This window comes from Scyliorhinus torazame, chromosome 4 (assembly GCF_047496885.1).
Source record: "Scyliorhinus torazame isolate Kashiwa2021f chromosome 4, sScyTor2.1, whole genome shotgun sequence".
In the NCBI taxonomy this organism is placed as follows: Eukaryota; Metazoa; Chordata; class Chondrichthyes; order Carcharhiniformes; family Scyliorhinidae; genus Scyliorhinus; species Scyliorhinus torazame.
The window spans coordinates 218,689,958-218,762,046 of record NC_092710.1 but is presented as its reverse complement, the minus strand read 5'-3'; positions in this window follow the sequence as shown (position 1 = coordinate 218,762,046).

Sequence of the window (72,089 nt, the reverse complement as noted above, 5' to 3'; positions counted from 1 at the left end):
CACACATTTTTGGACTATGGGAGTGATGCGCAATCAATTACACTCAAGACGAAATGATTCCATAACTGAAGGCTTTAATCTGCTGGAACCTTTTCCCCAGCAGCTTCGATACAGAAAGTGAAGGCTGCTGGGACGGCACCATCTCTTATACCCCGCCTTCAGGGCGGAGCTACGTAATACAGCCAATGGTAGACTCCTGGGTCTAACCAATGGTCATCAGCCTCTCAGGTACCGCAATACCTGGTACTACCACATTCACCCCCTGTTAAAAAAGAGCCAGGCGAGGGTGGTGGCCAGCGTTAATAGTCGCCTTTAGCATGGTATGACCAGGTATGGAGGTGCCGTGATGTCGAGTGTAATAGCAAAGTGTTCATAGTGCAGCAATCAGTCGATCGGGTGGCCTGGTCGTCCTTCTGGAGCGTCTGGGCTTCGGCGGTGATTCTGACGAGGGTCCCATCAGTTGCGACGCCAGGAGTGTGGTGTCGTCCTCCTGGCAGCTTCGTCACCGGCGCTGTAGGGGCAAAAGATTGACAGGAAGGGGGGGCACCTGTAGGGGGCGTCGGTGGGTGGTCGGGCCTAGACAGGAGTGGCGGGAGTACTGACCCTCCAGTGAGGTGCTGTGGGAGAGGTGGGGGTGGGGGCAATGGTTCGGGTGCGCATGGGGTTCCGACGGGCGCCAGGTCCCGAAGGGAGACTGTGTCTTGCCGGCCGTCAGGGAACACCACGTAGGCGAACTGGGGGTTAGCGTGCAGCAGGTGGACCCTCTCGACCAACGGGTCCGACTTGTGCGCCCGCACGTGCATCCGAAGCAGGATGGGTCCTGATGTCGCTAGCCAGGTTGGGAGCGAGGTCCCGGAGGTGGACTTCCTGGGGAAAACAAGGAGACGTTCACGAGGCGTCTGATTTGTGGTTGTACAGAGCAGCGACCGGATGGCGTGGAGGGCCTCCGGGAGGACTTCCTGCCAGCGGGAGACGGGGAGAGTCCTGGACCGTAGGGCCAGCAGAACGGTCTTCCAGACCGTTCCGTTCTCCCTCTCTACCTGCCCGTTTCCCCGGGGGTTGTAACTGGTCGTCCTGCTCAAGGCAATGCCCTTGCTGAGCAGGAATTGACACAGTTCGTCGCTCATAAAGGAGGACCCCCTATCACTGTGAATGTACGCGGGGAAACCGAACAGTGTAAAGATACCCTGGAGGGCCTTGATGACGGTGGTTGTGGTCATGTACGTGTTGCGGTCGGCGGAGGGGAGGGGGCCTTTGAAATCCATGCTGAGGCGTTCAAAGGGACGGGAAGCCTTTATCAGGTGCGCCCTCTCTGGCCGGTAGAAGTGCGGTTTGCACTCCGCGCAAATTTGGCAGTCCCTGGTGACTGTCCTGACCTCTTCGATGGAGTAGGGCAGGATGCGGGTCTTGACAAAATGGAAAAAACGAGTGACCCCCGGGTGGCAGAGGTCCTCATGGAGGGCACGGAGGCGGTCCACTTGTGTAGTGGGACAGGGCATCAGGAGTCTCGTTCAGCTTCCCCGGACGGTACAAGATCTCGTAGTTGAAGGTGGAGAGTTCTATCCTCCACCGCAAGATCTTGTCGTTTTTAATCTTGCCCCGCTGTGCATTATCGAACATGAAGGCAACCGACCGTTGGTCCGTGAGGAGAGTGAATCTCCTGCTGGCCAGGTAATGCCTCCAATGTCTCACAGCTTCAACTATGGCTTGTGCTTCTTTTTCGACAGAGGAGTGGCAAATTTCAGAAGCATGGAGGGTTCGGGAGAAGAAAGCCACGGGCCTGCCCGCTTGGTTGAGGGTGGTGGCCAGAGCTACGTCGGACGCATCGCTCTCGACCTGGAAGGGGAGGGACTCGTCGATGGCGCGCATCGTGGCCTTTGCAATGTCTGATTTGATGCGGCTGAAGGCCTGGCGGGCCTCCGTCGACAGGGGGAAGGTTGAGGACTGGATCAGGTGTCGGGCTATGTCTGCGTAATTGGGGACCCACTTTGCAGAATAGCTGAAGAACCCGAGGCAGCGCTTCAGGGCCTTGGGGCAGTGAGGGAGGGGGAACACCATAAGGGGGTGCATGCGCTCAGGGTCGGGGCCTATGACCCCACTTTGCACTACGTAGCCTAGAATGGCTAGACGGTCGGTGCTAAACACGCATTTCTCCTTATTGTATGTCAGATTAAGGATTTTCGCGGTCTGGAGGAATTTGCGGAGGTTGGTGTCGTGGTCCTGCTGGTCATGGCTGCAAATGGTGACGTTATCCAGATACAGGGACGTTGCGCGTAAGCCGTAGCGGTCAACCATTCGGTCCATCTCTCGCTGGAAGACCGAGACCCCATTAGTGATACCAAAGGGAACTCTTAAAAATTGATAGAGCCGCCCATCTGCTTCGAAGAAAGTGTACGTTCGGTCACTAGTGCGGAGGGGGAGCTGGTGGTAGGCGGACTTAAGGTCCACCGTGGAGAAGACCTTGTATTGTGTGATCCTGTTTACAAGGTCGGCTATACGGGGGAGAGGGTACGCATCTAGCTGCGTAAACCTGTTGATGGTCTGGCTATAGTCTATGACCATCCTATGCTTCTCCCCGGTCTTTACCACCACTACTTGAGCTCTCCAGGGACTGTTGCTCGCTTCGATGACCCCTTCCCCTTTGAACCTCTGACCTGATGAAGGTCCGGTCCTGGGCACTGTAACATCTGCACCTGGTGGCGACGGGTTTGCAATCCGGGGTGAGGTTCGCAAACAGGGAAGGCGGGTCAACCTTAAGGGTCGCGAGGCCGCAGACAGTAAGGGGAGGTATAGGGCCGCCAAATTTAAAAGTCAGGCTTTGCAAATGACATTGGAAGTCCAGCCCCAGGAGGGTAGCCGCGCAGAGGTGCGGCAGGACGTACAGGCGGAAATTGTTGGAATTTCCTGCCTTGGACAGTGAGGTTCGCTAGGCAGAACCCCTGTATCTCTACCGAGTGTGACCCAGAGGCCAGGGAGATCCTTTGATTTACAGGGTGGGTTACAAGTGAACAGCGCCTTGCCGTGTCGGGGTGAACAAAGCTTTCCGTGCTCCCAGAGTCAATCAGGCATGACGTCCCGTGGCCGTTGATGAGGACCGTTGTTGTAGCCGTTGCGAGTGTCTGGGGTCGACTTTGGTCCAGTGTCACCGAGGTCAGATGAAGCAATTGCGAGTTCTGGTCGGGCAGCGTGTAGCCGGCCGTGCTGGGGGCCTGGGGCCCCATCCAAGATGGCCGCGCCCAAGGGTCGCACGTGGTGCTAGGATAGGGGGGTGGCGGTGAGCGCTGGCCGGTCGGGGCCTGAAGGGGGGGTTGCCGCGGCGGTCCATAGTCGCTGGAGACCGCGGCCACGGCACGGGCCTGGCAGACCCCCACAAAGTGGCCCTTCTTGCCGCACCCTTTGCAGGCGGCGGTGTGGGCCGGGCAGCGCGGGCGGGGATGGTTCCTCTGCCCGCAGAATAAACAGCGGGGCCCGGCGGCGTTAGCGGGCCGTCTCACCGCGCAGGCTTGCGGAGTCAGGGGGAAGGTCTGAGGGGCTGCCGCTGCAGGGTGCTACGCAGCCCAAGGGGCCGCCGCGCGATCGGGTGCAAAAGACAGCGCGTTTTTGTAGGCAACGTCCATGGACCCTGCCAGGGCTCGTGCCTCTGTAAGTGCCAGAGTGTCCCTTTCTAGGAGTCTTCGGCGGATATCGGGGGAGCTCATCCCTCAAATGCATCCCCGATTAAAAGTTCCGTGTGCTCGCTCCCCGAAACCTGCAGGTAGCCGCACTTTCGGCCCAGCACCAGTAGCGCCCGGTAGAAATCTTCCAACATTTCCTCGGGGCTTTGCCGCCTAGTCGCAAGCAGGTGACGAGCCTAGACCTGGTTTACAGGGCGGATGCAATGTCCTTCTAACAGTTTGATAGCGGCAGCATAGTTCTCCGCCTCCTCGATAAGGGGGTAGATCCCAGGGCTGACCATGGAGCGCAGGAGATGCATCTTCTGTCCTTCTGTGGGTGTGCCTACGGCCGTGTCGAGGTGGCCCTTAAAGCACGCCAACCAGTGTTTAAAAATAGCAGCAGAGTTATCCGCGTGGGGGCTGAGCTGGAGGCACTCTGGTTTGATTCGGAGATCCATCCTTCCAACGCAAGTTTTAGCAGATTAAATTGATGCGCAATTAACTACACTCAAGACGAAGTGATTCCATAACTGAAGGCTTTAATCTGCTAGAACCTTTTCCCCAGCAGCTTCGATACAGAAAGTGAAGGCTGCTGGGACGGCACCATCTCTTATACCCCACCTTCAGGGCGGAGCTATGTAATACAGCCAATGGTAGACTCCTGGGTCTAACCAATGGTCATCAGCCTCTCAGGTCCTCCGGACCACCCGGAGGAAACCCACGCAGGCACGGGGAGAATGTGAAGACTCAGCACAGTGACCCAGCTGGGAATCGAACCTGGGACCCTGGAGCTGTGAATGATAACAGCAAAAATAAATAAATTGGAAATAAGGGAATCAACAGGAAGGACCCTTACATGCCCCCCTCCCGAAAAGGAATGAACCATCAGGACGCAGATGTTTTGTTATGAGATATGGAAGACATAAATAACAAACATATATCCATCCTCATTCTGTCGGTTCCCTTCCTTTTTAAAAAAATCTTTTATTGTCACAAGTGTGAAGTTACTGTGAAAAGCCCCTAGTTGCCACATTCCGGCGCATGTTCGGGTAAGCCGGTACGGGAATTGAACCCGCGCTGCTGGCCTTGTTCTGCATTACAAACCAGCTGTCTAGCCCACTGAGCTAAACCGGCTCTTGCACTGGTAATTAGTCTCCTAGTCTCTTACACTGGTAATTAGTCAGCCCTAACACCAGTGACAAATCACTTGTTATCACATATTATCCTTTCCGGGGATGTGTACAATTTTAACATTGAACTGGTGTAATAATAAACTCCAATGGAGTAATCTTGCGTTCCAGGTGTTTCTATAAACGCAAGAAGATTATGATCTGTATAAATTAAACTTTGTTTATTATCATGCCGGACATCTTCTTCAAAGTACTGAAGGGCTAGTAGCAAGAATAAAACTTCCTTTTCAATGGTGGAATACTTTCTTTGGCATAGACTTAGTTTTTTTGGGAAAAGTACCCCACTGTCCTCTTTTCCAGTATTGTCATCTTGTAGCACTGCTCCCACTCCCGGGTCACTGGCATGTGTGGCCATTTTAAATGGTCTGGGAAAGATCCTGTTGTCCAGCTCTGTTTCACCCACTAACATGGCCCTCAGTCTCCCAAACTTTACTTGGTAACCTGTGGACCACAGCGTTTTCTCTTGTCCCCGCAGCATTTTCAACATGCACTGTATTTCAGTCTCTAACTGAGCCAGTTTCTGTGGTTTTGCTTGAGACAGATGTGGCATTATTGGTTCAGAGTTTCCTATGTCTACATCATAGTTAACGTAGTGCATTCTGGTAATTCCCAACAAATCTGTTTATATTTTTTCAGTAAGAAGTCTTACAACACCAGGTTAAAGTCCAACAGGTTTGTTTCGATATCACTAGCTTTCGGAGCGCTGCTCCTTCCTCAGGTGAATGAAGAGGTATGTTCCAGAAACATATAAAAAGACAGATTCAAAGATGCCAGACAATGCTTGGAATAAGAGCATTAGCAGGTGATTAAATCTTTACAGATCCAGAGATGGGGTAACCCCAGGTTAAAGAGGTTTTTTCAGTATCTAAATTAGATCATTCCAAAAAGTAAGTGTACTCTATCTACTGGTAACTTCTTAACCACCCGACAACTACTAAATCACACTCCAATTGTACTTTATACTTTATTCAATGGAGCTGGGATATAATCTCCATTTATCCCATCCACTAATACCATTGAACTCTCTGGAGAGAAAACAAAATCCTTCTCCAGTAAGAGAATTTGCATAGAACCTGTGTCCCTTAAGACCATAAGACCATAAGGCATAGGAGCAGAATTAGTCCATTGAGTCTGTTCCTCCATTCGATCATGGCTGATATTTTTCTCATCCCCATTCTCCTGCCTTCTCCCCATAACCATTGATCCTCTTATTAATCAAGAACCTATCTATCTCTGTCTTAAAAACACTCAGTGATTTGGCCTCCACAGCCTTCTGCGGCAAAGAGTTCCACAGATTCACCACCCTCTGGCTGAAGAGATTCCTCCTCATCTCTGTTTTAAAGGATCGTCCCTTTAGTCTGAGATGGTGTCCTCTGGTTCTAGTTTTTCCTACAAGTAGAAACATCCTCTCCACATCCACTCTATCCAGGCCTCGCAGTATCCTGTAAGTTTCGATAAGATCCCCCCTCATCCTTCTAAACTCCAACGAGTACAGACCCAGAGTCCTCAACCGTTCCTCATACGAAAAGCTGTTCATTCCAGGGATCATTCTTGTGAACCTCCTCTGGACCCTCTTAAGATAGTTAAGGGTTTGGCTGTACCAGTTAGTGAAACTGGGGAGTTCTTCCCCTCAGACAAAAATCCTGCATATCTTGCCTTTACCTCATTCATCACACCTGTTCCCACAGCAGTCTTTACCTCAGGTCCCCTAAGACCAGTTAGCAGTACAATTTGCCATCCAGTAGTCTCCACTTTTGTTCCCTTTTCGGAATTCTCCTTATGAACCCCAACAAGCCCCATGGGCCTTCCTTGCAACTTCCAACATGCTGAACAAATGTGACCCACCATATTGCAATGGTGACACCTAGGCTTTCGAGTCTCACCCTCACCCTCAGTACCTTCTTTCCTAGTCTGAGGAGGAAATCTCAGTTCATTCCCAGCTATCCATTCCTTACTTTGGCTACCTACCTTCTTTCCAATCTCCCACTTCCTATCCTTTTCAAAATTATGGGGGTGATGGAACAAAGGGTTAAATTTGTGGATCAGCTCATAATCGTCAGCCATTATTGTTGCTTGTCGAGAACCTTCATCCTATGGTCTTCAACATGGGTTCTCATCACAGAAGGTAGGGAATTCTTAAATTCTTCGAAGAGAATGATCTCTCTCTGAGCCTCATATGCAGCTTCAACTCCCATCTATTAAAAATGTTCTGCCTAACTCTTTCGAGTTTGGCATACATCTGTCCCAGCTGTGTCCTTAAGTTCTGAAACTTTTGCCTATAATCCTTGGGAGCCAATTCTATGCACCGTGAATAGCCTTTTTTACCTCATCATACTCCATATACACCCATTCTGACAGAGAAGCATAAACATCCTGTGCCCACCTCATCAATTTACTTTGCACGGATAATGGTCACTTTTCTTTTGGCCACTCCATTTGGGTTGCTATTTTCTCTAATGCCCTAAAAAAGGTTTCTATTTCTTTATCTGGAAATTTTGGGAGGGCCTGTATAAACTTAAACATATCGCCACGAGACTCCATTCTAGGACTAAGCTCCCCTCTAGCCCTTGGCAGCTCCCTTTTACTTTCCAGTATATTAAGCTGGAACTCTTTCTCTCATACTTTTTCCTATCACTCTAATTCCAACCTCCTCATTTCAATTTCCATTTGAAAAGCCACTGGCGTCATTCTCCCCCAGCGGGTCGGAGAATGGCCGTTGGCCGCCGTGAATCCCGCCCCCACCGGTTGCCGAAGTCTCTGGTACCGGACATTCGGCGGGGGCGGGAATCGGGCCGCGCCGGTTGGCGGGCCCCCCCGCTGGATTCTCCGGCCCGGATGGGCCGAAGCCCCACCGATAAATTGCCTGTCCCGCCGGCTTGGATTAAACCACCTTTTGAACGGCAGGACAAGGCGGCGTGGGCGGGCTCCGGGGTCCTGGGGGGGCGCGGGGTGATCTGACCCCGGGGGGTGCCCCCACGGTGGCCTGGCCCGCGATCAGGGCCCACCGATCCGCGGGCGGGCCTGTGCCGTGGGGGCACTCTTTCCCTTCCGCCTCCGCCACGGTCTCCACCATGGCGGAGGCGGAAGAGACTCCCTCCACTGCGCATGCGTGGGAAACTGTCAGCAGCCGCTGACGCTCCCGCGCATGCGCCCCCCGAAATGTCATTTCCGCGCCAGCTGGTGGGGTAACAAAGGCCGTTTCCGCCAGCTGGCGGGGCGGAAATTCCTCCGGCGTCGGCCTAGCCCCTCAATGTTGGGGCTCGGCCCCCAAAGATGCGCATTCCGCACCTTTGGGGCGGCGCGATGCCCGTCTGATTGGCACCGTTTTGGGCGCCAGTCGGCGGACATCGCGTCGTTTTGGGAGAATTTCGCCCCACATCTTTTTTTTTCCTGCATTTTCATTTGTTTAAATTTTTACTGGATTTTAGCTAATTGTTGCCATGACCAGGCAGTGTTTCTGGCATTTCTTTCAAATTTAGTGCTGAACAATTGCTTCAGTTATCTCTATCTTCCTAGTTTTTGCTGTCACCTCTATTTTAATTCACCTGCCAATTCGACTTCCTTATCCGTTCTAAGTCCTTTTAAATAAACCAAAGACAAGTCGTCAACCTGAAGGAATTCATCAGGCGAATGAGGCTCCGGGAGTTCTTCCACAAACCTCAAGAGGCCAATAGCGAATCCAATGAGTCAACCAATGAACCGGAACAGCAGACCGAGAGATCTGCGGTGCGGCAACCGAAGAGGAAAGAGTCGAATTGGATCCCTTCAGAAGGCCGCTGCCCTAGACTCAACATGTATGTTCAAGCCGTCAGGAGTCGCGTCAATGCCAGATTCATCAGTTGCATTCATAAGACAGCCCCGAACATTACCCAAGCACAACGTAATGCCATCCGCGCTCTCAAGACCAACCACAACATCGTCGTCAAACCAGCAAAGGAGAGGCCACCGTCATCCTGAACAGAACAGACAACTGCAAAGAAGTGTACCGACAACTCAACAACCAGGAACACTACAGACAGTTACCCGCAGATCCGACCAAGGAACGCACCCGCCAACTCAACAGACTGATCAAGACCTTACATCCAGACCTTCAGAGCTCTCATCCCAGGTACTCCCCGCATTGGAGATCTCTACTGCCTCCCGAAAATACACAAGGCCAACACACCAGGCCGTCCTATCGTATCAGGCAATGGAACGCTGTGTGAGAACCTCTCTGGCTACATCAAGGGCACCTTGAAACCCGTCTTATAAGGAACGCCCAGCTTCTGTTGCGATACGACGGACTTCTTACAGAAACTCAGCACCCATGGACCAGTTGAACCAGGAACATTCCTCATCACAATGGACGTCTCGGCACTCTACACCAGCATCCCCCATGACGACGGCATTGCTGCAACAGCCTTAGTACTCAACACCAACAACTGCCAATCTCCAGACGGAATTCTGCAACTCATCCGCTTCATTCTGGATCACAACGTCTTCACCTTCGACAACGTTCTTCATCCAGACACACAGAACAGCCATGGGGGACCAAATTCGCACCTCAGTATGCCAACATCTTCATGCACAAGTTTGAACAAGACCTCTTCACCGCACAGGACCTTCAACCGACGTTATACACCAGATACATCGATGACATTTTTTTCCTTTGGACCCACGGTGAAGAATCACTGAAATGACTACACGATGACATCAATAAGTTCCATCCCACCATCCGACGCACCATCGACTACTCTCCAGAATCGGTTGCATTCTTGGACACACTCATCTCCATCAAGGACGGTCACCTCAGCTTTACCACAAGCCAACGGATAACCTCACGATGCTCCACTTCTCCAGCTTCCACCCTGAACACATTGAAGAAGCCATCCCCAATGGACAAGCACTCCGTATACACAGGATCTGCTCAGACGGGGAGGAGCGTGACAGACATCTACAGACGCTGAAAGATGCCCTCGTATGAACGGGATATGGCGCTCGATTCATCGATCGACAGTTCCAATGCACCACAGCACCGACCTCCGCAAAAGGCAAACACAGACACAACCTACAGAGTACCCTTCATCGTCCAGTCCTTCCCCGCCATGGAAATCTCTGCAAGACGTGCCAAATCATTGACATGGGTACCACCATTACACGTGAGAACACCACCCACCAGGTACGTGGTACATACTCGTTCGACTCGGCCTACATTGTCTACCTCCTACGCTGCAGGAAAGGATGTCCCGAAGTGTGGTACATTGGCGAGACCATGCAGACGCTGCGACAATGGATGAATGGACATTGCGCGACAAACGCCAGGTAGGAATGTTCCCTTGCAGTCGGGGAACACTTCAGCAGTTAAGGGCATTCAGTCTCTGATCTTCGGGTAAGTGTTCTCCAAGGCGGCCTTCAGGACGCGCAATGACACAGAATTGCCGAGCAGAAACAGATAGCCAAGTTCCGCACACATGAGTGCGGCCTCAACCGGGACCTTGGATTCATGTTGCATTACATTCACCCCCCCACCATCTGGGCTGGGCTTGCGAGATCCTACCAACTGTCCTGGCTTGAGACAATTCACACCTCTTTAACCTGTGATTATCCCTCTTTCCACTTGTTCCGTCTGGACCTGTGAAGACTTAATTAACTGCAAAGACTCACATTCAAAGTATCGTCTTGCACCATTGACTTTGTCTATATTATGTTTCTGGAACCTACCTCTTTATTCACCTGAGGAAGGAGCAGTGCGCCGAAAGCTAATGATTCGAAACAAACCTGTTGGACTTTAACCTGGTGTTGTAAGGCTACTCACTGTGCTCACCCCAGTCCAACGCCGGCATCTCCACATTATACTTAAATATGCAGCAATGACAACAGGTTAACTATTATCTAACTGTTAACCCCCCCCATTAACTCACCCCACCCTGTATACACACACATACATGACAGACGAACAAACAGAGGGGAAAGGAGGGGTGTAAAAATAATAGGTAAAAAGGCCAAGCGTCTTTGTTTCACATGGTTGTCTTCTAGCACGCTTTTCTTCAACCTAGGCTTTCAGTTTGAAGATTCTGCTTTCAATCTGAAATGATTTCTACTGTAAATTCATTCAGGTCTCTTCAGTTTCAGAAATACAGCAGTTATACACCATTTTTGGAGAAAACCAGACAGCGAGAGAGAGAGCTCCTTTCCTCTGAGCATCAGGACCTGACTGCACTTTCCTTAGTTCTCTGAAAAATCATCTCACTCAGGTAGGAGCCAATCATACCTGGTACCGGGCAGAATATGGCCTTTTGGTCAATTCATTGGTCACCAGCCAACCAATCAAACTGAGCAGCACCGAGCTCTCAGGTGCTGAAAAGTCTGAGTTTTGCTGTCGAAGGCTCGCACAGTGTTCTCTTTTGTAACTTTTGAGTGTGTCACTTCCCCTGCTCAACCTAAAAGATAAGCATCCATGGATAAAAATGATAACAGCAAAAATAAGGAAATCAACAGGATTTACATGTGTCACCTCTCTGTTAGTATGAGATGTTAGTATGAGCTTTGGAGTTCAATGCGTGGGCTTCCAACTATTTTGAACTAAATTTCAACATTTGCCACAGTGGGATTCGAACCTAGGCCCTCAGAGCATTACCCTGAATCTCTGCATTACTAATCCAGTGAAAATACCTCTGCACCACCACCATGGGAAGTTGGCAATGGCACATTCGCCGATGGCAAGTGAACATATACCTCCTTCAAACTGGGAGAGTTTTGTTCACGAGTAAGGTATCGAGGCTGCGACCTCAACGTTATTAACACTATACCCCAGTCATAACTGTCTGCCTTTACGAGTGCAGTGAGACTCCAACTTGCATTCCAAAGTCAGATATACCTTACCCAGTAAGCCTTGGGACCAGTGTAAAAATCCGGTTAAATGAATAAATACTATCTCCACGTGCATTTCTGTTGGAGTTGAGACAAAACATATGATAGACATCCATTGCTATCACTGAAGTACAAGTGGAAGCTGCTGTGGCCGCAGCGCAGAGCACTAACCACTATAGCATCAAATTGGGTCCCAATCAATGGCACTCAAGCTTTGCAATGGTGACTAAATTGGAACAATTGGCTCGCAAGGAAGTCAGGGGCCTGATTAAGCAACATGTTTCCTCTTATGGCAGGCAAGGAACACATGATTAGTGTGAAAACTGCAATTAGTATGCCAACTTCATCCTTTGAGGGCACTCTGATTCCTCAACTCTCAAGGGCTCCATATTAAACAACCCTTTCAACTTGAACAGCCAGTCATCCAGACACTAATCCTTGACAACCTGGCCTCCATAACCAGTGGTCTTGAACTTCCATACTGCTGATGCCCACTGGCTTTACAGTCTTGCCCGAATGTGGAGTTCATTCTCACTGAAGTCGTTCTCCGCCGCTGTGTGAGGATCTTCAGGCATCATGAGGTGTGAAAACACCCCTTGTCAGAATCTCGCTCTCTGCCCATGCAGCCTGACATCTCATGAGACCCCATCCATAAACCTCAAAGTCGCCTCAAGTGCTGACCCTATGGATTCATCAGCTTCCACCCACTTTCCAGATGCCACTCTTGATGGACAATCCCTCAGCGGTTATATCGCCACAAGCTCAGCAAGGAGGACACTGGAAGTGCTGCCTGCAAACCAGCTGCCAGATCCCTTTAAACCTAAAGGCTTCCAGTCATAAAGGGCCTCTATAACCTGCGAGCGAACTCACCTGCCGAGGTGCCTATACTGCACACCACTCAACTTCCTGCCCTGATTTGAACTTATCTGGGTCTCCCCATGTCTTCTCCATTGCCCCCTTTGCAATTGGCACTCAGGGAGATAATTGCAACCTGAGTGCTCAGCCAGATACCCCTTTCTGAGGTGAGTTCATCAGGTTATCGTTTTTATGCAGCTGTTGTGAATTGCGCTGGCATGACATCACTGAGGCGACCAATGAATATTCAGTAAGGGAGGAAGTCCCGGGGCCGGGCTCGCTAATGATATTATAATGTATTTATCATAGAATCATAGAATTTACAGTGCAGAAGGAGGCCTATCTCACCTTTTTTGGACACTAAGGACAATTTATCGTGGCCAATCTACCTAACCCACACATCTTTGGACTGTGGGAGGAAACCGGAGCACCCGGAGGAAATCCACGCAGACACGGGGAGAACGTGCAGACTCCGCACAGACAGTGACCCAGCGGGGAATCGAACCTGGGACCCTGGAGCTGTGATGCAACCGAGCTAACCACTGTGCTACCGTGCTGCCCATTTAAATGAGGTTCCCGCCCTTTTGTGGCAGGACTTTCATTGTGCCACCGGCAAGGGACCTGGAAAATCAGGAAATGCGATCACGCAGACGGGAATCGTGTTTCCAATTCTGGCCGTATTTTCTGTCCTCATCGCCGAGCTCGCTGATGGCTAACATGGGCTCAGAAAACCATCCAATATGTGTAAATAAAGGATAGGATAGTGCAGGGAAATGCTCCTGCACATGGGAGCTCCTGCCTGCTGTAGTATGGTATGCCGTAACAGAGGGTTAGATTTTATCAGCCCTATGAAGAGATGCTGGGAAGCAGGAAAGCTGATAAAACGTTTGTGCAACATGTGGGAACGCAATGGCTTCTATTTGGCATGGCAATTTACTGACAGCAGGAACCTCAGCAGAGCTTTCACCCACCAGGCAGCCAATTGTGCCAATTGAGTTTCCAATTCAGAGTTGTATTCCACACCAGCTGACATTTGACCAATGCCAGGAGGGCCGCCACTACAAGGGGAGACTGCCAAGTAAACCTTGGGGGGTTTCCCAGCCAGTTCCCGCAGCGGAAAGCACTTCACATTTCCACTCCACCACAGGACCTAGTTCCAGACTGGGAAAATTCCACCCAAAGTTCAAGAATGAAGTTGACAAGAGTTATGTGCAAACACCTGACCAGGTTATGACTTGGAAAACTCTGAATGTCAAACTGAAAGACGTTAAAGAAAGCTAGGAAAATGTGAGAAAAAGTCAACAAAATCAGGCTTGGGCAGCAGTTGAAAATGCCTATGGGCAGTTAATTCCTCAAGTTCTTTTTATTTTGAAATGGCTTGTAGAAATAATTCTAGGTATTGATCCTTTATGGGCTATCGTGGCATTCCTTAGAAACAACAAACTGAAAATACAGATTAACAGAAACAGATGGTTTGTTGCCAAACATGTGAGAAAAGGAAACAACTATCGAGCAAAAAACATGCAAATTTTTCACAATTGAAAAAAAACTATTATCCTGAAATGTGTAGTGTAGCTTTAAAATGAAAATGTGTTTATATCGAGCTTGCAAAACAAGCATCCCCTATTGATGTGAAATTTCTGGCAAGATGGATCTTATTTTCTTTCATAGGAACTGGCAGTAGATGGAGTTCTATTCTTTAGTTTAATGGCACATTGGCACAACTAGGCACTGCTTTCAAACAAAATGATTGTTCAGCAGAACATATCCTTTTAGCAATGTCCAAACAGATTTCCATATTGGAACTAATGCCCTTGAAAATGAAAATCTCACATGTTGTTACCAGTCAGTCAGAAGTAGTTACAACAGCAGTTTTGTCCCAAATGAGGTTACTGCGGTATTGAAGTACTCAAGAAATGAAAGACAGGACTGGCATCAATGGAGAGCATTGATCATTATGCTCGTAACTCCTGAATCTTCCAACCTGTTTACTATTTGGAATGTCCATGCAGGAACATTGGGCCAAAGACTGTCTTTTTGGCAGACATCACTGGAAAGGCCACAAAATAGGTTGGGAACTCCATCCCAGTTATGCTATTGTTTACCTTTCCAGGCGTTTCCTAAATGTCCTGTCCCAAATAAGACCACTGACACAGAAATAGGTGGCATTGCGGACACAGAGCTTGCAGTGCCTGCACCCCTAACCCTCAAAGGAACCCAAAATACAATCAGTAGTGGCATGTACCTGCCAGCATACACGTCCCCACCTGTGGGATCATGTTTATGCCATTGAATGCAGCAGAAAGCAATTTGAACCAAGTCACCAAACAACTTGTCTTATCAAAAGATAAGTCACAGGATTTCTTATGAAAAATGTACAAGTACAATGTGAATGGACAATTTATCTGTCCATGCCAATCTGACAAATTGGAAAAAACAAACCATTAGTTTCATAAAGGCTAATGGCTCAAAACCTAGTACTGAATGGTGAACTATGACTTGCAAAATCAAGGCGTTAAACACAGAGTGCAGTAAGATAGGTTGTTATGCTTTTGAACAGGGGCTCCGTTTCTAAAATAACATAATGAAAATAATTCCCCTAATAATTCCATTATTTGTGAACTTTACCTCCGTCTGCACTAGGTTGAGCCTGATACAGTTCAAAGTAGTAGGGTGGCATGGTAGCACACTGGTTAGCACTGTTGTTTCACATCTCCAGGGTCCCAGGTTCAATTCCACCTTCGGGTGGCTGTGTGGAGTTTGCACTTTCTCCCTGTGTCTGCGTCAGTTTCCTCCGTGTGCTCCGGTTTCCTCCCACGGTCCAAAGATGTACAGGTTAGGTGGATTGGCCATGCTAAATTGCCCCTTAGTGTCCAAAAGGTTAGTTTGAGTTACTGGGTTATGGAGTGGAGGCATGGGCTTAAGTAGCGTGCTCTTTCCAAGGGCCGGTGCAGACTCGATGGGCCGAATGGCCTCCTTCTGCACTGTAAATTCTATGAATATTTGTACTTAATGCAACTATTTAAAATTCTAACTGTCGTAACCCCCACGAGGACCACTGGGAAACTATCGTTGATCTCCCCGTGGGACGAGTGGAGCATGAGATTCCCAGATAAGAGGTGGAGGCGAAACATCTGTGACTTATTGTGTATTAATATACAAGCGACCCAAAGCAGGGCCTGGTGAGTTTTAGTCCTCCCAGCAAGGACTGTACTGGGAATGATATGCTGCTTTGAGCAGAACTATGTAAATAGTTAATAAATCGATGATTGTTTATCACAGCGGCCTCAAGTTACTAAACTGATGACGAGGATTAACGGAAACTCCGGACTCACTAATTGAATCCGCTTGAAGACCTGAAGTTACAGATTGGGACATAATGTCGGAACCATTTAAGATGCCATTGTTTGGAAGGTTTCATGCCTTTGACGTAGGTTCGGAAGACTGGAACCAGTATGTGGAGCGCATGAGGTATTTCTTTCAGGCAAACTGGATTTTGGCGGAAGACCAGAAGTCCTCCTCCTGACCGCTGTGGAGCCTAGACATTTGGGATCATAAAGAGCCTGACTTATTTGGCGACATCGGAATCCAAATTTTTGAAGAGCTAATCGCAGTAGTTTTAAAATGCTATAACTCCAAGCCTTCCTTCATGTTGCAGCAGTACTCTTTTAACACAGCAGTGCATTCTCCAGATGAATCAGTTATGGACTTCTTGGCCCATTTAAGCCGTCTGACTGAACATTATATGTTCGGGACATCCCCCTCTGAGATGCTGAGGGACAGACTCAGAGGAAGTTTTTACCAGAACCCACTCTTGATTTGAAACGGGACATTGAACTTTCACTATCTCGAGAGCACGACAAGACAGGAGTACAGAAGCTGCAGGGGTCCATGGACAATGGTGTTCATAGTTTGACCTGCCCTTCCTTCCAAAACCCCTCAACATCATGGGATGGTGATGCTCTGGTCAGACTTCCTCCAAAAGGGCAGCCTTAAAGGCAGTTCCGCAGCAGGGTGAGGTTACATCCCCCGAGGATGATGGACAGTGGGACACATTTCCAATTGTGTGGGAGGCGAATTTGTGATGGTCAGGGCTGCCAGGCTCAACGGAAAGGACACCATTCATGACCAACACCAGGACCGCCACAAACCAGGGCCTTGCATGTGAGCACCCGGGATGAGGAGGACTGACTGCTTAATACAATTGAATTGTGTCACAGCTCCAAATGTTGTACCGATTTGGGTTACACTACAGGTTGATGGTCAGTTGGTGACTATGGAAACAGACATTGGTGCTGCTGTTTCCATTGTGGACTTCCGCACTTTTCGGCGGCTTCATGCAGGGATCATACCACTGACACTTCGCGATACCAAGGCACGATTGATGATCTACATTGGGGAGCTTTTAAAGATTGTGGAAACCACTGTGACTCTGTTGACACATGGGCAGCAGTTGGTTCACCTTCCGTTGGTTGTGATGCAGGACAAAACGTATTGGGGTGAGGCTGGTTAAAAGTCCTCCATTTCATCTGGTAACAGGTCTTTCGTACGGGCACTGGAAGACGTGCTGGTTAAATACTCTGAGATGTTCCAGGAGGGCCTTGGTAGGATAAAGGGGGCCAAAGCCCATCTATGTGGACCCGAAAGCTCAACCCCAATATTTCTGGGCGAGACATGTCGCTTATGCTTTATTGGCAATAGTTGGCGGGCAGCTTTGGTGCTTGCAGGATCTGGAGGTCATCCGCCCGGTTCAGTTCATGGAATGGGCCATGTCTGTGGTTCCAGTAATGAAACCAGACAAAACTGTCCATCTCTGTGGCAATTTTCAGCTCATCGTGAAAAAGGCTTTGCGACTGGACCAGTACCCAAAGCCCCCGGATAGAGGATTTATATGCCAGATTGGCTAGAGGATGCTCCTTCAGAAAGCTGGACATGACCATGCATATCTATAGGTAATGTTTGACCTGGAGTCCAGAAGGTTTGCCACCATCAATTCCCATCAGGGGTTGTTTGAATACACCACCTCCCATTCAGGGTTTCAACATCCCTGGCGATCTTTCAGCGGGTGACGGAGATCGTCTTGCAGGGTCTACTGAAGGTGGCTGTCTATTTGGACATTGTACTCATCACTGGATCCACAGAGCAGGAACACATGGATAAATTATAGGAAGTAATCTGGCAGTTCTATGTAGGTGCTCGGCTGAAGAGGAGCAAGTCTGTGTTCTGCGCTAGAGCAGTGACCTATTTCAGTTATAGGGTGGATAGTGATGGTCTACACCCGTTGGAAGATCAGGTTCATGCGATAAAAGGGGTCCGGACTCCAAACAGAGTCACTGAGCTTCAGTCATTTGTAGGCCTAGTCAACTATTGTGAGAAGTTCATTGCCAACTTGGTCCCTAATCTTGACATGTGATGCGTCCCCTTATGGCATCGGGGCGGTGCTGGCCCATGGCTGGAAAAACACCCCATCACGTTTGCTTCAAGAACTCTGGCGGACGCAGAGCGACGTTACGCTCAGATAGAGAAAGAGGGCTTGGTGGTGATCTTTTGGGATTAAAAAAATTCCACCAGTACATTTATGGGCAATATTTTGTCATTGTGACCGACCACAAGCCGCTGCTCAGCCTCTTCAGGGAGAATAAGGGAATCCCTCCAATCGCATCAACTAGGATCCATCATTGGGCACTCCTGCTCACTGCAGTACTCATTCCACAATCGCCCAGGGATGCAAATTTCTCATGCGAACACTCTCAGAGGACCACAATGAAGCTATCATTGATCTCCCTGTGGGACCCGCGGAGTATGAGTTCTCCCTATCTGTTATAAAAGTGCTCAAAGCAGGGCCTGGTGAGTTTTAGTCCTGCCAGCACGTACTGCAAGTGATATGCTGCCTTGAGCAGAACTATAAATAGTTAATAAATCAATGTTTGTTTATTACCGGTGTCCTCAAGTTACTAAACTAATAAATCTGATAAAGATTTTAAGTGGGATGACTAAGTATAAAGTATTCAATAAGCACTGTGGAAAAGCTGAAACTGAAGAAAAATGTACCCTCAAATTCTTTATAGTGTCCAACTGATTTGACCAAGTGTATGAGCCCTTTAATATTTTTGTGCGGCCACCGACTTAAGGCTAACTTAAGTGGACCAACTTGTGTGTGGTCTGCGTAGGAACTTTTAGGTTGCCGCATGGCCGTGCAGTTTACAGAGAAAATGTCTTAAAGAATGTAAAGATAATTGTCAGGTGACATTTAATATTTGGATGTACGAAATCCAGGTGGTTGTGTTCATTGAATGGCCTTTATACATTCCACTTTTACAAAGTTTTTTACTTTTATAACCACTTGGTAGTACAGAATTTGCATATCGCTGAAAAATTGAGAGGCTGTCGAAGCTTTTCATCTTGTACTTGTCAGGACAGATGCCAAATTTCAAACAGGATGAGAAAAGATTGCTGATCAGTTGGCACGTTGACTTTGATTGCTTGCGGAATTGCCATTTAGTTTGTTGTCCCCTGTGTTTTAGTTTAATTTTAAAAAGGCACAATGTCTGGACATGTTCCTTTTGCCTGCAGAGGACAATTGCCTAGTCTAACTCAAATTACCTTCAAAGGATAACCTAGCTGAAAAATCTGAGTAAAACGCATTTCAAGCTGCTACTTTGCCGAAGCAATCTGATTTATATTTTCCACCATCAGAATGCTGCCAGCAAGCCATAAATATCTTCATAGAATCGTTGAATCGCTATAGTGCAGAAGGAGGCCATTCGACTCATCGGGTCTGCACCAATCCTCCGAAAGGGCACTCTACCCATGTCCACTCCCCTGTCCACCCCACCCTATCCTGCTCATCCTTGGACACTAAGGGGCAATTTATCATGGCCAATACACCTAACCCGCACATCTTTGGACTGTGGGAGGAAACCGGAGCACCCGGAGGAAACCCACGCAGACACGGGGAGAAAGTGCAAACTCCACACATACAGTGACCCAAGGCTGGAATCGAACCCAGGTCCCTGGCACAGTGAGGGGCAGCAGTGCTAACCACTATACCACCGTGCCGCATTGCAGTGTGGACATTGCAGGCTAGGCCAGCATTTCTTTCCCACACCTAGCTACCCTTCAGAAGGTGGTGGGGAGCTGCCTTCTTGAATTGCTGCAGTCCTTGAGGTATAGGTGCACCCACAGTGCTGTTAAGGAGGGAATTTCAGGGTTTTGATCGAGCAACAGTGAAGGAATGTGATACATTTCCAAGTTGGGGTGGTGAGTGACTTGGAGGGGAACCTCCAGGTGGTGGGGTTCCCAGGCGTCTGCTGTTCTTGTCCTTCTAGATGGTAGTGGTTGTGGGTTTGAAAGGTGCTGCCCAAAGAACATTGGTGAGTTCCTGCATCTTGTAGATGGTATATGTTGCTGCCACTGTGCATTGGTGGTGGAGGGAGTGAATGCTTGTGAAGGGGTAGCAACCGTATGGTATTGAGTTTCTTAAATGTTATTGGAGCTACACTCATCCAGGCAAGTGGAGAGTATTCCATCGCACTCCTGACTTTGCCTTTCAGGTTGTGGACAGGCTTTGTTGATGTGCGGGATTCAGCGATGGCAATGCCATTGAATGTCAAGGGGTGATGGTTCAATCTTCTCTAACCAGGAGGTGGCCATTGCCTGGCATTTGTTTGGCGCAAATGTAACTTGTCACTTGTCAGCCCATGCCTGGATATTGTTCAGGTCTTGTTGCATTTGGACATGGACAGATGTTCTGCCAACCACACAAATGAAATGAAATGAAGTGAAAATCGCTTATTGTCACAAGTAGGCTTCAAATGAAGTTACTGTGAAAAGCCCCTAGTCGCCACTTTCCGGCACCTGTTCGGGGAGGCTGGTTCGGGGAGGCTGGGAGGGGAATTGAACCCACACTGCTGGCCTGCCTTGGTTTGCTTTAAAAGGCAGCTATTTAGCCCTGTGCTAAACCAGCCCCAGGCTAATGTGGTATATGCATTTCAATGCCTTTGTGATGCCAGGTATGTAGGCGATAAATCCCTATGACTGGCAGAGCATATCAAACAGCATTTCCCTCCAGCTGTTCACTGACCATAGTTAACCAGCACCAGTTCGAAAGCTCAGAATGTAATGCCTAACAAGATAATAATAATCTTTATTATTATCACAAGTAGGCTTACATTAACACTGCAATGAAGTTACTGTGAAAATCCCCTAGTCGCCACACTTAAGAGATGTGATTCCACAATTGTACAGCATTTGCTGAACGATTCTGAGTGTGATACAAAGTACACGAACAACTAATTTGACATGATTGTTTGGGCTCATAATGCGTCTCACTTATTCTTGCTAGAAAGTACATTCATACTGCGTCCTGGAGGCAAAAGGAACATGATCAGGCATTGTGACTATTTTTAATTAAAAGCATGGTTGACAATAGTTCCCCAGCGCATTCACCATGGCAACATCTCAATTAATCAGAGTTGACTTGCCAATCAACTACTACTCTGTCCTCCTCTCAGTACTATTTATCGAGCCCCGCATTTAACCCTCCGAATGTTAATTGGTTGGAGCTGAGATTTCTGCCTCCAAATCAGGAGAAAGACCCACCTCAGTGAGTTGCCTGTCAATAGGTGGTCACTGCTAGAACTGTATGCAGTCCCACAAATCTAAGTGCTGGGAGCCCCAGGATCAGATAAGTGGTATGTGTGAGAGTCTCACAGCCGGGATTGGAGAGGAGAGCTTGGGGTGGGGGGGAGTGCAGAGGATGTGAATTGGAAAGGGCTGGGGGAGGGAGTGATGTATAAGGTGACCCAAATCAGGAAAGGAAACTTGTGATGGAGGCAGCCCCCTCCTCCCTGTCCAAGGCCCAGGTAAGATAACCTGTCAGACAGCCTCCTGTCCCAGACCTCCTTCTGCTGGTCTCAGAATTTCAGCCACTATTTGGTCACCTAAGGGTTACCCTGGGCCTCACATGTCTCCCCCATCCGATTTCAGACAGGCTGGTCCAAGTGGGTAGGCAGCGGGAAGGCTACCAGGCGAATTGTATTTGTGCCCCTGGCTGCAAACCCACTATTGAGGGACTGTAAAATTCTGCCCCAAGTGTGGTGTAAAGCCTGCTGCCAGTTCACTACAAAACTGTTCCTTGCTACTTATGCAGAGCAATTTTAATCACAATATGCCTATTTAAACAGGAAGATGTGCCAATGAATAATAATAATCTTCATTAGTGTCATAAATAGGCTTACATTAACACTGCAATGAAGTTACTGTGAAAAGCCCTAGTCGCCACATTCTGGCACCTGCTGGGTACATTGAGGGAGAGTTCAGAATGCCAAATTCACCTAACAGCACACCTTGTGGGTGGAAACCGGAACACCCGGAGGAAACCCACGCAGACACGGGGAGAATGTGCAGACTCCACACAGACAGTGACCCAAGCCGGGAATCGAACCCGGGTCTCTGTTGCTATGAAGCAACAGTGCTAACCACTGTGCTACCGTACCGCCGAAAAGGGTCAAATTCTGTTCTCTGAGAAATCAATTTGTTTAAAACATGTGTTTAAATAAAAGCTCCAAACGGATTCTGATGCTGCATTTGAGTCAAATAATTTATAAGAGTGATTCGAGCATACATAAAAGTAAATAGTCTAACCCCGTACTTCAGGATAAATAACTATGTTTCTTCCTGTACCTTTCTGTAAATGAAATGAAAATATTTTAATGGTTGAACTTTCCTTGTGCCCAATTTAAAATAACTCACGATTGCTCTGACTTTGATATCTGGTTTTGGTCAGCTCCACACCATTTAACTAGCGATTTTAAAAAAAAATATTTGAATAGTAGTTTCATAGCAATACTCAAAAATGTTAAAACAGTACCGTCAATAATGCATTAAATCATCCAATTAAATCCAAGCCCAAATAAGGCACATGGATCATCTTAGTAACTGGAAATGGGCCATTTGACCTTTTCCAGCAGCTTAGGTTTTATTACCATGAGTGGTTAAATAACAACAATTATACCTCAGGCTTCCTCAGCACACAAAGCATGTTTTAAGAAAACAGATCATCATGACCTGCTAATCAGATAATTTATTATTTGGTGAGAGTATATTGGATTCAGAATGCGTAGTTACCTATCAGCTGAACATCATGAATCATAAGATCCCGACAGTGAAGAAGGAGGCCATTCGGCCCATCAAGACTGCACCGATCCTCTGAAAGAGCACCCTACTTTGGCCCAGTCCCCCATCCTTTCCCTGTAACCCCCTAATGCCACCTAATCTTTGGACACTAAGGGACAATTTAGCATGGCCTATCCATCTAACCTGTACATCTTTGGGCTATGGGAGGAAATCAGAGCACCCAGAGGAATCCGCACAGAGACGGAGAGAACATGCACACTCCACACAGACAGTCACTCAAGGCTGGAATTGAACCCGGGTCCCTGGCGTTATGAGGCAGCAGTGCTAACCACTGACCAAAGCATGACCAAAGATTGGTTAGAACATTTACAATAAACTGAAGCAAAGTTCAGGAATGTTGAAAATATGTTTGTGATGTGAAAAACGCCGTAGAGAAATAAAATCTGACAACAATAATAATGGAAACAAGGACAAGGGGATACATGGGCATTAACTAATTGCTCTGCTTTATGAGCAGTCGACTTTCCAAGGTATGGCAAATGTCAAACCACTGGGGCTGTAACTATAGGTTTGCAAGGCAATTTTGACTTGTTTACATCACACAGAGAATTGTGAATATGTGGAATTGATTGCTCAATGAAACAGGAGAGAGAAAAACTGAGATTTAACCCTGACTGTGGATTGCAATCGAGGGAGGTATTTAAAATCACCCTGGAGCTAATCTATTAAAGTCCTGTTGCCTTTCTGCAGGTTTTGATTTGAATCTGCTCCTTTGATATATATCATTGGTTGCTAATCCATTGGCAGGAAGCAAAGAACAGAGGCCAAGAAATTGTTGGCTGATGTTGCTGAAGGGGAACGTGTAGATGAGAAAAAGAAACAACCTTTGAGGGTCATCAGAGGTAACTGTGCAGTAGTGGAAAGAGAAACAATTGCAGTTGATTCTTTGGCTAAGACTGAATAGATAAAAATGGAAACAGGTTGGTGCAGTCGTGACCAGCTGGATAAAGATGGAGAGATATTGGAGGATGATGGTGTGGCTAACCATATCAAAGACTTCAGATGGTTCAGGAGGCCAGGATGAGGAGGATGGCACATAAGTTTTTTTTTGACTTTGGTAAAAGTTGATTTGGTGGTGGATGGAACTGTGATTGGAGAGATTCAAACATGGAGATCTGGGAAAGGTGGGTACGGATGTGGGAGATGACAACATGTTCAAGGTCTTTAGAGAGAAAAAGAGGTTTGGGTTGTTGCAGAAGTTTACAAGGATGGAGGGGTCAAGGATTATTTTTGAACAGATGGAAGATGATGATAGATTTGAAGGAGAGGGGTAGAGGACTGGGAAGAGAGAACCATTAAATATATTAGCTTACATGGGGGTTAGGAATGTGGTCAGCAGTTTAGTGGCAAGAAGGTGAGAGAGTAGGAGGCAGTTCTCATGGACAAGATTGTGGTGATATGCCTGGAAGCAATATTATAGATGACTGGTGGTGTGACCTCCAGCCAGCAGGTGGTGATACAGACCCACCACGCGGTCTAGAGACAGTGGTCATGTGACAAGGCACTCAGATATAAGTGGGGGACATGCCATGATCGGCGGATGGTTATAAGGCGTATGAGTCGACAGTCGTGCCTAGGGGTAGTTCCATGATAATTTGCTCTGTAACAGATCGCTATCTTACCACGTGAGATTTAATAAAGATCTTGGTTTGGACAAGTCACAAGTCGTTTGGTAGATTCCTTGCTAGACATCGAATGCCAAACACAACAAACCAGTAGGGGCTGGTTTAGCACAGGGCTAAAAAGCTGGCTTTTAAAGCAGACCAAGCAGGCCAAGCAGCGCAGGTTCAATTCCCGTACCAGCCTCCCCGAACAGGCGCCGGAATGTGGGGCTTTTCACAATAACTTCATTTGAAGCCTACTTGTGACAATAAGCGATTTTAATTTCATTTCAAGATAATCGTAGAGAGGGGAGATAGGAGAGAAAGTTAGCACACTGGTACAAGAATTAATCAGAAGAGAACAAAAGTATGCTAGCCATTCTTACAAAGGGATTGAAGTATTTGACTGAAGAAGTTTTACCTCAGTTGTATTGGGCCTTGATGAGGCCACACCTGAACTTCTGAATTTTAGTCTCCTTATCTACTGAACAATATATTTGTCTTCAGGAGTGCAGTAAATGTTCTATAGTCTGATTTCTGGGATGAGGAGATTGATCTAAGAGGAGAGATTGAGTAGACGGGGCCTTTATTCTCTGAAATTGAAACATTTCAAATTTTTAAGTGGCTTGATGGGGTAAATGCTGGGAGGAGGTTTTCTCCTGGCTGGTTCTAGATCCAGGTGTCATAGACTCAATATAAGACCTATTTAAGCCATTTAATACTGTATTGAAGAGAAATTCATTCATGGATTCAATCAAGGGTGCCAGGAAGCATTAACCAGGCTTGTCCCTCAATTCCCAGAGGCTACAGGAATTGAATAGGTCCAAGTCAGAGATGGATAGATTTTTGGATACAAATAGAATTAAGGAATATGGGAACAGTGTGAGAAGGGGGAGTGGAGGTAGATCTGACATGACGTATTGGATAGCGAGTAGGCTTGAAAGACTAAACGGTCCCCCCCTGCTCCTATTTCTTATATTCTTATGTTCTGTCTGTGTCCCATGAGGATTAAGGGAATGGAGGGCTATACAGAGGAAAGGCCAGGCTGAGAGTATTGGGATTACTGGGAACAGCACCATCAGTGGTGGAGTTGAGGGTGTGGATGAGCACGGCACATGGAGAAATGCTATAGTGTCGAGGGCCAAAAGATATGGTATCCAAAATTATGTAAGTGAGAAGGGAAAGAGTTTTCCAGTGTTAAGTAGATAAGGAAGTAGGGTTGGATGGGAGAAGGAGGATGTGGGTGGAAAGTAATACAAAGAAGTGATCAGAGATTACTTTACCTGTATTTGATGCCAGTGGAGTGGTGAGGCTAGGGGAGATGGCAAGGTCAAAATGTTGGCCATGAATCTGGGTTCTGGAGTTTAAGGGGAGGGTGCATGGCTGCCCACAGTGTTCAGCAAACAATTCTCTTCACCTGAACCTCAAAGAGGAAGAGTGTGTCAGGTGTCTCCACTGCAGTAAGGAGATCCTCACAGAAGCCTATCACCTGCTGCACCCACAACAGCAATCTCAGTGAAGAGTGAAGAGAGCACTGGAGTGCCTGTGCAGATGACATCGCCATTTATTTTAAAACATGGGCCGTGATTTAGCGCCGCCTTTGCCTTGTGGAGGATTCCCCGAATGGTCATTAAACCGCACGCAAATTCAGAAATGCAAATTTCAAAGGCGAGATTTGAGTTTCTGAGTCTCCCCAACCCCGCCAGTGACATGATCAGTCCACTTGATATACATACATTTAAATAGACTACAATACCATTAAAGGGTTTGAAAGTGTAATATTCGCCCACGCCCATCATTCCCCGCCCCAGTGGCATGATGTCACGCCGACAGGAATCACTACTGATTTTCGAAAACGAACACCAGTCGTGATGATCATGCCGAGGACGTGGATGTTCCTGTAGCCTCTGGGAATTGAGGGACAAGCCTGATCAATGCTTCCTGGCACCCTTGCTGTTCAGGATGAATGCCGGGAGCACTGGCAGGGGAACTGCCAGGGGGCTCCATATTTGGGAATGCCTTCCTCCCTTCTATTTATGGGGTGGGTTTCCCTTATCCATGTGGGGTTGTGCATGTGGGTTTGGGGAGTAGGCAGTGTCATAATATACACCAGTATATCATGGTACAGACACTGATGGACACACAGTGGGACCAAGCAACACACACAACACCGCAGCCAATCACCAGTGAGAGCACATGCACTATAAAGACAGTGGGCATCAGAGTTCCCACTCATTCTAGTAGCAGCTAGCTAGGAGGACAGAGCTCACAGCCTGCAACACAGACATTCACCATGTGCTGAGTGCATCGGCTGGTTAGGACAAGGCAAATGTCTTTAGTTAAAGCCAGTATCGTAATAACCCACAGTCTGAGTATGTTTAAACAGTTAATGATTCAATAAAATAGTGTTGCACTATTTCAAGTGTTGGTGACCTGTATGTGATCCAGAACACCCAACACATCATGATACCGGGTGTGGCGGGATATTAGCACTTCTTAGACCTACCTGCAAGTGATCTGCCTTCCGCCAACATTCCGTCATCCTGCAACATGGACAACATCAGCCCGCCGCCGCCGCTCCGCATCGCCGGCAACCTCGGGGCCAAATGGAAGATTTTCAAACAGCGCTTCCAGCTCTACATTGAAACCACGGACAGGGAGGGCGCCTTGGACACCAGAAAGATTGCTCTTCTCCTCTCCACGGCCGGGGACCATGCAATCCACATTTTCAACTCTCTCTCCTTTGCAGATGACGAAGATAAGACAAAGTTCAAGCCGGTCCTCCTCAAGTTTGACACTCACTGCAGCGTAGAGGTGAATGAAAGTTTCGAACGCTACGTGTTCCAGCAGCGTTTGTAGGGTAAGGATGAACATTTCCAATCCTTTCTCATGCACCTCCGCACCCTTGCGCAATCTTGCAGCTACGGGCCCACCTCCGACTCCATGATACGCGACCAGATCGTTTTCGGTGTTCAGTCGGACCCCCTACGTCAGCAGCTCCTCAAAGTAAAGCAACTCACCCTAGCGACCGCCATCGAGACCTGTGTCTTACATGAAAACGCCACGAGTCGGTACTCCCATATACAAGCGGCTGAAACGGCACAGCAAGGTCCCCATGAGGCGGAACGGGTCCAAGTGATTGAGCACCTCCAGGGCCTCAGCCTGGATGAGGGCGGCCATTTTGCGTGCTTTTCACGGACTCCCGCGCTTGTACGCACCAAGCGAGGGGACGGCGACGTTGAGGAACGTAATGCGCAGGCAACCACCATGCACGACCGCACCGCACATGCGCGGTAGCGCAACGAACGTGCTGACGTCACGACATGCGGCAACTGTGGCTCCGCCCACTTAAAGCGGCAGTGCCCCGCAAAATCTCGTCAATGCCTACGATGTGGAAGACTTAGCCACTATGCTGCCTTCTGTCAAGCAGCTCAGCCTGCCAATTCATCTTGTTTCAGCCAGCCTCGCAGGAATGTTCGGGCAATTCAACCCATGGTCACCGAGTCCGATGCATACCTCCCACACAGCAGTGACACCGAGGACCCGAAGGCACCTTTTCGAGTCGGTGTCATAACGAAAAACAGGCTGTCCCCAAAGCAAAGACACCAGCTGCTGTTGGTATACAGCATCGATCCAGACGATGAGTGGTGTGCCACCCTGACGATCAACCGGTCCCAAATACGATTCCGCTCGGACATTGGTGCCTCCGCCAATCTCATGGCGTGGTCTGCTTTCCAAAGCCTTCGTGTCAAACCAGCCATCCTTCCATCAGCCTGCCAGCTATTGGACTACAATGGCAACATCATTCCTGCTACCGGCTCGTGCCAACTTGAAGTGACGCACAAGTCATGGAAAGCCATTCTTCCCTTCGAGGTCGTGGGCTCCTCAAAGGACTCCCTGCTTGGCGCACAGGCGTGCAAGCTGTTGAACCTCGTTCAAAGAGTTTACTCTCTCTCTCCTGATGACACATCCAGGACGCTGACTTCAGGGTGCAACTCGAAGCCATCATCGACCAGCACTGCGATGTCTTCGAAGGCATGGGCTCGCTCCCATATACTTACAAGATCCTACTCAAACAGAACGCCACGCCTGTGGTGCATGCACCTCACAGAGTCCCAGCACCCTTCAAGGACCGCCTCAAGCAGCAGCTGCAAGACCTCCAAGACCAAGGAGTGACCTCCAGAGTTACGGAACCAACTGACTGGGTCAGTTCCATGGTGTGCGTAAAAGAACCTTCCGGCGAGCTGAGAATTTGCATTGACCCCAAGGATCTGAATCGCAATATCATGAGGGAGCACTATCCGATTCCCAAGCGCGAAGTGATCACATGCGAGATGGCTCGCGCCAAGCTCTTCACCAAACTTGACGCCTCGAAAGGTTTCTGGCAAATCCAGCTCGACAAATCCAGCAGGAAACTGTACCTTTAACACCCCCTTTGGCAGATATTGTTACAACAGGATGCCGTTTGGGATCATATCGGCTTCAGAAGTGTTCCACAGGATCATGGAACAAATGATGGAAGGCACTGAAGGTGTTCGCGTCTATATTGTCGATGACATAATCATTTGGTCCACCAACCCGCAGGAGCATGTCAGTCACCTCCAGCGCGTGTTCAAACGCATAGGTGAGCAGGGCCTACGCCTCAACAGAGCCAAATGCTCCTTTGGTCAGACGGAACTCAAGTTTCTAGGGGACCACATCTCCCAGTTGGGTGTACGGCCGGATGCGGACAAGGTGGCTGCTACCACAGCCATGAAAACGCCAGAGAACAAGAAGGCGGTCCTCCGATTTCTGGGCATGGTCAACTTCCCAGGGAAGTTCATCCCTAACCTCGCCTCTGATACCACGGCTCTCAGGAACCTGGTCAGGAAGATGACAGACTTCCAATGGCTTCCTGCCCACGAGCGCGAATGGAGAGAACTCAAAACCAACCTCACCACGGTCCCGGTCTTAGCTTTTTTTGATCCAGCGAAAGAGACAAAAGTTTCGACCGATGCCAGCCAGTCTGTTTCACGCGCCATGACCCCCACGGAACAGCGCTACGCGCAGATACAAAAGGAGTGCCTGGGCCTTTTGACCGGTGTCAAGTTTCATGATTATGTGTACGGCCTTCCCCAATTCACCGTTGAGACTGACCATCGCCCGCTGGTCACTATAATACAGAAAGACTTGGACGACATGACGCCTCGCCTCCGGCGTATTCTTCTCAAGCTCCGGCAATACGACTTCCAGCTGGTATACACCCCGGGCAAAGACCTAATCATTGCCGACGCTCTCTCCACGGCAGTCAAAACTCCGTGTGACCCAGCGGGATTCGTCTGTCAGGTTGACACCCATGTGGCTTTCGTGGCCTCCAATCTACCTGCCACGGATGAACGCCTCGTCCAAATTCGCCCCGAGACAGCGGCTGACCCTTTGCTACAGTGTGTCATGCGTCACCTAACAGACGGGTGGCTCAAGGGCCAATGTCCACAGTTCTACAACATCAGAGATGATCTGGCGGTAGTTGATGGTGTTCTCCTGAAACTGGACCGCATTGTCATACTGCACAGCATGCGCCAGCTCGTCTTGGAACAGCTACACGAGGGCCATCTTGCGTGGAAAAGTGTCGCCCGACGGGCCCGAGAGGCTGTGTACTGGCCCGGTATTAATGAAGACATCGCCAACACAGTGCTCAACTGCCCCACCTGTCAGCAGTTCCAGCCGGCCCAACCACGTGAGACCCTACAGCCCCATGAGTTGGTCACATCCCCTTGGTCCAAGGTCGACATCGACCTGTTCCACGCGCTGGGCAGGGACTATGTTCTGATTGTAGACTACTTTTCAAACTACCCGGAGGTGGTATATTTACACGACATCACATCGTCTGCAGTCATCCGTGCCTGCAAGGACGCCTTTGCTCGACACGGCATCCCACTCACTGTGATATCGGACAATGGCCCCTGCTTCGCAAGCCAGGAATGGTCCAACTCAGTGCATGTGACATCCAGTCCCCTGTACCCCCAATCCAACGGCAAAGCGGAGAAGGGCATCCACATAGTCAAACGGCTCCTCTGCAAGGCTGCCGATGCTGGGTCCGATTTCTACCTCACCCTGCTGGCCTATCGCTCGGCCCCACTGTCCACTGAACTGTCGCCAGCCCAGCTGCTCATGGGTCGCACCCTGAGGACGACGGTGCCGTCCATTCATGTCCCAGACCTCGACCACGTTCCGGTCCTTCAACGAATGCAACTGTCTCGTGCACAGCACAAGGCGACTCATGACGCCCGTGCAGCTGATCTCCCTGCTCTGGCTCCAGATGACAACGTCCGCATCCATCTTCCGGATGGTGGCTGGTCTGTAACCGCTGTGGTTCTTCGGCAGGTGGCTCCCCGCTCGTTCCTGGTTCGTCTACCTGATGGCTCCATTCTGCGCCGCAATTGACGTGTCCTTCGTCTCGTTCCGCGCTCGCTACGTGATCCTCCACCATTGCCACGCCCTCCTGTTGACCCTGACCTGGACTATGCAGAGATTCCGGTCACTCTGCATCCTCCTCACTCTGACGCAGTCCAGCCCGCTCCTCAGCCGGCGGCTCCCGACCCACCCTTGAGGTGGTCAACCAGAATTCGTCGCCCACCTCAGTGACTTAGTTTGTGAACTTTGTGGACTTATGGACTTTCTGATTTGTTCTGTTCTTCCGTTTAATCGTTCAAGTGGTTTGTATATAGTATTCATCTCGTTATTCTTGTGACACACTGCTTTTATGCACCAGGCACCTTCCCGTGTAAATAGCTTAGTTTTTATGTACATAGTCCTGTAAATATTTTGCACACACATAGTCAGGAACATTCACCATACACTATTTATTGCCATGCAGGTACATTTTTTTAATAAAAGGGGGGATGTCATAATATACACCAGTATATCATGGTGCAGACACTGATGGACACACCGAGGGACCAATCAACACACACAACACCGCAGCCAATCACCAGTGAGAGCACACACACTATGAAGACAGGAAGCATCAGAGTTCCCGCTCATTCGAGTTGCAGCTAGCTAGGACAGAGCTCACAGCCTGCAACACAGACATTCACCATATGCTGAGTGTATCAACTGGTTAGGACAAGGCAAAGGTCTTTAGTTCAAGCTAGTATCGTCATAACCCACAGTCTGAGTATGTTTAAAGAGTTAAAGATTCAATAAAATAGTGTTGCACTATTTCAAGTGTTGGTGACCTGTATGTGATCCAGAACACCCAACACATCAGGCAGTGTTCCCCTTATCCGCCAGCTGGTCCCAATATCCGGGCTGGGGCGTGAGACGGGTGTCCTTTTAGTAAACTTTGAAATGGAAAGGCTGCCCAATCTAAGATTTCCAGCGCTGCTGACGTTTTTAGGCCTGATCCCACCGGCTTACTGCGTGAGCCGCGCCAGCCCTTTAAAACTGAATAGAGTGCTGTACGATCTAGTACGAAAATCCGGCTGTGAAACCTACGAAGTTCCCACAGTTTTCTCACCTGATCCAGCACTCTGCCAAACTTTGGGAAGATCACACCCATGGGCTCCTCCTCGGCTGGAACAGACAATATTTGCAATGTCTCTGAGGTTACCATCCACTGTTGTATGAAACATCCTTGGGAAGAAGAGTATAAAATTGTTACAAGAAGGTGATCCAGTACTAAACCGGAATAGCTTGTTCAGCTGCTGGAAGGAATGCTCAGCAGGAGGTTGGCCACTCACTGTTCAATGTATCTAAGATTTCTTGTAATGTACATGTGACTAACGGATACTTTGTAAAGAGAAAATTGTATTGTTCACTGATATTCCTGCCAATCTCGTAAAGTCATTGGTGTTTAATTTGACTTTGAATGTTGTCCTCTTATTTTACATAATTCCATGTTTGAACCATGGAGTACCCGGACAAGGGTAAAAGATTACTTCCCAAAAGGCAGTTCTGCATTTGCCAGTGCAAGTCTCACACGGTGTGTTGGTTCCCTCTTGCCATGTCAAAGGATGTCATGGAATGGCCACAGAACCTTCCGCAGGAGGAAAGGGACAGCCAATGTCATGACCCATTTTGGAACCAATGACATAAGAAGGAAAAGGATTGAGGTCTTACAGAACAGAATTTCAGGTGTGAGCGAAGAAACTAAAGGACCAAATCTCAAAGTTGGATTACTCCCACAGACATACACTAGTGAGTAAAGGAAGAGAAAGATAAAGATGGCCAATGTATAGCCAGAAAAATAGTGCAGCAGGGAGAACTTCCAATCTCTGGGACATTGGGAACAGATCTGGGGCAGGGGAGAACTTGTACGGATGAACAGATTGCACTGAAACAGCGTGGATGGATGTTCACACCCAGACATTGACCAGTGTTGTGGGGAAGCGTTTAAACTAATTTGGCAGGCGGAACAGAAACGCAATGAAGTATTAGAGAGGAGAAACAAGATGCATAGATTGATAAATAAAGTATACAAGCTGCAAGCATGAGTTGTCACATGAGATTATGATTAGTAGCAATAACAGAGACCAGGCTCGGACAAAGGTAGGAATCTGAACCTAACATTTCTGGCTGAATTGCATTCTGGAGGAATAGTGAATGAAAATATGGGGAGAGCAGGTGGGTGACAGTGTTGATCGCAATGACTATTGTTGCCCTGGAATTGGGGTGGTTGAGGATTCAAAGCCAGAGTCCATTTGGCTAGAGTTAAGGAGCAGAATGGGAGTTATTCTTCTCAGAAATGTGTACTGTATACCAGTGGTTCTCAAAATGAGACCTATGGACCTCAGGGGTTCACAGATACATGCCGGGGAACCACAACACAGAGCTGGCAAGTGAGCAAGGTGAGCAAAGGCAAGGCTACTGCTGGCTCTCTGCTCCTGCTTCTTTGTTGTTCATGTTCTCTCCTGTTTTTCTGCTTTCTCTGTACACCCACTCTCTCAATGCTCCTGCTACCTCCGTGTTTGTGCTCTCTCCAGTTCCTGCTCTCCAGGTTCCTGTTCTCTGTGTTATAGCTCTCTCTGTGTTCCTGCTCTCTCTGTGTTCCTGCTGTCTCTCGGTGTTCCTGTTCTCTGTGTGTTCATATTCTCCCTGTGTTCCTGCTCTCTCTGTGTTCCTGCTCTCTCTCTGTTCCTGCTGTCTCTCTGTGTTCCTGTTCTCTCTGTGTTCCTACTCTCACTGTGTTCCTACTGTCTCTGTGTTCCTACTCTCTCTCTGTTCCTGCTGTCTCTCTGTGTTCCTGTTCTCTCTGTGTTCCTGCTCTCTCTCTGTTCCTGCTGTCTCTCTGTGTTCCTGTTCTCTCTGTGTTCCTGCTCTCTCTCTGTTCCTGCTGTCTCTCTGTGTTCCTGTTCTCTCTGTGTTCCTACTCTCACTGTGTTCCTGCTGTCTCTCTGTGTTCCTGTTCTCTCTGTGTTCCTGTTCTCTCTGTGTTCCTGCTGTCTCTCTGTGTTCCTGTTCTCTCTGTGTTCCTGTTCTCTCTGTGTTCCTGCTGTCTCTCTGTGTTCTTGCTGTCTCTCTGTTCCTGCTGTCTCTCTGTGTTCCTGTTCTCTCTGTGTTCCTGCTCTCTCTCTGTTCCTGCTGTCTCTCTGTGTTTCTGTTCTCTCTGTGTTCCTGCTGTCTCTCTGTGTTTCTGTTCTCTCTGTGTTCCTGTTCTCTCTGTGTTCCTGCTGTCTCTCTGTTCCTGCTGTCTCTCTGTGTTCCTGTTCTCTCTGTGTTCCTGTTCTCTCTGTGTTCCTACTCTCACTGTGTTCCTGCTGTCTCTCTGTGTTCCTGTTCTCTCTGTGTTCCTGTTCTCTCTGTGTTCCTGCTGTCTCTCGGTGTTCCTGTTCTCTGTATGTTCATATTCTCCCTGTGTTCCTGCTCTCTTTCTGTTCCTGCTCTCTCTCTGTTCCTGCTCTCACTCCGTTCCTGCTTTCTCCAGGTTCCTGTTCTCTGTGTTACACCTCTCCCTGTACCCTACTCTCTGTGGTAAACCACTGTTGCACCTATATTAGGTGATGTACGGTAGGACCTGTACTACAGGTATGGCGTTAGTCCCTGCCTGCTGGCTCCGCCATTTCGCCAGCTGCTGTGGGAGGCCACAACATCTTAGGGCAATAAAGCCTCAGTTGTATTCAACTCTCGTCTTTGTCCAATTGATCATGCATCAATTTATTGCTCTAAGATTTTCAGAAGGTGGACCTCTGTATCAAGCCGGATCGCCTGCAGCTGGATCCGCAATCAAGTGACGCCAAAAAGGACTTTCAGCACTGGCTAGCTTGTTTCGAGGCGTACATTAGGTCTGCACCAGACTCTGTTCCGGAGGCTCAGAAAATACAGATACTGTACTCAGGTTGGAACTCCAACATATTTCCGCTGATCCAGGACGTGCCGAACTATGACGAAGCCACGGCACTAATTAAAGAAAATTACACCCAGCGGATGAACACGCTGTTCGCCAGACACGTACTCGCCACTCGCTCTCAGCTCCCTGGTGAGGCCCTAGAAGACTTCTGGCGGGCCCTAATCCCAGTAGTCCGGGACTGTGACTGTCAGGCCGTTACGGCCACTGAACATTCTAACCTCCTTATGCGGGACGCGTTCGTTATGGGGATTGGGTCGGACCTCATAAGCCAGCGACTTTTAGAAGGGGCCACGCACGATCTCGCAGAGACAAAGAAGCTAGCGCTCTCTATGATGGTCGCCTCAAGCAATATTCAGGCCTACGCCCCCAGCCGCGTGGCCCACCCCTTCTACGCATCGTGGACCCCACAGATGGCCGCCCCAGCGGGGGCCTTACCCAGCCAATACGCTTGTGCCACACCCCAGCCAGCTAACACCGGGGGTCCCCGATGTTACTTTTGCGGCCAGCAAAACACCCCCTGCCAACGTTGCCCGGCCCGCGCTGCCCTTTGTAAGGCTTGCGGGAAGAAGGGGCACTTCGCAGCGACGTGCGAGGCCCGCGCAGTCACCACTATCGCCCCCATCCCCCTCATTTATGCACAATGGGCGCCGCAATCTTCACCCCTCCCCCCCCCGGACGATGCGCGACCAGTGGGCGCCGCCATCTTCTCTCCCTCAGACCACGCGCGACCAGTGGGCGCCGCCATCTTCCCCTCCGCGCAGCATGTGCGGCCCATGGGCACCGCCATCTTGTTCAACCCCCGCCACGTGCGGCCCATGGGCGCCGCCATTTTGTCCTCCCCAAGATCTTCCGGCGCCGCCATCTTGTCTCCCCCATGGCACATGGGCACCACCAGCGTTCCAGGATCCGTGCCCCCCGGGCACCCCATCATCCGACACCAGCGACGACCAACCACGACTTGCCTCAGTGACCATCGACCAGTCTCGTCCACACAACCTGGCCATCGCATCGACGGACACGAGACCTCTTGCATGCTGGACTCCGGGACCACCGAAAGCTTCATCCAGCCGGATACGGGAAGGCGCTGCTCCCTTGCGGTACACCCCGTCAATCAAAGAATCTCCCTGGCCTCCGGATCCCTCCGGATCCCATTCTGTAGTGATCCGGTACTGTACGGTCACACTCACGGTCCAGGGCGTAGAATTCAACGGTTTCTGCATCTACGTCCTCCCTAACCTCTGTGCTGCCCTATTACTTAGCCTGGACTTCCAGTGTAACCTCCAGAGCCTAACCCTGAAATTCGGAGGGCCCCCACCACCCCTTACTCTGTGCGGCCTCGCGACCCTAAAGGTCGATCCACCTTCCCTCTTCACAAATCTAACCCCGGATTGCAAACCCGTTGCCACTAGGAGCAGACGGTACAGCACCCAGGACAGGACCTTCATCAGGTCCGAAGTCCAGCGGCTGCTTCGGGAAGGCATCATTGAGGCCAGCAACAGCCCCTGGAGAGCTCAAGTGGTAGTGGTTAAAACTGGGGAGAAACACAGAATGGTCGTGGACTACAGCCAGACCATTAATTGGTACACGCAGCTCGACGCGTGCCCCCTCCCACGCATATCTGATATGGTCAATCAGATTGCACAGTACCGGGTCTTAACGGTAGACCTCAAATCCGCCTACCACCAGCTCCCCATCCATAAGGCGGACCATCCATACACTGACTTCGAGGCAGACGGTCACCTCTATCACTTCCTCAGGGTTCCCTTCGGCGTCACAACGGGGTCTCGGTCTTCCAAAGGGGGATGGACCGAATGATCGACCGGTACGGTTTGCGGGCCACCTTCCCATACCTAGTCAACGTCACCATCTGCGGCCACGATCAGCAGGACCACGATGCCAACCTTGCCAAATTTCTCCACACCGCCACTCTCCTAAACCTCACCTATAACAAGGAGAAGCACGTGTTCAGCACGACCCACTTAGCCATCCTCGGCTATGTGGTCCAGAACGGAGTTCTGGGGCCCGATCCCGACTGCATGCACCCCCCCATGGAGCTCCCCCTTCCCCACTGCCCCAAGGTCCTCAAACGTTGCCTGGTGTTCTTTTCATACTACGCCCAGTGGGTCCCAAACTATGCGGACAAGGCCCGCCCACTCATACAGTCCACCCATTTTCCCCTGACAGCTGAGGCTCAAAAGGCCTTCGCCCATATCAGAGCCAATATCGCCAAGGCTGCGATGCACGCAGTAGACGAGACGCTGCCCTTTCAAGTGGAGAGCGACGCATCAGACGTCGCCCTCGCCACCACCCTCAATCAGTCAGGCAGACCCGTGGCATTCTTTTCCCGCACCCTTCATGCCTCAGAAATTCGGCACTCATCTGTCGAAAAAGAGGCCCAAGCTATCGTTGAAGCTGTGCGGCATTGGAGGCATTACCTGGCCAGCAGGAGTCACCTCACTGACCAACGGTCAGTAGCCTTCATGTTCAATAACACACAGCGGGGCAAGATCAAGAATGATAAGATCTTGAGGTGGAGGATCGAGCTCTCCACCTCCAATTACGAGATTATGTATCGCCCCGGCAAGCTCAGCAGGCCCCTAGACGCCCTATCCCGAGGTACATGTGCCAGTGCACAGGTAGACTGACTTCGGGCTCTGCACGACAGCCTTTGTCACCCGGGAGTCACTCGGTTGTACCATTTCATAAAGGTCCGCAATCTGCCCTACTTCATCGAGGAAGTACGGATAATCACAGGGACTGCCAGGTCTGTGCGGAGTGCAAACCGCACTTCCACCAGCCAGACCGTGCGCGCCTGGTGAAGGCCTCCTGCCCCTTTGAACGCCTCACCGTGGATTTCAAAGGGCCCCTCCCCTCCACCGACCGTGACATGTATTTTCTCAGTGTGGTCGATGAATACTCCAGATTCCCCTTCGCCATCCCATGCCCCGACATGACGTCTGCCACCGTCATCAAAGCCATCAACACAACCTTCGCTCTGTTCGGTTTCCCCGCCTACATCCACAGTGACAGGGGATCCTCATGGTTTGTACAGAGCAGCAACCGGATGGCGTGGAGGGCCATCGGGAGGACTTCTTGCCAGCGGGAGACTGGGAGGTTCCTGGACCGTAGGGCCAGTAGAACAGTCTTCCAGACCGTTCCGTTTTCCCTCTCTACCTGCCCGTTTCCCTGGGGGTTGTAACTGGTCGTCCTGCTCGAGGCGATGCCCTTGCTGAGCAGGAATTGACGCAGTTCGTCGCTCATAAAGGAGGACCCCCTATCACCGTGTATGTACGCGGGGAAACCGAACAGTGTAAAGATACCCTGGAGGGCCTTGATGACGGTAGTTGTGGTCATGTCTGGGCAGGGGATTGCGAATGGGAACCGGGAGAACTCGTCAATCACATTCAGGAAGTATGTGTTGCGGTCGGTGGAGGGGAGGGGGCCTTTGAAGTCCATGCTGAGGCGTTCAAGGGGACGGGAAGCCTTTATCAGGTGCGCCTTCTCAGGCCGGTAGAAGAGCGGTTTGAACTCTGCGCAGATTCGGCAGTCCCTGGTGGCTGTCCTGACCGCCTCGATGGAGTAGGGCAGGTTTTGGGTCTTGTTAAAGTGGAGAAAGCGAGTGACCCCCGCGTGGCAGAGGTCCTCGTGAAGGAGGCGGTCCACTTGTGCGTTGGCACATGTGCTGCGGGACAGGGCATCAGGAGGCTCGTTTAGCTTCCCCGGACGGTACAAGATCTCGTAGTTGAAGGTGGAGAGTTCTATCCTCCACCGCAAGATCTTGTCGTTTTTAATCTTGCCCCGCTGTGCATTATCGAACATGAAGGCAACCGTCCGTTGGTCCGTGAAGAGAGTGAATGCCTCCAATGTCTCACAACTTCTACTATGGCTTGTGCCTCTTTGTCGACCGAGGAATGGCGAATTTCGGAAGCATGGAGGGTACGGAAGAAGAAAGCCTGCCCGCTTGGTTGAGGGTGGCGGCCAGAGCTACGTCGGATGCATCACTCTCGACCTGGAAGGGGAGGGACTCGTCGATGGCGCACATCGTGGCCTTTGCAATGTCTGCTTTGATGCGGCTGAAGGCCTGGCGGGCCTCCGTCGACAGGGGGAAGGTTGTGGACTGGATTAGGGGTCGGACTTTGTCTGCGTAGTTGGGGACCCACTTTGCATAATAGCTGAAGAACCCGAGGCAGCGCTTTAGGGCCTTGGGGCAGTGAGGGAGGGGGAACTCCATAAGGGGGCGCATGCGCTCAGGGTCGGGGCCTATAACTCCACTTCACACTACGTAGCCTAGAATGGCTAGACGGTCAGTGCTAAACGCGCATTTATCCTTATTGTATGTCAGATTAAGGATTTTCGCGGTCTGGAGAAATTTGCGGAGGTTTGTGTCGTGGTCCTGCTGGTCATGGCCGCAGATGGTGACGTTATTCAGATAGGGGAACGTTGCGCGTAAGCCATTCGGTTCATCTCTCGCTGGAAGACCGAGACCCCATTAGTGACACCAAAGGGAACTCCTAAAAATTGATAGAGCCGCCCATCTGCTTCGAAGGCAGTGTACTTGCGGTCACTATCACGGAGGGGTAGCTGGTGGTAGGCGGACATGAGAGCAACCGTGGAGAAGACCTTGTATTGCGCGATTCTGTTTACCAGGTCGGCAATACGGGGGAGAGGGTATGCGTCCAGCTGCGTAAACCTGTTGATGGTCTGACTGTAGTCAATGACCATCCTATATTTCTCCCCGGTCTTTACCACCACTACTTGAGTTCTCCAGGGACTGTTGCTCACTTCGATGACCCCTTCGCCCAGCAGCCTTTGGAGTTCTGACCTGATGAAGGTCCGGTCCTGGGCACTGTACCGTCTGCTCCTGGTGGCGACGGGTTTGCAATCCGGGGTGAGGTTCGCAAGCAGGGAAGGCGGGTCGACCTTTAGGATCGCGAGGCCGCAGACAGTAAGGGGAGGTATAGGGCCGCCGAATTTAAAGGTCAGGCTTTGCAAATGGCATTGGAAGTCCAGCCCCAGGAGGGTAGCCATGCAGAGGTGCGGCAGGACATATAGGCGGAAATTGTCGAATTTCCTGCCTTGGACAGTGAGGTTCGCTAGGCAGAACCCCTTTATCTCCACCGAGTGTGACCCGGAGGCCAGGGAGATCCTTTGATTTACAAGGTGAATCACAAGTGAGTGGGTTACAAGTGAACAGCGCCTTACCCGGTAGGGGTGAGCAAAGCTTTCCGTGCTCCTAGAGTCAATGAGGCAAGACGTCTCGTGGCCGTTGATGAAGACCATCGTTGTAGCTGTTGCTAGTGTCCGGGGTCGACTTTGGTCCAGTGTCACCGAGGCCAGATGAAGCAATTGCGTGTTCTGATCGGGCAGCGTGTAGTCGGCCGTGCTGGGGGCCTGGGGCCCCATCCAAGATGGCATCACCCATGGGTAGCACATGGTGTCCAGGGATGAACAAGATGGCAGTGGCGATGGACAAAATGGCGGCACCCACACGTCCAGCGTGGTGTCCGGGGGGCAAGATGGCAGCGCCTGTGGGTCGCACGTGGCCCTAGGATAGGGGGGTGGCGGTGAGCGCTGGCCAGTCGGGGCCTAAAGGGGGGGTTGCCGCGGCGGTCCATAGTCCCTGGAGACCGTGGCCATGGCACGGGCCTGGCAGACCCCCACAAAGTGGCCCTTCTTGCCACACCCTTTGCAGGTGGCAGTGCGGGCCGGGCAGCGCGGGCGGGGATGATTCGCCTGCCCGCAGAAGAAACAGCGGGGTCCGGCGGCGTTAGCAGGCCGTCTCATAGCGCAGGCCTGCGGGGTCAGGGGGAAGGTCTGTGGGGCTGCCGTTGCGGGGTGCTACGCAGCCCAGGGGGCCGCCGCGCGGTCGGGCGCATAGGACTGCGCGTTTCTGTAAGCAACGTCCACGGACTCTGCCAGGGCCCGAGCCTCTCTATGTCCGAGACTCCCTTTCTAGGAGTCTTCAGCGGATATTTGGGTGCTCATACCTGCTACGAAAGCATCCCTGATTAAAAGTTCCGTGTGCTCGCTCCCCGAAACTTTTGGGCAGCCACAGTTTCGGCCCAGCACCAGTAGCGCCCGGTAGAAATCTTCCAACGATTCATCGGGGCTTTGCCGTCTGGTCGCAAGCAGGTGACGTGCGTAGATCTGATTTACAGGGCGTTCAGGGTTTACAGGAATGTCCTTCTAGCAGTTCAATCGCGGCATCATAGTTCTCCGCCTCCTCGATAAGGGGGTAGATCCAAGGGCTGACCCTTGAGCGCAGGAGATGCATTTTCTGTCCTTCTGTGGGGGTGCCTCCGGCCGTCTCGAGGTAGCATTTAAAGCACGCCAGCCAGTGTTTAAATATTGCAGCTGGGTTCTCCGCGTGGGGGCTGAGTTGAAGGCACTCCAGTTTGATTCGGAGATCCATCCTTCCAGCTTAAGTCTTGTAGATTAAATTGATGCGCAATCAATTACACTCAAGACAAAGTGATTTCATAACTGAAGGCTTTAATCTACTAGAACCTGTTCCCCAGCAGCTTCGACACAGAAAGTGAAGGCAGCTGGGACGGCACCATCTCTTATACTCCGCCTTCAGGGCGGAGCTACGTAATACAGCCAATGGTAGACTCCTGGGTCTAACCAATGGTCATCAGCCTCTCAGGTACCGCAATACCTGGTACTACCACACTCTATATTTATGCTGCCTCCAAATTTCTGCTCTTTTTAAGTTCCTGCTCTCTCTCTGTGCTCCTGCTCTCCCTGTGTGCCCATGCTCTCTCTATGGTCATGCTCTCTCTCTGTTCCTGTGTTCTGTATTACTGCTCTCTGTGTATTCCTGCACTCTCTGTGCTCCTGCGCTCTCTGAGTTTTTGCTCTCTCTGTGGTCATGTTTTCTTTGTGTCCCTTCTCTCTCACTGTTCCAGCTCACTTGCTGTTCCTGCTCTCTCGGTTCCTGCTCTCTCTGTGTTCCTGCTCTCTCTCTCTATTTCTGCTTTCTCTTTTCCTACTCACTCCTGATTCCTGATCTCTCTGTGTTCCTGTTCTCATAGAATCATAGAATTTACAGTGCAGAAGGCGACCATTCAGCCCATCGAGTCTGCATTGGCTCTTGGAAAGAGCACCCTACCCAAGCCCACACCTCCACCCTATCCCCATAACCCAGTAACCCCATCCAACACTAAGAGCAATTTTGGACACTAAGGGAATTTAGCATGGCCAATCCACCTAACCTACACATCTTTGGACTGTGGGAGGAAACCGGAGCACCCGGAGGAAACCCACGCAGACACAGGGAGAACGTGCAGACTCCACACAGGCAGTGACCCAAGCTGGGAATCGAACCTGGTACCCTGGAGCTGTGAATCTATTGTGCTAACCACTATGCTACCATGCTGCCTCTCTCTCTCTCTCTCTCTCTCTCTCTGTTCCTGCTCTCTGTTCCTGCTCGCTCTTTGTTCCTGCTCTCTCTTTGCTCGAGCTCTCTGATGCACTATCAATTACCACAAAGACGAGAGTAGTGGAATAATCGAGGCTTTATTGAACAAAGATGTTGTGCCTCCTGTAGCTGGAACCAGAATGGCTGCAGCACCGGCGAGCGCACACATTTATACGCCACCTACTGGGCGGAGCCAGCAGGCTGGGATTTACCCATGTACCTCTACTATACGGGCAGTGCCGTAATACATGTAATATACAACTGGTGGTGACTACCACATTCAACCCCAGTTTAAAAAAAGTTTGGCGGGGGTGGTGGAAAATATTACAAGTTAAGTCTGTCGGGGGCCTTGACCCTCCTCTGCGATTGCCTCAGTCCTGGTGGTGATGTGGGCACCGACCTGGTCACCTGCGACTCCGGGAGCGTGTTGTCCTCGTCTTCGTCACCCCTGAGTGGAACCAGTGGGAGGACGGATCCTGCTGGGGTGGGGGCTGCGGTGAGGTTCGCTGGAGGGAAGGTGACTGGCGCAGGGGTGAAAGAGGCAACTGGGGGAGGGGGGGCGGTGTCAGGTCGGGGGTCGTGGGTTGGGACCCAGCGGGTGCCAGGTCCCAGAGGGAGACTGTGTCCTGGCGCCCGTCGCGGTGTGCTGCGGGTTAGCATGTAAGAGGTGGACTTTTTTGACCAAGGCGTCCGACTTATGGGTCCGCACATGAACAAAAGAACAAAGAAATGTACAGCACAGGAACAGGCCCTTCGGCCCTCCAAGCCCGTGCCGACCATGCTGCCCGACTAAACTACAATCTTCTACACTTCCTGGGTCCGTATCCCTCTATTCCCATCCTATTCATGGATTTGTCAAGATGCCCCTTAAATGTCACTATCGCCCCTGCTTCCACCACCTCCTCCGGTAGCGAGTTCCAGGCACCCACTACACTCTGTGTAAAAAACTTGCCTCGTACATCTACTCTAAATCTTGCCCGTTGCACCTTAAACCTATGCCCCCTAGTAATTGACCCCTCTACCCTGGGGAAAAGCCTCTGACTATCCACTCTGTCTATGCCCCTCATAATTTTGTAGACCTCTATCAGGTCGCCCCTCAACCTCCTTCGTTCCAGTAAGAACAAAGAGAGTTTATTCAACTGCTCCTCATAGCTAATGCCCTCCATACCAGGCAACATCCTGGTAAATCTCTTCTGCACCCTCTCTAAAGCCTCCACATCCTTCTGGTAGTGTGCCGACCAGAATTGAACACTATACTCCAAGTGTGGCCTAAGGTTCTATACAGCTGCAACATGACTTGCCAATTCTTATACTCAATGCCCCGGCCAATGAAGGCAAGCATGCCGTATGCCATCTTGACTACCTTCTCCACCTGTGTTGCCCCTTTCAGTGACCTGTGGACCTGTACACCTAGATCTCAGTCATCATCGCTATCCGCAATTCCACCAACCTTTGTGTCGTCCGCAAACTTACTAATCAGACCAGTTACATTTTCCTCCAAATCATTTATATATACTATGAACAGCAAAGGTCCCAGCACTGATCCCTGCAGAACACCACTAGTCACAGCCCTCCAATTAGAAAAGTTCCCTTCCATTGCTACTCTCTGCCTTCTGTGACCCAGCCAGTTCTGTATCCATCTTGCCAGCTCACCCCTGATCCCGTGTGACTTCACCTTTTGTACCAGTCTGCCATGAGGGGCCTTGTCAAAGGCCTTACTAAAGTCCATATAGACAACATCCACTGCCCTACCTGCATCAATCATCTTTGTAACCTCTTCGAAAAACTCTATCAAGTTGGTGAGACCACGACCTCCCCTTCACAAAACCATGCTGCCTTTCACGAATATGTCTATTTGCTTCCAAATGGAAGCAAGAATTCCTGTCTCGAAGAATTCTCTCCAGCTCATCGGCCTGTAGTTCCCTGGATTATCCTTGCTACCCTTCTGAAACAAAGGAACAACATTGGCTATTCTCCAGTCCTCCGGGACATCACCTGAAGACAGCGAGGATCCAAAGATTTCTGTCAAGGCCTCAGCAATTTCCTCTCTAGCCTCCTTCAGTATTCTGGGGTCGATCCCATCAGGCCCTGGGGACGTATCTACCTTAATATTTTTCAAGACGCCCAACAACTCGTCTTTTTGGATCTCAATGTGACCCAGACTATCTACACACCCTTCTCCAGACTCAACATCTACCAACTCCTTCTCTTTGGTGAATACTGATGCAAAGTATTCATTTAGTACCTTGCCCATTTCCTCTGGCTCCACACATAGATTCCCTTGCCTATCCTTCAGTGGGCCAACCCTTTCCCTGGCTACTCTCTTGCTTTTTATGTACGTGTTAAAAGCCTTGGGATTTTTCTGAACCCTATTTGCCAATGACCTTTCGTGACCCCTTCTAGCCCTCCTGACTTCCGCTTCCAAAGGAGGACAGGTCCAGGAACTGTCAGCCATGTTGGGAGCGAGACCCCGGAGGTGGACCTCCTGGGGAAGGCAACCACCCATTCGTGAGCGGCCTCGTTCGTTGCGGTGCAGAGGAGCGACCGGATGGAGTGGTGCGCGTTGGGGAGGACCTCCTGCCAGCGGGAGACCAGGTGATTTTTAGACCATAGGGCCATCAGGACGGCCTTCCAGACTGTCCCGTTCTCCCTCTCCACCTGCCCGTTTTCCCGGGGGTTGTAGCTGGTCGTCGTACTCGAGGCAATGCCCTTGCTGAGCAGGAACTGACGCAGCTCATCACTCATAAAAGAGGATCCCCGATCGCTGTGGATGTAGGTGGGGAAACCAAACAGAGTGAAGATGCTGTGCAGGGCTTTAATGACTGTGGCAGAAGTCATATCGGGGCATGGGATGGCAAAAGGGAATTGGGATTACTCATCAATCACGTTCAGCAAGTACGTGTTGCGGTCGGTGGAGAGGAGGGGCCCTTTGAAGTCCATGTTGAGGCATTCAAAGGGGAGGGAGGCCTTGACCAGGTGCGCTTGATCTGGCCGGTAGAAGTGCGGCTTGCACTCTGCGCAGACTTGGCAGTCTCTGGTGACGGTCCTGACCTCAATGGGGTAGGGCAGGTTGCGGGCCTTGATGAAATGGAAGAACTGGGTGACCCCCGGTTGGCAGAGGTCATAGTGGAGAGCCTGGAGCCGGTCCACTTGTGTGCTGCGCAGGATAGGGCATCAGGGGGCTCGTTGAGCTTCCCCGGGCGATACAAAATCTTGTAATTATAGGTGGAGAGCTCAATCCTCCACCTCAAGATCTTGTCATTTTTGATCTTGCCCCGCTGTGTATTTGATGCAAGATCAATCACTACTGAAGCGAGATTGTAGTCCAATTGAAGGCTTTAATGAACAAGTAGTTACCCCAGCAGCTCTGGTACAGAATGACTGCTGTGGGTGAAGCACAGACTCTTATGCTCCGCCTGCTGGGCGGAATCAGCAGGCAGGTTCTACCACTCATACTACAGTATAAGGTACATCCCATCTAGTTACCGCGATACCCTTAATATAGCCTACCACATTCACCCCCTGTTTAAAAAAGAGTCTGGCTGGGATGGTGGCCTTGCTTTTACAGTGGTAGAGGTTATAGTGGTACCCTTCGGTGTCTTTACTTGCAATACACATATTTACAGACAATTATTTACAAGTTCATTTTACAATGAAACTATCAGCCGTTCGGGAGCCCTGGTCGTCCTCTGCGATCGTCGCAGTTCCGGCGGTCATGCTGGCGTCGGCTCGGGCACCCGTGGCTCTGGGAGTGTGTCGTCTTCAGCTTCATCACATCCGGATGGGGCCAGTGGGAGGACGGATCCTCCTGGGAAGGGGGCTGCGGTGGTGTGCGCCGGTGAAAAAATGGTTGGGGATGGTGGGGGTGGTGGTGAGCCGGGGGATCCAGCGGGGGCTAGATCCCGGAGGGAGACCGTGTCTTGTCGGCCGTCGGGGTGCGCCACATAGGCGTACTGGGGGTTACCATGGGGAGATGTACCATCTCGACCAGTGGGTCCGACTTGTGGGCCCATACTTGTTTGCGGAGTAGGACGGGTCCGGGGGTTGCCAGCCATGTTGGGAGCCAGGTCCCTGAGGAGGACTTCCTCGGGAAGGCAAGGAGACGTTCATGAGGTATTTCATTGGCAGTAGTGCACAGTAGTGATCGGATGGAGTGAAGTGCATCGGGGAGGACCTCCTACCCTTGGGACACTGGCAGATTCTTGGACCGTAGGGCCAGTAGGACGTCCTTCCAGACCGCCCCATTCTCCCTCTCTACCTGCCCGTCTCCCCGGGGGTTGTAACTGGTCGTCCTGCTGGAGGCAATGCCCCTGCTGAGCAGGAATTGACGCAGCTCATCACTCATGAAGGAGGACCCCCTATCGCGATGGATGTAGGCGGGGAAACCGTACAGGGTAAAGATGCTGTGGAGGGCTTTAATGATGGTGGCAGCCGTCATGTTGAGACAGGGGATGGCGAAAGGGAACCGGAAGTACTCATCAATCACGTTTAAGAAATACATGTTGTGGTCGGTGGAGGGAAGGGGCCCTTTGAAATCCACAGTGAGGCGTTCAAAGGGCCGGGAAGCCTTCACCAGGTGCGGTTTCTCTGGCCTGTAGAAGTGCGGCTTGCACTCCGCGCAGATTTGGCAGTTTCTGGTTACGGCCCTGACCTCCTCGATGGAGCAGGGCAGATTGCGGGTTTTAACAGAGTGGAAGAACCGGGTGACCCCCGGGTGGCAGACTTTGTCGTGGAGGGTCCGGAGTCGGTCTACTTGTACACTGGCACAAGTGCCGCGGGACAGGGCATCAGGAGGCTCATTGAGCTTCCCGGGACGATACAAGATCTCGTAATTATAGGTGCAGAGCTCGATCCTCCACCGTAAGATCTTATCATTCTTAATTTTGCTCCGCTGTGCATTGTCAAACATGAAGGCTAGCGACCGTTGGTCAGTGAGGAGAGTGAATCTCCTGCCGGCCAGGTAATGCCTCCAATGCCGCACAGCTTCGACGATGGCTTGAGCCTCCTTCTCGACGGAGGAATGCCGGATTTCTGAGGCATGGAGGGTGCGTGAAAAGAAGGCCACGGGTCTGCCCGCCTGATTGAGGGTGGCAGCCAGAGGTACGTCTGATGTGTCGCTCTCGACCTGGAAGGGGAGTGATGCACGATCAATAATTATTAAACCGAGGTTGTAACATAACTGAAGGCTTCAATAGACAAGAACTGTTCCCCAGCAGCTTCGGTACAGAATGAGGGCTGCTGGGACAGCACCGGTTCTTTTACCCCGCCTATCAGGGCGGAGCTACATACTATACAGCCAATGGTAAACTCCTAGGTTTAACCAATGGGCTTCAGCCTCTCGGGTACTGCAATACCTGATAATACCACATTCATCCCCTGTTAAAAAGAGTCCGGCGGGGGTGGTGGCCAGTGGTTACAATTGAGTTTAACATGGTATGATCAGATATGGAGGTACCGTGATACCTCCTTACAGGGTTTAGAGAATATTTACAATCGTGGAAGATATATAGAGTCAGTGTTTATTTACAGTTACAGATCGGTTATACTGAAGCAATCAGTCAGTCGGGTGGCCTGGTCGTCCTCCTGGATCGTCTGAGCCTCAGTGGTGATTCCGGTGGGTGTCCGGGCGTCTGCGACTCCGGGAGCGTGGTTTCAGCTTCCATGGCACCTTCGTCACCCAGAGACGGCGCTGGTGGGGCAAACGGTTGACCTGAGAGGGGGGCGCCTGTCAGGGGCGTCGGTGGGTGGGAGGGCCTAGGCAGGGGCGGCGGGAGGACTGACCCTCCTGTGAGGTGCTGTGGAGGGGTGGGGTGGGGGTGGTGGTTTAGGTGCGCGTGGGGTTCCGGCGGGCGGCAGGTCCCGTAGGGAGACCGTTTCTTGCCGGCCGTCAGGGAACGCCACATAGGCGTACGGGTGGACCCTCTCTACCAACGGGTCCGACTTGTGCGCCCGCACGTGTTTTCGGAGCAGGATGGGTACGAGTGTTTCTAGCCAAGTCGGGAGCGAGGTCCCGGAGGAGGACTTCCTGGGGAAAACAAGGAGACGTTCGTGAGGTGTCTGGTTGGTGGTTGTACAGAGCAGTGACCGGATGGAGTGGAGGGCCTCCGTGAGGACTTCTTGCCAGCGGGAGACTGGGAGGTTCCTGGACCTTAGGGCCAGTAGGACGGTCTTCCAGACCGTTCCATTCTCCCTCTTTACCTGCCCATTTCCAGGGGGTTGTAACCGGTCGTCCTGCTTGAGCCGATGCCCTTGCTGAGCTGGAATTGATGCAGTTCGCCGCTCATAAAGGAGGACCCCCTATCACTGTGTATGTACACGGGAAAACCGAACAGTGTAAAGATACCCTGGAGGGCCTTGATGACGGTGGTTGCAGTCATGTCTGGGTAGGGGATGGCGAATGGGAACCGGGAGTACTCGTCAATCACGTTCAGGAAATACGTGTTGCGGTCAGTGGAGGGGGGGGGACCTTTGAAGTCCATGCTGAGGCATTCAAAGGGACGGGAAGCCTTTATCAGGTGCGCCCTCTCTGGCCTGTAGAAGTTCGGTTTGCACTCCGCACAGATTTGGCAATTCCTGGTGACTGTCCTGACCTCCTCGATGGAGCAGGGCAGGTTGCGGGATTTAATAAAGTGTAAAAAGCGAGTGACCCCCGGGTGGCAGAGGACCTCGTGGAGGGCTCGGAGGCGGTCCACTTGTGCAGTGGCACATGTGCTGCAGGGCAGGGTATCAGGAGGCTTGTTTAGCTTCCCGGGACGATACAAGATCACGTAGTTGTAGGTAGAGAGTTCTATCCTCCACCGCAAGATCTTGTCGTTTTTGATCTTGCCCCGCTGTGCATTATCAAACATGAACGCCTCCGACCGTTGGTCAGTGAGGAGAGTGAATCTCCTGCAGGCCAGGTAATGCCTCCAATGATGCACAGCTTCTACTATGGCTTGTGCCTCCTTTTCGACTGAGGAATGGTGAATCTCGGAAGCATGGAGGGTACGGGAGAAGAAGGCCACGGGTCTGCCCACTTGGTTGAGGGTGGCTGCCAGAGCTACGTCGGATGCATCGCTCTCGACTAGGAAGGGGAGGGACTCGTCGATGGCGCGCATCGTGGCCTTTGCAATGTCTGCTTTGATGCAGCTGAAGGCCTGGCGGGCCTCCGTCGACAGGGGGAAGGTTGTGGACTGGATTAGGGTACGGGCTTTGTCTGCATAGTTAGGGACCCACTGGGCGAGGTAACTGAAAAACACTAGGCAGTGCTTCAGGGCCTTGGGGCAGTGAGGGAGGGGGAACTCCATGAGGGGGCGCAAGCATTCAGGGTCGGGTCCTAGAACTCCATTTCTCACTACGTAGCCGAGAATGGCTAGCCGGTCGGTGGTTCACCATTCCTCAGTCGAAAAGGAGGCTAGCCGGTCGGTGCTAAACACGCATTTATCCTTATTATACGTCAAGTTAAGGATTTTTGCGATCTGGAGAAATGTTCGGAGGTTGGTGTCGTGGTCCTGCTGGTCGTGGCTGCAGATGGTGACGTTATTGAGATACGGAAACGTTGCGCGCAAGCTGTACCGGTCAACCATTCGGTCCATCTCGCGTTGGAAGACCGAGACCCCGTTAGTGACACCAAAGGGAACCCATAAAAAATGATAGAGCCACCCATCTGCTTCGAAGGCAGTGTATTTGCGGTGACTAGTACGGAGGGTAGCTGATGGTAGGCGGACTTGAAAAATGAAAATGAAAATCACTTATTGTCACAAGTAGGCTTCAATGAAGTTACTGTGAAAAGCCCCTCGTCGCCACATTCCAGCACCTGTTCGGGGAGGCTGGTATGGGAATTGAACCATGCTGCTGGCCTGCCTTAGTCTGCTTTAAAAGACAGCGATTTAGCCCAGTGAGCTAAACCAACCCCTTGAGAGAGGGACTCATCGATTGCGTGCATCGTCTCCCTGGCGATATCTGCTTTGATGCGACTGAAAGCCTGGCGGGCTTCGGCCGATAGGGGAAAAACCGTCGACTGGATTAGTGGGCGGGCCTTGTCCGCATAATTGGGGACCCACTGGGCGTAATAAGAAAAGAAGCCCAGGCAACGTTTCAGGGCCTTGGGGCAGTGGGGGAGGGGAAGCTCCATGAGGTGGCGCATGCGTTCGGGATCTGGGCCTATGACTCCATCATGCACTACGTAGCCGAGGATGGCTAGACGATCAGGCTAAACACGCATTTGTCCTTGTTATAGGTTAAGTTAAGGATTTTTACGGTATGGAGGTTGGTGTTGTGGTCCTGCTGGTCGTGTCCGCAGATGGTGACATTGTCGAGGTACGGGAACGTGGCCCGCAGACCATACCGGTCAACCATTCGGTCCATCTCCCGTTGGAAGACTGAGACCCCATTTGTGACGCCAAAGGGAACCCTTAGAAAGTGGTAGAGCCGCCCATCTGCTTCGAATGCAGTGTACTTGCGGTCGTTGGGGCGAATCGGGAGCTGGTGATAGGCTGATTTAAGGTCTACTGTGGAGAAAACCTTATATTGCGCTATCTGGTTGACCATTTCAGCTATGCGGGGGAGAGGCTATGCGTCGAGCTGCGCATACCTGTTGATGGTCTGACTGTAGTCTGTGACCATCCTATGTTTCTCCCTGGTCTTTACAACCACCACTTGAGCTCTCCAGGGGCTGTTGCTGGCCTCGATAATACCTTCCTTTAGTAACCGTTGGACTTCCGACCTAATGAAGGTCCGGTCCTGGGCACTGTACCGTCTGTTCCTGGTGGCGAAAGGGTTTGCAATCGAGGGTAAGGTTTGCAAACAGGGAAGGCGGGTCGACCTTGAGGGTCGCGAAGCCGCAGACAGTGAGGGGGGGATGGGGCTGCCGAATTTGAACGTTAAACTTTGCAGGTTACACTGGACGTCCAGTCCCAGGAGTGTGGCAGTGCAGAGATGGGAGAGGAACTGTTGTACCCTCAATAACGACGCTTAGAGAGTAAACGGCAAAGAAGGCTTTAATAAGCTAAGAACTAGCCTGGTGCCGAGACGGGTGCTAACAGGGTGCCGCCCACAAGGCGGCCCCTTATATATGACTCCCAGGTGGGCGGAGCCAGAGGCGTAGTCCCCCAGGGTACCAAGCCCGGTCTTAAAGGGGACATCACCTTACATGATGATAAGGGTACAATAATACAGTAAGCGTTCATCACATTCACCCCTTGTTTTTAAAAAAAGTACAGCGGGGGTGAAGTGCCATCAAAAGTCCATTCGTCTCGGCAGCCTGATCGTCCTTATTGACCTCCTCAGCTCGGGGGGTGGTGCGGCGGTCCCGGGCGTCTTAGTTGAGGGTACGTCCGGGAGCCCGGTGGTCGGAGCCTTGGTCCGGGTCGGCGTAGGGGACTGGGGTGCAGGGGAAATAGTTGGAGCTGGGGGTAGCGGTGCCGGCGCCGGCGGGGTGTGTAGAGAGGGGGGCGCTAGGGTGCGCGCGCGGTAGGTGTCCACCAACGGGGAGTGGGTGCCAGATCCTGCAGGGAAACCGTATCTTGCCTGCCATCGGAGTACTCAACGTAGGCGTAACTGGGGTTTGCGCGTAGTAATCGGACCTTCTCGACCACGGAGTCCGTTTTATGGCTCCTCGTGTGCCTCCGGAGAAGAACAGCTCCCGGAGCCGTCAGCCAAGGTGGAAGCGAGACCCCGGAGGTAGACATCCTGGGGAAGACAAACAATCGGTTGTGAGGAGTCTCATTCGTGGCCGTGCAGAGGAGCAAATTAATGGAGTGTAGGGCGTCGGGTAGGACCTCCTGCCAGCGGGTGGTTGGGAGACTTCTCGACCGTAGGGCCAGAAGGACAGCCTTCCACACTGTCGCGTTCTCCCTCTCCACCTGTGAGACACGATCAATTTGACTGGAGACGAAGTTGAATCCAAACTGAGGCTTTATTAGTATCAGATGTGTGGCCTCCTACAGCAGCTGATGAAATGGCTGCAAGCTGGAGGCCACGCATATTTATAACCTGTCTCCTGGGCGGAGCTAGCATGCAGGTGCCCCAGGTGAACCTGTAGTGCAGGTTCTACCGTACAATCTCTAATATCAGAACACAGTGGTTTACCACATTCACCCCCTGTTAAAACTGAGTCCTGCAGGGGTGGTGGATAACTATATACAATTAGCAATTTTTAATATTTACAGAGCAGTAAAAAAATGTCTCTGCTCATCCGGTGAGCCGGTCAGAGGTTCAGTCGGTCTGGCGCCTTGATGGTCCTTTGAGATCGGCGAAGTGGTGACGGCGATGTTGGTGCTGTCGTGGTCGAAGTTGACTCCGGGAGCATGCCAAATTCCTCTTCAACAACAGGGGTGGGCAGGGGAGGATGGATGGTCCTAGGGGGGGGGTGATGGGGGCAGCGGGGGATGGGAGGGTGGGTCGGGGTCGACAGGGGTGGTGTGGGGGTGGAACCTGCTGGTGCCAGGTCCCTGTGGGAGATGATATCCTGGCGGCCGTCGGGGAACACCACGTAGGCGTACTGTGGGTTTGCGTGGAGTAGGTGCACCCTCTCCACCAACGGATCCGCCTTGTGGAGCCGCACATGTTTACGGAGAAGCACAGTTCCCGGAGCTGTGAGCCAAGTTGGAAGTGATACCCCAGATGTGGACTTCCTGGGGAAGGCAACAAGACGTTCATGCGGTGTACTGTTAGTAGCAGTGCAGAGTGATGAGTGAATGGAATGTAATGCATCAGGGAGGACCTCTTGCCAGCAGCAGACCGGGAGATTTCTGGACTGTAGGGCCAGCTGGACGGCCCTCCATACCGTCCCATTCTCCCTTTCTACCTGTCTGTTTCCCCGGGGGTTGTAGCTCGTCGTTCTGCTGGAGGCGATACCCCTGCTGAGCAGGAACCGACGTAGCTCATCACTCATGAACAGGATCCCCTGTCACTGTGGATGTAGGCGGGGAAGCCGAACAGAGCGAAGATAGAATTAAGGGCTTTAATGACGGTGGCAGACGTCATGTCGGGGCATGGGATGGAGAAGGTAAACCGGGAGTATTCATCGATCACACTGAGGAAATATGTGTGTCGATCGGAGGAGGGGAGGGAGCCTTTGAAATCCACGCTAAGGCGTTGAAAGGGGCGGGAGGCCTTCACCAGGTGCACGCGGTCCGGCCGGTAGAAGTGCGGTTTGCACTCCGCACAGACCAGGCAGTCCTTGGTGATTGTCCGTACTTCCTCGACAGAGTAGGGCAAATTTCATGCCTTAATGAAGTGGTACAACCGAGTGACCCCTGGGTGACAAAGGCTGACGTTCAGGGCCCGGAGTCGGTCTCCCTGTGCACTGGCATATGTACCTCGGGATAGGGCGTCTGGGGGCTCGTTGAGTTTGCCAGGGCGATACTTAATCTCGTAGTTATAGGTGGAGAGCTCGATCCTCCACCGCAAGATTTTATCATTTTTGATCTTGCCCCGCTGTGTGTTGTTGAACATGAAGGCTACCGACCGTTGGTCAGTGAGGAGAGTGAATCTCCTGCCGGCCAGGAAATGCCTCCAATGTCGCACAGCCTCAACGAAGCCTGGGCCTCCTTTTCGACGGATGAGTGCCGAATTTCGGAGTCATGGAGGGTGCGGGAAAAGCATGCCACGGGCCTGCCTGCCTGGTTGAGGGTGGCGGCAAGGGCGACGTCCGATGCGTCGCTTTCTACTTGGAACGGAAGTGTTTCGTCAACAGCGTGCATTCCAGCTTTGGCAATATCAGCTCTGATCCGGGCGAAAGCCTGTTGGGCCTCGGCTGTCAGGAGGAAATGAGTGGACTGTATGAGTGGGTGGGCCTTGTCCGCATAGTTTGGGACCCACTATGCGTAATATGCAAAGAACCCCAGGCAGCGTTTGAGGGCCTTGGGGCAGTGGGGGAGGGGGAGCTCCATGAGGGGGCGCATGCGGTCGGGATCAGGGCCCAGAATTCCGTTCTGGGCTATGTAGCCGAGGATGGCTAAGCGGTTTGTACGGAACACACTCTTCTCCTTGTTATACGTGAGGTTGAGGAGAAATTTAGCGAGGTTGGCATCGTGGTCCTGCTGATCATGGCCGCAGGTGGTCACATTGTCTAGACACGGAAACGTGGCCCGCAAGCCGTACCAATCGACCATTCGGTCCATCTCCCTTTGGAAGACCGAAACCCCATTGGTGACGCCGAAGGGGACCCTAAGGATGTGATATAGCCGGCCGTCTGCCTCGAAGGCGGTGTATGGCCGGTCCGATTTGCGGATGGGGAGCTGGTGGTAAGCGGATTTCAGGTCCACCGTTGAGAAGACCCGGTACTGTGCAATCTGGTTAACCACGTCAGATATGCATGGGAGGGGGTACGCGTTGAGCTGTATGTACCTGTTGATGGTCTGGCTGTAGTCCACGACCATTCGATTCTTCTCCCCAGACTTAACCACTACCACTTGAGCGCTCCAGGGGCTGTTGCTGGCCTTGATGACTCCCTCCTGAAGCAACCGCTGGACCTCGGACCTGATGAAGGCCTTATCCTGGGTGCTGTACCGTCTGCTCCTGGTGCCAACGGGTTTGCAATCTGGAGTTAGATTGGCAAAGAGGGAAGGAGGATCGACCTTTAGGGTCGCGAGGCCGCACACAGTGAGGCGTGGTAAGAATTTAAGGGTCAGGCTCTGGAGATTGCACTGGAAGTCCAGGCCGAGGATAAGTGCAGCGCAGAGGTTAGGGAGGACATAGAGGCGAAAACCGTGGAACTCTACGCCTTGGACTGTGAGCGTGACCGTGCAATACCCCCGGATCGCTACGCGATGGGATCCGGAGGCCAGGGAGATAATTTGACTGGTAGGGTGTACCTTAAGGGAGCAGCGCCTTACCGTATTCGGGTGTCCAAAGCTCTTGGTGCTCCCGGAGTCCAGTAGGCAGGAGGTCACATGGCCGTTGACTTTCACGCTGGTGGATGCGTTGGTCAGCGTATGTGGTCGGGACTGGTCGATTGCCATGGATGCGAGCCGTGGTTGATCGTCGGGTAGTGAGGCGGCTGTTGAGTTGGGGTCCTGAAACGCCGTTGGTATCCATGTGCTGTGGGGTGGACAAGATGGCGGCGCCCGGAGGTCCTGGGGATTACAAAATGGCGGCGCCCATGGAACGCACGATGCGGCGGTGGAGCATGATGGTGGTGCCCATGAAACGCACGTGTTGTGCGGGGGAGAAGATGGCGGTGCCCATAGCTCGCACATGGCCTGGGGGGAGAGGACGATAGCGGCGCCCATTGTCCGTGACCGGGGGAGGTGGGGCGACCGCGGTCACTGAGCGGGCCTGACACGCCACTGCAAAATGGCCCTTCTTCCCGCCTGCCTTACAAAGGCAGGGTTGGCGGGGGTGTTTTTGCTGGCCGCAGGAATAGCATCGGGGCCCCCCGCAGATCACTGGCTGGCACGTAGCGCAGGCGTATTGGGTGGGTAGCGCCCCCGCTGGGGCGGCTGCCTGTGGGGCCCATGAAGCGTAGGAGGCGTGGGCTACGCGGTCGGGGGCGTAGGACGGACATTGCGCAGGGCGACCGTCATGGAAAGCGCTCGTGTTTTAGTCTCTGCAAGGTCGCACGTGGCCCCTTCTCGGAGCCGCTGCCTGATAACATCAGACCCAATCCCAGTTACAAAAGCGTCCCACATAAGGAGGTCTGAGTGCTCCTTAGCTGTAACGTCCTGGCAGTCACAGTCCTGAACTAGTGTGATCAGGGCCCTTCAGAAGTCCTCGATTGACTCACCAGGTAGTTGAGTATGTGTTGCGAGCGCGTGTCTGGTGAAAAGCGTGTTCGTCTTCTGCTCATAATTTTCTTTGAGTGTAGTCATGGCATCAGCGAAATTGGGCACATCCTGGATCAGCGGGAAGACTTTGGAGCTGAGTCTGGAGCACAATATTTGAATCTTCTGAGCCTCTGGAACAGGGGTCGGTGCCGCGTTGATATACTCTTCAAAACAAGCTATCCAGTGCTGGAAGTCCTTTCTGGCGTTGCTTGCGTGTGGATCCAACTTCAGGCGATCTGGTTTAATCCGGAATCCATCTTCTGAATCTGATACTAATAAATTGAGGCATGATCAATTTGACTGTTGACGAAGTTGAATCCAAACTGAGGCTTTATTAGTATCAGATGTGTGGCCTCCCACAGCAGCTGACGAAATGGCTGTGAGCTGGAGGCATATTTATAACCCGGCTCCTGGGCGGAGCTAGCATGCAGGGGACCCAGGTGAACCTGTAGTGCAGGTTCTACCGTACAACCTCTAATATCAGAACACAGTGGTTTACCACACAGGGCATCTGGGGGCTCGTTGAGCTCCCCTGGACGATACTTGATATCGTACGGGTAGGTGGCGAGTTCGATCCTCCTCCTCAAAATGTTATCGTTTTTTATTTTGCCCCGCTGTGCGTTATCGAACATAAAGGCGACCGACCGTTGGTCGGTGACGAGGGTGAACCTCCTACCGGCTAGGTAGTGCCTCTAGTGCCGTACAGCCTCCATAATGGCTTGTGCCTCCTCCACGACTGCAGAGTGCCGAATCTCGGAGGCGGTGAGTGTCCGGGAGAAGAACGCTACTGGTCTGTCTGCCTGGTTGAGGGTAGCAGCCAGGGCGATGTCTGACGCATTGCTCTCTACCTGGAAGGGGATAGTTTTGTCCACCGTGCGCATAGCGGCCTTGGTGATATCGGCCTTGATGTAGTTGAAGGCCAATCGAGCCTCAGCCAACGGGGGAAATATCATGGTCTTTATGAGTGGGCGAGCTTTGTCCGCACATTTGGGGACCCACTGGGATTTATAGGAGAAGAGCCCCAAGCACCGTTTGAGGGCCTTGAGGCTGCGGGGAAGGGGGAGTTCCTTTAGGGGGCGTATGCGGTCGTGGTCGGGACCTAGGACCCCATTTTCCATGACATAGCCGAGGATGGCTAGTCGGGTTGTGTGGAAAACGCATTTTTCCTCGTTTTCCAGGTTGAGGGCTCAGGCAGCCTTGCGGAACTTTTCGAGGTTTGCGTCAATGTCCTGCTGGTCATGGCCGCAGATGGTGACATTGTCCAGGTACGGGTATGTAGCCCGCAAACCGTACTGGTCCACCATTTGGTCCAACGCCCTTTGGAAGACGGAGACCCCATTTGTGACGCCGAAGGGGACCCTGAGGAAGTGGAAGAGTCGGCCGGCTGCTTCGAAGGCAGTATAGGGGCGGTCTTTTGGTCGGATGGGGAGCTGGTGGTAGGCAGATTTGAGATCGACCGTGGAAAATACTCGATATTGGGCAATCCGATTTACCATTTCTGCTACGCATCGAACTGCGTGAAGCGGTTTATGGTCTGTGTAGCGCACAATGACTTACGAGAGAGACGAGTAGAGATGAAGTCGATGAGGCTTTATTAAGCGAGACTTGTCCCCAGTAGTTCAGCAACAGAATGGAGCGGCGGGGAGAAGCTCGGGTTCTTATACTCCGCCTTCAGGGTGGAGCCAGGAGTCAACAGCCAACCAGGACCCGGGATCTGTCAGCCAATAGCATCACGGCTTCACAGTCCCAATGACCCCTAATACATACTACCACATTCACCCCTTGTTAAAAATGAACCCGGGGGGGTGGTGGTTCGCATGGTGGTAGGGATTTACAAGGCTGGTCCTGGGAGGAAAATTTCGGGCATGTCATTACAGTTTTAGCCCTACACTGGGCTATGTACAAGGTTTGTGAAACTATTTACAATATTAGTAAGAGAAAAATTTTTTGTTACAGTCCAACAACATTCTTGGTGTCACGCCGATGCCACGAGTCGAGCGGGCGATCTGGTCTTCCTCGTCGATCGCCTCAGCCCCGGTGGTGGTGCAGGTGCTTGTTCCGGCGTTGTCGTCTCCGGGAGCGTTTCGGTGTTTGTTCCTGTTTCCCTCCTGGGCGGACACGGTAGGAGGACCGATCCTCCCGGGAAGGGGGCGGTCGCAGGGTGCGCCGGTGGCAGGGAGGGGATGATCGGTGTCGGGGGGGGTGTGTGTGTTGCCGGTGGGCGCCAGGTCGGCCGTCGGGGTACGCCACGTAGGCGTACTGCGGGTTCGCGTGGAGGAGGTGAACCCTCTCGACCAACGGGTCCGACTTGTGCGCCCGCACATGTTTCCGGAGCAAGATGGGTCCTGGGGCCGCCAGCCAGGTCGGCAGCGACGTTCCGGAGGAGGACTTCCTGGGGAAGACAAGGAGGCGCTCATGAGGCGTTTGGTTAGTGGTGGTACACAGCAGCGACCGGATGGAGTGGAGAGCGTCCGGGAGGACCTCCTGCCACTGGGAAACTGGGAGATCCCTGGACCGTAGGGCCAGTAGGACGGTCTTCCAGACCGTGCCGTTCTCCCTCTCTACTTGCCCGTTCCCCCGGGGGTTGTAGCTGGTCGTCCTGCTCGAGGCTATGCCCTTGCTGAGCAGGAACTGCCGCAGCTCGTCACTCATGAAGGAGGACCCCTTGTCTCTATGGATATATGCGGGGCAACCGAACAGTGTGAATATGGTGCCAAGGGCTTTAATGACTGTGGCCGCTGTCATGTCGGGGCAGGGGATGGCGAAGGGGAAACGGGAGTACTCGTCCACCACGTTCAGGAAGTATGTGTTGCGGTCGGTGGAGGGGAGGGGCCCTTTGAAATCCAGACTGAGGCGTTCAAAGGGGCGGGAAGCCTTGATCAGGTGCGCTCTATCTGGCTTGCACTCCGCGCAGATGTGGCAGTTCCTGGTGACTGTACGGACCTCCTCCACAGAGTAGGGGAGGTTGCGGGACTTTATAAAATGGGAGAACCGAGTGACCCCCGGGTGGCAGAGGTCCTCGTGGAGGGCTTGGAGACGGTCTATTTGTGCGTTGGCACATGTGCCGCGGGATAGGGCATCGGACGGCTCGTTCAGCTTTCCGGGACGGTACAAGATCTCGTAGTTGAAGGTGGAGAGCTCGATCCTCCACCTTAAGATCTTGTCATTTCTAATTTTGCCCCGCTGTGCATTATCGAACATGAAGGCTACCGACCGTTGGTCGGTGAGGAGAGTGAATCTCCTGCCGGCCAGGTAATGCCTCCAATGTCGCACAGCTTCCACTATGGCTTGGGCTTCCTTTTCCACTGAGGAGTGGCGGATTTCTGAGGCGTGGAGGGTTCGGGAGAAAAAGGCCACGGGTCTGCCCGCTTGGTTAAGGGTGGCCGCCAGAGCTACGTCGGAGGCGTCGCTCTCGACCTGGAAGGGGAGGGACTCGTCGATGGCACGCATCGTGGCCTTTGCGATATCCGCTTTGATGCGGCTGAAGGCCTGGCGAGCCTCTGTCGACAGGGGGAAGGTAGTGGTCTGTATTAGCGGGCGGGCCTTGTCTGCATACTGGGGGACCCACTGGGCGTAATATGAAAAGAACCCCAGGCAACGTTTCAGGGCTTTGGAGCAGTGGGGGAGGGGAATTTCATGAGGGGGCACATGCGTTCGGGGTCGGGGCCTATTATCCCATTGCGCACTACGTATCCTAGGACGGCCAACCGGTTTGTGCTAAAAACGCACTTTTCCTCGTTGTATGTGAGGTTCAAGGCGTTAGCGGTCTAGAGGAATTTTTGGAGGTTGGCATCGTGGTCCTGCTGATCGTGGCCACAGATGGTTACGTTGTCGAGATACGGGGACTTGGCCTGCAACCCGTGTTGGTCAACCATTCGGTCCATCTCCCGTTGGAAGACCGAGACCCCGTTCGTGACACTAAATGGGACCCTTAGGAAGTGGTGTAGACGCCCGTCTGCCTCGAAGGCTGTGTACTTGCGGTCACCTGGGCGGATGGGGAGCTGGTGGTAGGCGGACTTGAGGTCCACGGTGGAGAAGATTTTATATTGGGCAATCCGATTGACCATGTTGGATATGCGGGGGAGAGGGTACGCATCTAGCTGTGTGTACCTGTTGATGGTCTGGCTATAGTCTATGACCATCCTTTGCTTTTCCCCGGTCTTTACTACTACCACCTGGGCTCTCCAGGGACTATTGCTGGCCTGGATTATGCCTTCCTTCAGCAACCGCTGGACTTCAGACCGAATAAATATCCGGTCCTGGGCGCTGTACCGTCTGCTCCTATTGGCGACGGGTTTGCAATCCGGGGTGAGGTTTGCAAACAAGGACGGCAGTTCAACCTTGAGAATTGCGAGGCCGCAGATAGTTAGTGGGGGTATTGGGCCGCCGAATTGAAATGTTAGGCTCTGCAGGTTACACTGGAAATCTAATCCCAGTAATGTGGGCGCGCAGAGTTGGGGAAGGACGTAGAGCCTGTAGTTTTTAAACTCCCTCCCTTGCACCGTTAGGTTCGCGATGCAGAACCCTTTGATCTCTACGGAGTGGGATCCTGCAGCTAGGGAAATCTTTTGCGTACTTGGATGGATGGTCAGAAAACAGCGTCTTACCGTGTCGGGGTGAATGAAACTTTCGGTGCTCCCGGAATCGATCAGGCATGATGTCTCGTGTCCGTTGATCAGCAGCGTTGTTGTCGTCGTCTGGAGCGTCCGGGGCCGTGATTGATCCAGCGTCACCGAAGCCAGCCGTGGTCGTAGTGTCTCGGCGTCTTCTTCGGACCCCGTGGAGCCGTCGATGCTGGGGTCCTTTGTTGTCATCCAAGATGGCGGCGTCCATGAATCGCACATGGCCGGGGGTGGACAAAATGGCCACCCCCATGGATCGCACGTGGTCGGGGGTGGACAAAATGGCCGCCCCCATGAATCGCACATGGCTGGGGAGTCACAAGATGGCGGCGCCCATCCTCCCCTCGTGGTGCCCGGGACTCAAAATGGCGGTGCCCGCGGGTCACACATGGGGCGCTGGGGGGGGTTGGGGAGTGTTTGGGATGCGCTGGGCTCGTTCTTCTCCGGGGATTGCGGCGACCCCCCGGGACCGGCACACAGCCGCGTAATGGCCCTTCTTGCCGCAGCTTTTGCAAATAGCTGCGCGGACCGGGCAGCGCTGCCGGGGGTGTTTCGCTTGCCCGCAGAAATAGCAGCGGGCCCCCCCGGGATGATCTGGCGCTTTAACCGCGCAAGCCTGTGAGGGAGGGGGGGGGGTTTGTCGCGACGGGGGTCCACGGAGCCCAAGGGGCTGCCGCGCGGTCGGGGCCGTAGGCGCGGGCGTTTTGCGAGGCCACATCTAGGGAAGCTGCAATGGCCCGTGCCTCTGAGAGTCCTAGCGACTCTCTTTCTAAAAGTCTTTGGCGGATTTGGGGAGAGTTCATACCTGCCACAAACGCATCGCGAATTAGCATGTCCGTGTGTTCAATCGCGTTCACCGGCGGGCAGCTGCAGCCCCTCCCAAAATTAGCAGCGCGGCGTAGAATTCCTCTAACGATTCTCCGGGACTTTGCCGTCTCGTTGCGAGTTGGTAGCGTGCGTCGACCTGGTTCACGGGGCGAACGTAGATGCTCTTCAGTGATGCGAGCACGTCGGGAAATCCTCTGCGTCTTCTATGAGAGGGTAAATTTACGGGCTTACCCTCGAATGCAGGACCTGCATTTTCTGGTCTTCTGTGATCCGGCCGGGGGCCGTTCGGAGGTAGCCTTCAAAACAAGCTTGCCAGTGTTTAAAAGCTGCTGCCGAGTTCGCTGCACGGGGGCTGATCCGCAGGCATTCCGGGGCGATCCGGAGCTCCATAGTCCTTTAAGCTCGCTTAATAAATTGTAGCGCACAATGACTTATGAGAGAGACGAGTCGAGATGAAGTCGATGAGGCTTTATTAAGCGAGACTTGTCCCCAGCAGTTCAGCAACAGAATGGAGCGGCGGGGAGAAGCTCGGGTTCTTATACTCCACCTTCAGGGCGGAGCCAGGAGTCAACAGCCAACCAGGACCCGCGATCTGTCAGCCAATAGCATCACGGCTTCACAGTCCCACATGACCCCTAATACATAATACCACAGTCTGGCTATAATCCACGACCATCCGTTTCTTACCCCCGGACCGGACTACCACCACTTGTGCTCTTCAGGGGCTGTTGCTAGCCTCGATGACCCCCTCACCCAGTACACGCTGGACCTCTGACTTGATAAAAGTCATGTCTTGGGCACTGTACCGCCGGCTCCTGGTGGTGACGGGCTTACAGCCGGGAGTGAGGTTCGCGAGTAGAGAGGGGGGTGCGACTTTCAGTGTCGCAAGGCTGCATACCGTGGGGGGAGGGCAAGGGTCTGCCGAACTTCAGTATCAGGCTTCGGTGGCTGCACTGGAAATCCAGTCCGAGCAGTAGGAGGGCGCAGAGGTGGGGGAGGGTATAAAGTTTGAAACGGGTGTATTCGGCGCCCTGGATCGTTAGATCCGTGATACAGTACCCCTTAATTTGTACCGAGTGGGACCCGGATGCGAGGGCTATGGTTTGGGATGCGGGATGGGTGCGCAAGGAGCAGCGCCTTACCGTTTCTGGATGAATAAAGCTCTCCGTGCTTCCGGAGTCGAAGAGGCATGAAGTGTCATGCCCGTTGACTTGGACCTTCATCATCGTGTTCTGCAGATGTTTTGGCCGAGTTTGGTCGAGGGTGATCACTCCCGAGTCCGAGTCCTCAGCCGAGTCGGACTCGTAAAATGGCCGCTGCTATCGGTCGCACGTGCCGGGTCGAGAAGATGGCCGCTGACAAGATGGCCACTCCCATGATTCGCACAAGCCGGATGACGCATCAGAAGGGGGCATGTCGGGTCAATGCGCAGCCGCATTGCGAGGTCTGCGGGCCTGAGAGCCTGATTTTCGGGCCGGCAGTTCTTTGTGTTTCTGGCCCCTGGGCCTGGCCAGGCAGACCCTCGTAAAATGCCCCTTCTTCCCGCAGTCACTGCAGATAGCGGAGCGGGCTGGGCAGCGTGAGCGTGGATGCTGGCCCTGCCCGCAGAAGTAGCACGGTGTGCCCCCAGGATGAGCGGGTCACCGCGCGGCGCAAGCCCGTAACATGGCTGAGTCTGAGGAACTCTGAGGGGGGCTCGCAGAGTCCGCTGGTACGTGCCCAAATTATGTCGGGCTACCTCCAGCGAGGAGGCGAGCATTAGCGTGTCCTGGAGGTATTTTGCCCTATTTTCGAGTAGCCGCTGCCGGATGTCTGTCGAGCGGATGCCGGACACAAACTCGTCTCTGAAGTGCAGGTTCACATGGGTTTCCCCTGTCACATCCTGATGGTCACTGTCCCTGGCAAGCGTGGTGAGTTTTTGAACAAATTTGTCTAGCGATTCCCTCGAGCGCTGTTGGCAGGTGCCTGGCATGTACCTTGTTAATGGGTTTGACGAACCACTTGCGGAGTAACTCGACCGCCTCTTCAAAAGTAGTCGCCTTTTCGAGTGTGGCGGAGATTCTGTGACTCACCAGGGCGTGGAGTAGACGCAGCTTGCGTGGCCCCAGGATGGGAGTCTCTGAGGAGTCCAGGTAGGCCTCGAAGCATCGGAGACAATATTTAAAAATTTATTTTGCCTCCGGTGTCCGTGCATCCAGATTGAACTTCTTTGGTTTTAGGCCTGCGTCCATCCTGATGTAGTTTAGCTTATTAAATTGTTGTACCTTCAATAACGACGCTTAGAGAGTAAACGGTAAAGAAGGCTTTAATAAGCTAAGAACTAGCCTGGTGCCTGATATGTTGGGTACTCTTGATCTGTGGAGACTGCGTTTACCTTAGCAGTAACATAGACAGGCTACCAACACTTGTAATAGTACAACTCTATTTTATTTAACTAAGAGCTGTTAAACATACTTGCACTGTGGGTTGACACTATGTTAGATTGACTGAAGACCTATGACTAACCTGACCAGCCTATACTGCTAGCACATGGTGGATGTTTGTGCTACTGACTGCGGGCTCTGTCTGTTACAGAGGCTGCACCCCGAAAGAGCGGGAAAACTAGTGCCCTCTGTCTTTATAGTGACGGTGCCCTAATTGGTGATTGGCTGCTGTGTTGTGTGTGTTGATTGGTCTTGCAGTGTGTCAGTCAGTGTGTGTCTCTGCTCCATCATACACTGATGTGTATATTATGACATCACACATTTTCTAAAAAAATGTGTGTTCGTGGCAATAAATAATGTAGTATGCGAATGTTCCTAACTATGTGTGGCACATGCGAGCATATTTACAGGACTATGCACAGAAACTCTAAGATATTTACATTATTGCAGATGGACAGTATGTAACACAAAATATAACTAGAACAACAGTATGTACAAACCAGTGAGTTAATCAAACAGGGTAACGAAACAATCAATTCATGAGTTCAAAGAGTCCATGAATTCAGGCTGTTCATAAATTCAGTCTCTGAGTGGGTGACAAATTCTGGTTGACCGCCTCAAGGGTGGGTCAGGTGCCGCCTGTTCTGGAATGGGCGGGACTGTGTCAGACTCAGGGGGTGGCAGAGCGAAAGGGAGATCTGCAAAGTCCGTGACGGGTTCGTCGTGACGGCGAGGCAGGACATGATGATCTGGTGGCGAGCGAGGAAGGAGTCGCAGTGCTCACCTATTTCGGCGAAGAAGAGAGCCGTCTTGTAGACGAACCAAAGATGTCCTGGGGGCCACTTGTCTGAGCACCACAGCGGTGGCGGACCAACCACCATCGGGAAGTTGGACACGGACCTCGTCATCAGGAGCCAGAGCAGGGAGATCCGTGGCGCGGGCGTCGTACGCCGATTTGTGTTGGGCCCAAGACAACTGCACTCGACGAAGGACCGGAAGGTTGTCCAAGTCCGGAACATGAATGGCCGGCAACTTCGTCCGCAGCATGCGATTCATCAACAATTGAGCTGGTGACAGGCCGGTGGACAATGGAGCTGATCTGTAAGCAAGCAGGGCGAGGTAAAAATCGGATCCTGCATTGGCCGCCTTGCACAGGAGTCGTTTGACAATGTGCATCCCCTTTTCAGCTTTGCGATTGGATTGGGGGTAATGGGGCCTGGACGTGACATGTGTGAAGTTGTATCGTTTGGCAAAATTGGACCACTCCTGACTGGCAAAACACGGGACATTGTCGGACATGACCGTGAGCGGGATGCCATGGCGAGCGAAGGTTTCCTTGCATGCACGGATGACCGCAGTTGAGGTGAGGTTGTGTAGCCTAACTACCTCCGGGTAGTTTGGGCAATAGTCCACCATGAGGACATAGTCCCGGCCAAGTGCATGGAACAGGTCGATGCCCACTTTGGTCCAGGGGGACGTGACCAACTCATGGGGTTGCAAGGTCTCCCTTGGCTGAGCAGGATGGGAACGCTGGCATGTTGGGCAGTTAAAAACGGCGTTGGCAATGTCCTCGTTGATTCCAGGCCAGTACACTGCCTCACGGGCCCGTCGGCGGCATTTCTCCACTCCCAGGTGGCCCTCATGGAGCTGCTCAAGGTCGAGGTTCCGCATGCTGTGCGGAATGATGATCCTGTCCAGCTTTAGTTGAATTCCATCTACCACTGCTAGGTCATCTTTAATGTTATAGAATTGAGGGCATTGGCCCTTGTGCCACCCGTCTGTCAGTTGGCGTATGACATGTTGGAGCAGGGGATCGTTGGCCGTCTCACGCCGAATATGGATGAGTCGTTCGTCCGTGGCGGGCAGATTGGATGCGGCGAATGCCACCTGAGCATCAATTTGGCACACGAAGCCCGCTGGGTCGCAGGGTGTGGTGACAGATCGGGAGAGTGCATCGGCGACGATGAGCTCCTTACCCGGGGTGTAGACGAATTTGAAGTCGTAACACCTGAGTTTAAGGAGAATGCGCTGAAGGCGCGACGTCATGTCGTTAAGGTCTTTTTGAATGATATTGACCAGTGGCCTGTGGTCTGTCTCGACTGTGAATTTTGGGAGACCATAGACATAGTCATAGAATTTGACGACTCCGGTAAGAAGGCACTCTTTTTCAATTTGCGCATAGCGCTGTTCGGTGGGCGTCATTGCGCGTGATGAGTATGCGACAGGACCCCATGAGGAGGCGTTGTCACGTTGAAGGAGCACTGCTCCAATGCCGGACTGACTGGCATCCGTGGAGATCTTTGATTCTTTGGCCGGATCGAAAAATGCCAACACCGGGGCCTTGGTCAGCTTGGCCCTGAGTTCCCGCTATTCTGGTTCGTGGGCGGAGAGCCATTGGAACTCGGTCGTCTTCTTAACCAGGTTCCTGAGAGCCGTAGTGTGGGAGGCGAGGTGAGGGATGAATTACCCCAGGAAATTGACCATGCCCAGGAAGCGGAGGACCGCCTTCTTATCCTCCGGTGTCTTCATGGCCTTAATGGCAGATACCTTGTCAGCATCCAGCTGCACGCCAAACTGTGAAATGTGGCCTCCGAGGAATTTAAGTTCTGTTTGACCAAAGGAGCATTTGGCCCTGTTGAGGTGGAGGCCATGCTCATGGATTCGTCGGAAAACACGTTGGAGGCGATCAATGTGCTCCTGTTGGGTGGTAGACCAGACAATGATGTCATCCACATATACACGAACCCCTTCGATACCTTCCATCATCTGCTCCATTATTCTGTGGAACACTTCCGATGCACAGATGAAATGAAATGAAAATCGCTTATTGTCACAAGTAGGCTTCAATGAAGTTACTGTGAAAAGCCCCAAGTTGCCACATTCCGGCATCTGTTTGGGGAGGCTGTTACAGGAATTGAACCGTGCTGCTGGCCTGCCTTGGTCTGCTTTAAAAGCCAGCTCTTTAGCCCAGTGTGCTAAACCAGCCAAATGGCATCCAGTTGTAGTAATACCGGCCAAATGGGGTGTTAAAGGTGCAGAGCGTCCGACTGGATGCGTCGAGTTGGATCTGCCAGAACCCCTTGGATGCGTCTAGCTTGATGAAAAATTTGGCGCGAGCCATCTCACAGGTGAGTTCTTCGCGCTTTGGAATGGGATAGTGTTCTCTCATAATATTGCGGTTGAGGTCCTTGGGATCAATGCATTTACGTAATTCACGCACACCATAGAGCTGACCCAGTCTGTCGGTTCTGTAACTTTTGAAATTACGCCCTGGTCCTGGAGGTCCTGCAGCTGCTGCTTGAGGCGGTCCTTGAGGGGTGCTGGTACCCTGCGAGGTGCCTGCACCACAGGCGTGGCATTTGGTTTTAACAAGATTTTATAAGTATATGGGAATGTGCCCATGCCACGAATACATCGTGGTATCAGGTGATGATGGTGTTCAGCTATGTCTGAAAGTCAGCGTCCTGAGATGCGGAAGCGTCAGCGGGTGACAGGGAGTGAACCCTTTGGACAAGGTTTAGAAGTTTGCACGCCTGAGCACCTAGCAGGGAGGCTTTAGTGGATCCCACTATTTCGAATGGCAGGTTAGCCTTTAATGACTGGTGCGATACTTCAAGCTGGCAAGAGCCGCTGGCAGCAATGGCATTACCATTATAGTCCAGAAGCTGGCAGGCGGATGGCAGGATGGTAGGCTTGACATGGAGGCTTTCGAGGTCAGACCGCGCAATGAGGTTGGCTGAAGCGCCGGTGTCCAGGCAGAATCGGATGTGGGATCGGTTGACTGTGAGGGTGGCACACCACTCATCGTCTGGATCAATGCTGAATATTGGGAGAGACGTGGCTTTTGTCTACTGGAGCATTTTGTGTTTGGTGATGATGCCCACCCGAAATGGTGCTTTAGGGTCCTCGGTGTCAAGGTCCGGAATCAAGTCGGAGTCGAAATCGGTGACCGGTGGCTGGATGGTTCGGACATCCCTGCGTGGTTGGTTGGAGCGACGAGAGGTAGTAGGTTGAGCAGACCTGCATAGGGCTGCATAGTGGCCAAGCTTGCAACATTGGAGACAGCGTTAGGATATTGCCGCTTTAAGTGGGTGAAGCCACAGTTGCCGCACGTCGTGACGTCAGAACGTTCAGTACGCCACCGCGCATGCGCGGTGCGGTCGTACGTAGTGCGCGCCTGTGCAGTGAGGTCTTCGACCTCGCCGTCCCCTCGGTCAGTGTGCGCATGTGCGGGAGCCCGCGAAAAGCGCGCGAAATGGCCGCCCTCATCCAGGTTAGGCCCTGGAGTTGTTTAATGGCTTGCACCCGCTCTGCCTCGTGGGGGCCGTTTCAGCCGCTTGAATGTGCGAGTATTGGTTAGTGGCGTGTTCATGCAGAACGCAGGTCTCGATGGCTATCGCAAGGGTGAGCTGTTTAACCTTGAGGAGCTGCTGGCGTAGGGGGTCCGATTGCACACCGAAAATGATCTAGTCACGGATCATAGAGTCGGAGGTGGAGCCGTAATTTCAGGACTGCGCGAGGATGCGAAGGTGGGTGAGGAAAGATTGAAAAGGTTCATCCTTACCCTGCAGACGCTTTTGAAAGACATAGCGCTCAAAACTTTCATTTACCTCGATGTCACAGTGACTGTCGAATTTGAGCAGGACTGTCTTGAACTTGGACTTGTCTTCACCTTCAGCGAAAGTGAGAGTTGAAGATATAGATGGCATGGTCCCCGGCCATGGAAAGGAAGAGAGCAATCTTCCTGGCGTCTGAGGCAGCTTCCAGGTCTGTAGCTTCGAGGTATAGCTGGAATTGTTGTTTAAAGATTTTCCAGTTCGCACCAAGGTTGCCAGTGATGCGGAGCGGCGGGGGAGGGCGGACGCTGTCCATACAACCGGATGGCTGATTGCTGGTCGAAGGCAGATCACTTGAAGGTAGGTCTATTAAACTCTAACATCACATACTGGTACCATGATGTGTTGGGTACTCTGGATCTTTGGAGACTGCGTTTACCTTAACGGTAACACAGACAGGCTAACAACACTTGTAATAGTACAACTCTATTTTATTTAACTAAGAGCTGTTAAACATACTTGCACTGTGGGTTGACACTATGTTAGATTGACTGAAGACCTATGCCTAACCTGACCAGCCTATACTGCTAGCACATGGTGGATGATTGTGCTACTGACTGCGGGCTCTGTCTGTCTCAGAGGCTGCATCCCGAAAGAGCGGGAAAACTAGTGCTCTCTGTCTTTATAGTGACCGTGCCATAATTGGTGATTGGCTGCTGTGTTGTGTGTGTTGATTGGTCTTGCAGTGTGTCAGTCAGTGTGTGTCTCTGCACCATCATATACTGATGTGTATATTATGACAATGCCGAGACGGGTGCTAACTGGGTGCCGCCTACAAGGCGGCCCCTTATATACGACTCCCAGGTGGGCGGAGCTGGAGGCGGAGTCCCCCAGGATTCCAAGACCGGTCTTAAAGGGGACATCACCTTACATGATGATAAGGGTACAGTAATACAGTAACCGTTCATCACAGGAACGCAGGCCTGGGCGTTGCGCGAGGCTACATCTAGGGAGTGCGCAAGTTTCCGTGCCTCTTTAAGCCCTAGCGTGTCGTTTTCCAGCAGCCTCTGGCGGATTTTAGAGGACAGCATGCCCGCAACAAAAGCATCCCGTATTAAGAGTTCGGTGTGGCCATTGGCTGAGACTTGTGGACAGTTACAGTTTCTACCGAACACTAACAATGCGCGGTAAAAATCGTCCAGTGATTCCCCTGGGATCTGCCGTCTGGTAGCTAAAAGATGCCAAGCGTATACCTGATTCACAGTACGGATGTAGTGTTCTTTTAACAAAGTCATTGCGTCCTCGAAACCGTCCGCTTCTTCGATAAGCGTCCAGATTTCTGGGCTCACCCTTGAGTGGAGGACTTGCATTTTCCTTTCCTCCGTGGGGGTAGTCGGGGCCGTCCTGATGTACCCGATGAATCATGCCAGCCAATGTTTAAAAGTTGCTGCTGCATTTGCCGCATGGGGGTTGATTTGTAGACACTCTGGCTTGATGCGGAGCACAGCCATTCTTCAATTTTGTTCATTAAGTTGATGCACGATCAATCACTACTGAAGCGAGATTGTAGTCCAATTGAAGGCTTTAATGAACACGTAGTTACCACAGCAGCTCCGGTACAGAATGACTGCTGTGGGTGAAACACAGACTCTTATGCTCCGCCTGCTGGGCAGAACCAGCAGGCAGGTTCTACCACTCATACTACAGTATAAGGTACATCCCACCTATGTACCGCGATACCCCTAATATAGCCTACCACAGTATTATTAAACATGAAGACAACCGACCGTTGGTCAGTGAGGAGGGTGAACCTCCTGCCAGCCAGGTAATGCCTCCAATGTCGCACAGCTTCCACAATGACTTGGGTCTCCTTTTCGACAGTGGAGTGCCGAATTTCAGAGGCATGGAGGGTGAGGGAAAAGAAGGCCACGGGTCTGCCTGCCTGGTTGAGGTTGACGGTTAGAGCTACGTCCGATGCATCGCTCTCCACCTGGAAGGAGAGGGACTCGTCGACTGCGTGCATCGTGACCTTGGCGATGTCTGCCTTGATGCGGTTGAAGGCCTGGCGGGCCTCAGCCGCCAGAGGGAAAACTGTGGACTGAACGAGTGGGCGGGTCTTGTCTGCATAATTAGGGACCCACTGAGCGTAATAGGAGAAAAACCCCAGGCATCGTTTCAGGACCTTGGGGCTGTGGGGGAGTGGGTGTTCCATGAGGGGGCGCATGTGGTCGGGGTCGGGCCCTAGGACTCCATTTTTCACGACATAGCCAAGGATGGCTAAGCAGTTGGTGCGGAACACGCATTTCTCCTTATTGTACGTGAGGTTAAGGAGTTTGGCGGTCTGGAGGAATTTTTGGAGGTTTGCTTCGTGGTCCTGCTGATCGTGGCCGTAGATGGTGACGTTATCTAGGTACGGGAAGGTGGCCCGCAGTCCGTACCGGTCAACCATTCAGTGCATCTCTCGCTGGAAGACCGAGACCCCATTAGTGACCTCGAAGGGAACCCTAAGGAAGTGATAGAGGCGGCCATCTGCTTCGAACACAGTGTATTGGCGGTCCTCCGGGCGGATGGGGAGCTGGTGGTAGGCGGACTTCAGGCCCACTGTGGAAAAGACACATACTGCGCAATCTGATTGACCATGTCAGATATGCGTGGGAGGGGGTACGTTTCAAGATGCGTGTACCGATTGATGGTCTGACTGTAGTCGATGACCATCTTGTGATTCTCCCCAGTCTTCACTACCACCACTTGAGCTCTCCAGGGGCTGTTGCTGGCCTCGATGACCCTCTCCCGCAGAAGCCGTTGGGCCTCCGACCTGATGAAGGTCCTGTCCTGGGCGCTGTACCGTCTGCTCCTAGTGGCGATGGGTTTGCAATCCGGGGTGAGGCTCGCAAACAGGGAAGGTGGATCGACCTTAAGGGTCGTGAGGCCGCAGGCGGTGAGGGGGGGGGGGGGGGTAGGGGTCTGCCGAATTTTAAGGTTAGGCTTTGGAGATGGCACTGGAAGTCCAGGCCGAGTAACAGGGCAGCGCAGAGATGGGGGAGGACGTAGAGCCGGAAGTTGCTGAACTCTACGTCTTGGACGGTGAGGGTCACGATGCATTACCCCCGGATTTCCACGGAATAGAATCCGGAGGCCAGGGAGATTTTCTGGGTGACGGGTGCACCGGGAGGGAGCAGTGCCTTACCGTAGTGGGGTAGATGAAGCTCTCTGTGCTCCCAGAGTCAAAAAGGCAGGTCGTCTCGTGCCCATCGATCTTCACCGTCGTCGTCGTGGTGGCGAGGTTGCGGGGCCGGGACTGATCCAGGGTGATAGAGGCGAGCTGCGGCAGATGCTGGGAGGTCCCGGGCTGGTCAGCGGTGGTGGAGGTAGCGGCAGGCGATGAACGGCCAGATGAACAGGGGTCCTGAGGCGCCGTCCAAAATGGTGCTGAAGGTGGCGGCGCTCACGGGGAACTAGGCAGCTCGCTAGGCAGTAGCACATGGTGGGCGGCATCAAAGATGGCGGCGCCCACGGACCGCACATGGCTTGTGGTGAAGAAGATGGCGGCACCCACGGGCCGCACGTAGCTTGCGAAGGGGAAAATGGCAGCGCCCCTGGATTGCACGTGGGGAGTGTAGGAACGCCGGGCCTGGAAACAGCAGCGACCGACCGGGCGTGGCACACAGAAACAAAGTGTCCCTTCTTCCCACACCTGTTGCAGATCGCGCTCCGCGCCAGGCAGCACTGCCTGGGGTGTTTGTTTTGCCCACAAAAAAGCACTTGGGCCCCCCAGAGTTGGCTGGCTGCCGCGCGGCGCAGGCTTGCGGTGAGCTGGAGT